The following is a 72,089-nucleotide window of genomic DNA, read 5'->3' on the forward strand; positions in this document are numbered from 1 at the left end:
GTTAACCCATAATCATGATATATCTATACTGAGAAAAAATGGAAATGGGATTTGAATGTGTGTGAAGGGTTGGTTGAAGACAAAATATATTTATGATAACTAAATTATTATCCATTGTGCAACATTGTTGAACACATAAAAATGAGAAATCAAAGGCCTCCAGTATCAGCATATTCTGTAGAAATATGGAACTAAAAACTGGAAGACACAGGCAAAGGAAATTAACAAGTTTATTGCAAAGAAGCAGAAAATGGAAAATGGGAGGAAAACAAGATACTTCTTTTTCAGTTATAGGTCTTCTAGTATTTAACTTTGTAAACCCAGTTAATGCTTTTCTTCAAATAAAAGAACCATGACATACTTACAAGACTAGGGTTGAGCATGCATAAAGCATGCCCAAAACAGAACTCAAATTCTGAGCAATGAGTTCAGAAAGAAATAGGCACTGTATCACTTTTAGGAAGCTGTATGCCCTTCTGCAATAGTTAGGCATGTCCTGGGTTTCTCAGGATCCCGTTTTTTTTTTTTTTTTCAACCTGTACTTGCTAACTCACGCTCTACCTTCAGTTAGCATTCATTTTATATATGTATATGTATATGTATATGTATATGTATATGTATATGTATATGTATATAAGCGCTAGACTCATACTTTTAAAAATGCCACTGAACAAATGCACTTGCACATCTCATAGGCATGTGCAACTCAAACTCTTGGTTCAAATCAGGGTTTGGTTTCTTCCCCTGCTAAGCATGATCAATCAGCTTTGAACACTTGCAGGCTCTAGAAAATGTCAGTATGTTTTTACTGCCCTTCACTCTCTATTACAAACTGCGTTTTGCATTGCATACTACTACTTTGAGGGCCAGTACATTTATGTGGAGTGGATATAGGGGAAAGGTGGCAGGCTTTGATTTTGATTAGCACAATATATGCTTTCATTTAAAAAAAATGATGCACTTGCTGGTAGAATCCCTCTTCTCTCTTTTTGACTCTATGAGCAAATGTATCAGGATTATAATGGGGAAACCTGCAGAGATGACCAAACCAAACTATTGGGAACTCATGAAAGTTGGAGCAATGGCTGTGGAGCCTGCATGGGACTAGACTAGGCCCTTTGCATGGTGCGACAGTTGTGTAGCTTGATCTGCTTGGGGGGCCCCCTGGCGGTAGGATCAAAATCCATCTCTGGTGCATGAGAGGGCTTTTTTGGAGCCCACTGCTTATGATGGGACATCTTGTGCAGCCTTGAGGCAGGGAGAAGGGCTTGGAATTGCCTCTACTGGATGTGCCTCCCCAATGGGAGGGCCTTGCCTTCTTGGTGTGGGGAGTGGGGAGTAGGTTGGAAGGGTGAGGCTGGTGGGGGGGGGCAAGAGTGGAGAGAGAGATCTTTGATTGGTGTGTAAAATGAATGAAAAAGATTCTTAATAAAAAAAAAAGAAAGAAAAAATGCCTCCCCCGAGGACTGAGATCAACCTGGTAGACTCAGTCCAGGAGGTGGGAATGGGGGTTGGGCTGGGGGAAAGCGAGGGGGGCAGGAAGGGGGAGAACAAGGGAATCTGTGGCTGATATGTAGAACTGAATTGTATTGTAAAATAAAATAAAATAAATAAATTTAAATAACAAAAAATTTTAAAAAAGAAAAAAATGAGTGTGACATACTATTTTGGAGACATTGTAAGGGCTTAGTTTACAAAACATATTGAACAAAATGTTATGTGTTGTAAGTGATCCTGAAACCCATCATGAAATTCATGAAAGCTTTTTGGTTGAGGGTAAGGATAGCAGAAGGGTTGTGACATGGCCATACTTACATTTTAGAAAGATTACTCTGATGTGTGTTGCAGGGTTAAGGCAAGATCAAGGCAATTTTACATAGTTAACAAACTCAAAGTAGTGGGGAAGAGATGTGAAGAGAAAAAGCAGTTGGTTGGGAAGGAGCAGAGGCAGAATGTAAAATATGAGCAAAGTCACAATGGCTAAAATGTTTTCTAAAGAAATGATTCCATATATTCACAAACAAGTCAGTCTGCTGTGTGTGTTTTGTATTTATACCGTTCTTCATTTCTAGCCTGTTAAATACAATTTCTAAGATACTAAATATAGTTCTCTGTATTATTCAAAATTTTTAAAATTTGTAAGGGAAAGATGGTGTCCAGTGTTGAGAGAAACTTAAAATTTGTGTGAATTCGCCTTTTCTCTAATTTGTGTTAAAATTGTGTGTGGATTCACAATTTAACTAATGTATTTTATAGATTCTTTGTATTTAGAATCTACATTAATTGAACTTTCCACAAGTTTCCCATTTAATTATATGAGAGAAAACTGCTTATGCAGTTGTGCCTTCCAACATAATCATAAATACATGAAATAGTTAAGTAAGCATGCTGAACCAAGTGATTCTTAGAGAAAACCACAAGGACATAACTTCTTGAGGAAAAAATTAATCATTTGTACACGCTCTTTCATTTTCTCACAGAATTTGTTTCTATTTTTGATTGATCACTATGAATAGTATTCTGTGTAAAACATGCATCCTTACATCACTAATGAAGATTCTGAGAATTTATCCAGTCATAGGACTAAGTGGTACAAGTAGTACAAGCGGTAAGGTTTGTATTCTTACGCGTGCTTCTCTGAGTGAAACCCTTTTTTCATCGCTCTGTAAGTCATTGCCATACAAAATTTTACTTTCAATGGCTACTGGTGAAGATGTGTTTGGATATCATTTTATTAATTGATCTTTGTTTTTCCTTTATCTTAGAACTCGGATGTGGAAATCATCTCCAGTTTCTACAGATACTGCACTCTACCACTTGCACTGTAGTGGGTTGTTTTTAATCTCTCTCTTAGAAAGTCACATCTGCACTCCCTCATACTCAGTTTCTAGTCAGTCTGTCTGACTCCAGTATAATGAAATCCTATTGAATACTGTTTGCTGATATTGGTTGATAATATACATCATATTGTATAGGCTTGTTGCTTTTTTGTTTTGTAAACTGTATATTTATTCTAACACACACACACACACACACACACACACACACACACACACACACACACACATCCAGTAGAGATGTAAGAATTTCAAGAACTAAAAGATTTGTCATTTAGTCCAGATAATTCAATACAGAGTCACTTCAGCATTAAATAGTAAAACCAATTCAGGTAAATTCTCAATAGCAAAACAATAAACTAAAAAAAAAAAAAAACCCAAAACAAACAAACAAAAAAACTATTGTTCTCCTCTTCAAAGCTTGATGGTCCATATTATATTACCTGAGACACAGGTTAATTACCTATAAACAAATGATATATTTCACAACCCACATATATATTACCGCAATATATTTTGATAGGACATCCATTTTGGATTGCTCAGGGTTCATATAATGAATATATGATTCACATTCCCAGAGAAGACTCGAAATTGAATGCTAAAATCCAGTAGTACTGGTAAATGACATATATTATTCATCAAATCTCATATATTAGTGGGTGATACTACTACTTCAGAGTTATTTGTGATTTCATAGCAAATAAAACATATTTGTTGTATAGAGGTAGGGATAAGGTAGGCTTCAAATTACCACTCAGCAAAGGAACTTATAATCATTGCTCTGCAGAAGTTTATTTATTCCCTTTGCAGATGTTTATTATGAAATATTGAGACTTACTAAAACATAATTTGATATTTTACTAAACACAATTTAAGAGCTTAGATCTGAAATTATATTTCCTGTGTTCTTAGATTCAATAAGATCACACGCTGAATCGGTTTAAAGAGTACTGAATACCTCTTAGGATCTTTAGCATGCTCTCCCAGGTGTAAGCAGTGTTGATAGTGACATACTTAGCTGTACATCACTTTAGCAATTCCCTGCCTGATTAGATGGGATAGTGGAGCCATCACCTGGGTAGTTGGCCATTTGAAGATAGTGGCCCACTGATAAACACCAAAGACTTATAATTACATGTGCTACTAACATTTTATAGTGCTGTTAGAGGTTTAATTTAATGGTGCTTGAAGAATCAAATGAGTGTTGTGTTGACGCCTTAAGTGCTTGGAAAGGAATTATCATCAGTTAACAGTTCCATATTAACCAGATCAAGAAATCCTTCTGTTAAGCAAGAAGAAAGTGAAAATGGGCATACTTTACAAATATTTTGTAGAATAAGATGAAAGACAAATGTCAAAATGTATTTATTGCTTAATTTTATTATAGTTATAAAAATCATAGTCATCTGTGATATTTTCCATCAATATTACTGTATATTTAAAATCAGTTGTTTTCTCCCTTTTGAAACTGTATCTCTCTTTTAAAAAATATATTTATTTAATTGCTGTCTTCTCTCTCTTTCTCTCTCTCTCTCTCTCTCTCTCTCTCTCTCTCTCTCTCTCCTCTTGGCATGTGGATAACTGTGGATGTGTGGGCATATGTTTGGGAGGCATATGTGTCATGGTATGCATATGGATATAATAAGACAATTTGTGAAAACCTGTTCATTCCTTAAGCCATGAGTATCTAGGGGTTGAACTTGGTGGCAAGTACCTTTATTCACTAAGCCAACTTGCGGTCTGACTCCCTAATATCTATTTTACAGCAGAGAACTGAAGAAAAAATAGATTTAATTTGGATATGGGATAATTCAGTACATTTTAATAGAATTAAAATCCTGTAGCCCAATATCCCAAACCCCTACAAATTACCCTTTTCAACCTTAACAATAATTTCATTTATATATACTTCTATTTATTTTTATTATCTGATAATTACATGCATACATATAATGTGTGTTTTTGATAAAACCTACCCTTCAATCCCTTCTTTTCCTTTTCCTTCTCTATTCTTCTATTATTTTCCTTCCAATTTCATAAGCTCTGTGTTTATACTCATTGAAGTTACTTAGTGATGCCAGTAAATAGTTGCAGGACCTTCTACTGGAGCATAGATACTCTATCAAGAAACACATCCCTAAATAAAACTGACTCCCACTCCTACAGCAGTCATCAGTTGCCAATATTTCCTCAGCTATTGTGCTGGTTTGTCTGCTTTTGTCAACTTGATACAAACCTAGACACATCGGGAAAGGAAACTATCAATTGAGGAATTGTCTCCATCATATTATCCTGTAGGAAAGCCTATGGCTTGATTAGTGGTTATTGTGGGAGGACACAGCTCACTGGGGCCATGTGAATCCTATGTAGTTGGTATTGGGTTGTGAGCAAGCTATAGGGAGTAACATAGTGAGCAGTGTTCTTCCATGGCCTATTCCTTGAGTTTCTGCCCTGACTTTCCCCAGTGAAAGACTGTGATGTGGATGTATGGACAAATTGACTCTTTATTCCACTGGGTGCTGTGATTATGGTGTTGGTCACAGCAATAGAGAGCACATGGGGACAGATAAGAATGGGACTTCAAGAGTTCCATTCTGGGAGTGATTTGTTCAACTTTATGTATGCAGTCATTGTAGCTATTAGTTCATGTGTGCAACAGCCTGTCATGTCCAGAAAACACTGTTTTGTTGAAGTCATGTACTGTCTCCAGCTCTTTCAACTACCTCTTTCTTTATATTCCTACTTCAGTAATGATCCCTGAGCTTTCCAGGGAGAATGTGTGATATAAATGTCCAATTTAGTATTGAACACTACCTGGTGTCTTATCCTCACATCGACCAATTCAGTGCCTCTACATTAATTATCATCTATGCCAAGCAAACTTATCTAATGAGGGGTAAAAGATGTATTAGTCTAATGTTATAAAGATAAGAATTTAGAAGGCAGATACCATGTTTCTTTAGGAAAATTATATTAGTAAGGCCAGTGACCTTCTGATCAACCAAAAAACCCAGTACCAGGTATAGATTGTAGCCATTTAAAATGTAAGTCAGTGGGGATCACATAGACCCACCTATACAATACAGAATATTATCATTACTTTTGGTTATGTCATTGTTTCTGGTTATTGCTTTTGGTTATGTCAAGACCCTGCATGTTTTACTATGTATCGTGCAAGAAAGGGGAGATTTGATTAGAGAACTTTCTATATGTATAAACACTATTAGAGGGAAAAAATGATCAACAAGTCTTACTTAGCTGCTAACCCTGGGAGCTACAATGTTCACTGACCTGAAAATATATGTCCACTGTTATAATACTGTCACAAATTTTATAGGAGTAACCAACCACTTTCTGATTGGATTTGAAGCCTGCTGCATAAGAAGGAACTTGGTGCTGTGACTGGATATGTCGTAAGTGCTAAGGGAGGGCCTACTACTATTATTCTGCTAAGTGAACATAGTATTAACTATCCCCAAGGACTTATCTTTATATATACTCATATATCAGTGCATACTTCTATTTAGAAAAATAATATGTGTCATTCCACTCCAGGAAATTTTTTAGGAATTTAATATGTGCATATTTAGTCATAGTGATTTATCATTTATGAAGCATCTATCACCATATACCATCTATTTGGGAAGTGCTTCTCTTGAATTATCACAATCAATGCATAATTTTGTGGGGCAGTTATTCCTCATGCTCTTCTTTTATATATGAGAGTACTGAGGTTCAAAACTTTTAAAAGCTTGCTTAGTACCATACAAACAGTGAGTGGTAAAGTCAGAATTCCACCCTATTTCCACCTGATCACTAAAATCCTTCTCTTACTATGTTGCTGCATAATTTGTATTATTCATTCTACTTAGAAACCTAAAAATCAACTTCTCATCTACTCAAACTTACCCACACTTTAGGATTCAAATTAAATATAAATTCTCTGGTAGTTTAAGCTCATAAGGAATGGCACCGATAGGAGGTGTGGCTTTGTTGGAGTCGTCGTGTTGGAGGAAGTGTGTCATTGTGGAGGCAGGTTTTGTGGTTTCATAAATGCTCATCATGCCTAGTGTCTTAGATCACTTCCTGTAGCCTACAGATCAGGATGTAGAATTCTCACCTCCTTCTTTAGAACCATGTCTGTCTGCCTGCCACCATGTTGCACCATGATGATAATGGACTAAACTTCTGAAAATGTAAACCACCTCTTAAATGTTTTTCATTTATAAGAGTTGTTGTGATCAAGAAGTCTCTTCACAGCAGTAGAAACCCTAATTAAGACAAATTCCCAGAAGCTTTCCATGACAAACTTGCAATAGTGATACTCATTCCCTCTTAGGAATTGACCTTAATATATTTAGGTCAGTTTTTATGCACTCTTTTGAATTATAATTAGTTGTTTGCCACGTCATATTTGTATGACTTAATTGTAAGTAGAGGCAATGACATTTGCATCTCTATATCATATGAAACATCTACCACTTATCATGTAGGTGTTAGTAAATTCTGAGTAAATTTGTGAATAATAAGTATCTTATTGATTGATAGAAAGAGTATATAGATTGTGGTGTTAGAATGCAACAGGTTCTCCCTGCTTTAGTGTTTATACAAAAGGGGAATACTAGTTAGCATCTTTACATTGGAGAAAATTGCCTGGAAAAATAAATTGGAAGCACAGAGTTTTTCTTATTCAATATGCAAATTACTTTTTATAGAAGTGAGTAATGTTTATTGCTTCTAAACATATTGGAAGAAGTAATTTATATAGTACCTATGAAGTATTAACCATGCACACTAGTTAAGGGGTACACACATGTAGCCAGAAGATTTCCTGAGTTCTGCCCAATCCTCAGCTGCTCAGACCCAAGTAAACACACAGAGGCTTATATTAATTAAAACTGGTTGGCCATTAGCTCAGGCTTACTACTGACTAGCTTTTACACTTAAACTCAGCCCATTTCTGTTGATCTATATGTTGCCACATGTTCTGTGGCTTTACCTGTGTTCCATTACATGTCGCTCCCTGGACGGCAGGCTGGTGTCTCCTGACTCAGCCTTTCTTTTCCCAGAATTCTCCTTGTCTGCTTATCCTGCCTATACTTCCTGACTGGCTACTGGCCAATCAGATTTTATTAAACCAGTGTACAAAAACATTATTCCATAGCACAGACACGCGTGCATGCGTGCGCGTGCGCACACACACACACAAACACACACACACGCACACACACACACTCCTAATCAATGAATTACTATTTTTTTCATTTTAACCTAATTAGAACATTGTAAATCTGGGAGATTAAATACAATTTTTCAAGGTCAAAAAGAGTTAAGGGCAGGAGTAATATTTAAATCCAAATAAACTCTTCAGTCCAAACAGCTTATACTTAAAAATGTTTTGAGGAATTATGGTGATATTTTATTTGTGCTGAAATGTAATTTTATTTGTATGTTAATAAATAAAGTTGCCTGGAGATCAGAAGTCAAAGTGACCCATAAGCAGAGTCAGGCGGTGGTAGTACATGCCCTTAATCTGATCACATGGCAGGCAGAGTCTCTGTGTAGTCAAGGACACAGCCAAGCATGGTGACATGAACCTCTAATCCCAGAACCAACCATAGAGACCTGGAGGTCTGTATAGACAGGCAGTGATGAGGAAATCATGTGGTTGGGGTTAGAGCCAATGAGAAGGCAGAACATAAAGGCAATAAAAAGACAAGTCAGACAGGAAGAAGTTCTCTCTTTGGGGAAGCTACTGCTGGTGGTAAGCTATAGCTAGTCATGGCTATTGCTCTGATCTCTTTTGCTATTTCCTCTGTATTTGGCTCTGTGTTTCTTATTTACTAAGACAGTTTAGAATTTCATGTACAAAGAATAATTGTGAGAAATGGCTGTGGAAATTTTACTGAGGGAAGAGGGAGTACTGTTTGACCATAGAAAATTCCACTCCACTTTAAACTACTTAAAAATCTCCTTTAAAATATTTTTACTGTTATTAATATCTACATGTTTGTTTATCTCTGTATATATGCACATGTCCACAGAGGTCAAAGGTATGTTGGACTCCCTGGAAAAGGAGTTACAGGAATCTGTGAGCTGCCTGATGTGGGTGCTAACAATCAAACAGGTCACCTCTAAAAACCAATACGTGCCCTATTTTAGAAGCTCTTTGTTATGGGCTTATGCTAAAGTCACATCACTTGTTACAAATAAACTTCACTTAAATATCACCTTCTCTATAAAAGCAAACACATTTATTTCTGTGAATCAATCAATCAATCACATTTTGTCCATATATTAGTCATAGAATTTATCACACTCTTTTTTAACCCTGCTATTGTGACCAGATGAACATAACCTCATGAAAAAGAATGGTGTCCTATTCCATTTTCCCTCCTTTACTTCCTTCTTCTCTTCTGTTTATTTGTATTCATTTTAATTATGGCATATTAATTGTAAAAATGGGTTTATTGTAATATTTGTATACATTTGCATAATGTCTTCTAATCATAACCACCCCCTACCAAGTACGTAATAAAGAAGCTTGGGCAGAGAAGTTATTCAATGCACACACAAATGGAGGATATTGTTACTGAACTGTTGTGGTTGGTTATTATACTAATATGAACAGTACTGCCTCAAAGAATATATACTATATTATAGAGTATTGAGAAACGCAAAAGCATTTACAATACTACATTCAAAGCAACAAATGTCTTTGGGAAATGAAAGTGATGATGTAAGGAGGGGGAGAATTTATTTCTGGTTGGATATGACTGGGAAATTAAGATACTAGAAGTAGGCTTAAAATATCAAAGGCTTTGAAGATATTCAACAGCTCCTAAAAACATGCCGTGTTCACTGGATTCAGTGAGGCACAAAGATAAGATATAGGTTTGTCTTGGCCAGAATATAAAACATAGTCCAGGAACAATGTCCATAAACTAGAAATTATAAACTGCCTGTAAACACAGAAAGGTGAGCAGAAGATTTATTAAAATTACCATACTCACAACCGACTTGTTGAGTTTTTTTTAAGTATATCCAATGGGGGTTATGATTGAACTGAATAGAACACTTAGATTTGGCCATGATTAATATTAATTAATATAATTTGGCCAAGATTAATATTTCCTGGGTGTATACATTGGAAATCACCTGGAAATGGAGGAATAGTTATAATTTAGTTTTATTAAATTAGGCAAAAACACATAAAACTATGTGCAATGATTTCCCTGTCCCTTCTCCTTTTCCTCACTGCCTCTAGTTCCTTCCATATATGAATACTTACAATTAAGTATAGCTAGAATAGTATAGCAATCTTAAAGATGAAACAAACAGATGCTAAATTTATGTTTCTTATACATTTAGAAAAAGTCTGTAGGTGAAGGCTATGACAATGCTTAGGTTGAAGTTATTTTTTAAGTAGAATGTAAGAGAGCTGGTACAGAAGCTACTAGTAATCACATGGGAAATTGCTCTAGATTGAAATATGTCTTATTTTTTACAGTCTGTATGTGTGTGTATGTGTGTGTGTGTGTGTGTGTGTGTGTGTGTGTGTGTGTGTGTGTGTGTGCAGTGACTGTTAAGACAAGAAGAAGGCATTGGATCCCCTAGAGCTTAAGTTAGACACAGTTGTGTGTGCTGGGAACTGAACTTGGGTCTAGTTCATGGTCAGTACAAGCCATTAACTGCAGTGCTGTCCCTCCCACCTCTAAATATATCCTATTAAAACTGTTTGGACAGTCTTGACTTAATTGAATCATCTTATATATGTGTGGCTGAATGACCCTCCTATGTGAAATTGAAAGACAATTCATTGACCCCAGAGTTCAACATTTGATGTAAATTAAACTTTTCTATAGGGCTATATTTTAACAGAGTGGTGTTACCTGTAGTTAGTGTTAAAAGGAAGTAATCTGTTTCACTGGGGAGCCACTGTAAAGGGAAGAGTTAATCCCCTGGTCAAGCCTTTCAACCAGTCAATTAGTGTTGAGGCAGATAAGTTAACCTCTTGTTCTCTAACTGCTAAATAGTAGACTGACAGTATTCATTAGTGCTGTTCTTTTGGCAGGCTGAAAAAAGCCTTCTTACCCTGGACATATGTAATAAAGTCTGAGGCCTCAAAATGCTCAGTGTTCATTGTAAGTTCTGCAAAAGCTTGGTCACTGGGTCATAGCAGCAGTTTTTGACAACTTAATTTGCAAGTCATTACCACCTGCAAATCAATCCCAAAGGATCATTTAAATTAAAATAATATGCAGTAGAAATCTTGGTCTTTTTATCTCACTTATTTATCATGAATGGCTTTGTTTTAAATTTTTGTTTGAAACTAAGCAGTATATTGATTAGTTTTCAACAACTTGTGACTCACAGTTCAACCCAAATTACCTTAAATTGAGGCAATCAGGAAATACAGCAGACCTATTTCAGTTTAGCTGCATATATTATAGAAAATGATGATACTAAAATTCTTGGCATCATCTACATGCTTCTGATTTTCCCCAAGACAAATAGCATGTGCCCTGTAATACACAAAGATGGAAATAGAGATGAAAGTTAAATGATAGACTGGTGGTCTGAGAGGAAGCTTTGGGAGAGGAACAGGGTAATGAGCCTGCAATTAGCCTAGAGTAAACAAGTATTTCTTTCGAAGAGTAGAGAACTGTAGATTTTTATAATTATAAAAAAGATAATATATACCTTATTTTCTACTGCTGTGATTACTGACAGAAAGCCAGGTCATTTTATATAACACAAGCTAGTCCAAGAGCATAATTAGAAAGTTAACAGTAGCTCCTTAAATGGCATTTATGATGAAATGATGCAAATGAATATTCAATTAGGTCCACATTTGAATAAAAATAAATGTAAATCCACAGAAAAGTGTGTGTGTGTGTGTGTGTGTGTGTGTGTGTGTGTGTGTGTGTGTGTGTGTTTCTCTCTTTTGAGTGAAATTCCTTTTTGTAATCTAATTCCTTTCACTTTATATCCAGAAGTCTCCAGAGTCTGTTTTGGGGGCCAAGAATAGGAGGAGGTGACGCTCCCTATTTCCTCTCTTTGCTATAAGAAGCCTGTTTTGTCTTTTTCTGGTATGTTCTGTGGACTTGGAGAAAATTTCTTAGTGGGTTTTATAGCAGATCTTTTCCAAATTACAACTGTTACTGAGAATGATAAGAGAGAGTCCCTTTTAGCTTGAGAGTACAATGAAATGAGATTTGTGGCTTTTCAACAAGTGTTTATTGTCTTTAAGTTCAGCCAAGCTCCTTTTTTCTCATTTAAGCATGTGAAAATCCCTACCTTAGCAATAAATTGTCACGCATAGCAAGAAGCTGTTTATGCATGCAGTATAAAGTGTCCTTGGTATCATATTTTTCTTTCTGGCTTTGGCACTATTAGTTGAATGAATTCTTATGGTTAACTTGTGTTAACTCTTTGTTAACTTTGTGTTGGCTCATTTTAGATTCTATAGCTTTTGTTGAAATTTAAAACTCCAACAAACCTTCTGTGACTGTACAGTATAAAGCTAGAGTTCAGACTGTTTTGGGATGATGTTATTGAGACATGACTTCCTTTATGTTTCTGAAGGTGCTTTCCTAGCTTCTGTTAGAACTGTAATGCTTGAGATATGATTAGCATTTCCTGAAACTTTGTTAGTAAAATAGATTTACTACATCTGAATCTGCACTGAGGGGCACATTCATATGTATACTAAACTTAAGTGAGTCTGGAGAGATATTTAAGCAATTAAGAGTACTTTTTATTTTTTTAGAGGACCCTGATAAGGGTTCCAGCAACCACATGACAGCTCACAACCATATATAACTCCAATTTCAGGGGATCTAATCCCTCTTCTGGCTCGACTTGGCATCATACTGTGCACAGACATACATGCAGGCAAAATGCTCATATACATAAAATAAAATTTTAACATTAAAATAAGACATTAAAAATTGAGAAGTATAGGCCAAGAACCAGTGTCAGGCATGTGACTGGTTGTATAATAAATACTTAATGCAATCAATGAACATAATAGAAAGGTACTAGAGATTACTTATCACTGTTTTAAAAGAGGAAAGTTGAAGGATTTGTAGAAATTAAGTTTTGAATTTCTGAATTTAGAACAACTGAAATGTAGTAGTAAATATCTGAAGTAAAGTAAACCATTTCAGAAGGCAAGAGCTTTTTTATAAAGGAAAATCAAATGAATTATGAAGTAGTCATGGATTTTAAAGATGAGTCTAACTGCAATATATAAATTCCATTATCAGAGTTGGATGTGGTGGTACAAGACTTTAGTCCCAGCACTCAGGAGGCATAAGTAGGCAGATCTCTGAATTTGAGGCCAACCTCGTGTATAAAGGGAGTTCCAGGACAGGCAGGGCTATAGGAAGACACTGTCTAAAAAAAATAAAAAAATAAATTCTATTACCAAATAACAGTGTTATTAATATTTTTAAATGATACATCTATGTAATCAGAGACAATAATAGACGTTTCTCTCTAAATAAAATTATGACCATTTTGGTATACAGCTCTCCCTACTCCCACTTGTACCCAAGGGATATCTCTGCCATTTGTGGGGGCCCTGCATCTACTTTCTGATTCTGGCTCTTTCCTTGCTCTACAGGGATCAAAATTTGCCGCATTCTATGGTGACACCGAAGAGGCAAAGAGGACAAGTGTTTTATAAATAAAGATTGATTTAGAAAATTAAGTAGGTGATAAAATGGCATCATAAATGGGCAAAAATTGATTGAGCCATCAGTAAAGTGATTTATTGCTACTTCAAAAAATACCTTGATAAATCTAGTCAACCTGAGTCTTTTATTGATTAAGTGGGCACATCTGCTCCACTGTAAACAAACAAGAAAGAAAAGTAGTATGTCAAAATCATATAAAATTCTACTGTATTAGCTAGAGTTATTTAAAATAGGCATAGTTTTCAAAGTTTGAGCTGTTATTTACCTTGATTAACACTCCTCAAGGCACATTTATGCAAAACAGTGTAAGCAAATAACAAACTATCAAAGAATACTAGCTGTTTCAATTTTGGGGTGAATGTACTGAGACTCAAACTACCATTGAGCTACATACCCCCACCCAAGCAGTACATTTTGTAATTACAAAAATACCAATGTTCTTTAATGACTAAAACATTCTTAAAAATATATTCTAATAATAAGAGTAGCTTCAATAAGTTTCATGATGCCTATGGTGAACTGAATTTGTTTCTTGTTCAAATTTGAGAATTTTCTAACATTAGATTCTCTAAGATTTCCATTAATTGTGCAGGAAAAAAGTCAGAGGCATAATTAAGCATGTTAAGTCGGCCTTTCTATGCTCTGATTTTTAAATGACTAAGCAATGAGGATTTTATGACTTCTTAGAGACTGTTTCACACAAAACACACATATAAGCTGTTTTGGAAATGTCCTTGTACAGTTTCACCTCATTACTCCTCTTGGAGTCTTTTCTCCTTGCTGTTTAACCTTTGCAAACAAATGTGGCCTCCTTGTCCTTATTTGGTCAACACTTAAATCAGTTATCATATATTTTTCCTAAATGTTTTAAGTTTAGAAAGCTCTTTTGTCAAGAATGAGCACAGCTGAATATTCATTTATTTTAAATGTCTAAAAGAAAAACAACCTATGAATTAAAGTAAAATAAAAAATAGTTTTATTGAGTTGTATAATTTGTTATCAAATCCTAAGATGTAGCTATTGGCTCTTTGGTCCTTGAGAATGCTGTATTCTGATAACTAGTGTGCTCAATTTTTTGGTTGAATGATTTCTGGGACCATCTGAATGTCAGTGAACCTCATGTAGCACAGAACATTTAGCTGAAGCTGGGAGATTGGGCACAGCTTGCACTAATCCCAAGACTCTGGAGCTTTGAAAAAATTATGCATATATGTATATTACAGGTTAGTTAAAATTTTTTAAGCATTCCAATTTTGGCTCATCGTTATTTTATTTGGCATGCTAAAATAAAGGAGTATGTGTGTTTGTTTGTGGGGGATACCTAGCATACAATTTTTCCTGTATGCATGAAGTGGGACCAACATTTGTTCATTGATCCATAAACATGTAAAGGAGTTTTTATCTATGAAACTGTATGCTATGTGACATAAAATGAAAGCCAACCTTGCCAGTGTACTAGAAACTGTTTATACTTTGAGGTGAATATAAAGGTTAACATAAGGATTAAGCGAGTAATGAATTCTGGTTTGTAAATATAGATTTATAATGAAGACAATCAGGAGATTTATCTAAGCTGGATAGGAGCAAAAGCAGCAATTCTTGCTTTGAGGGCATAGCTTTTAATTCTTTTAAGTTTTTACATTTATAAAGGTCTTTTTATTTTTTTCCCTTTTTTTAACAAATTAGAGAAATGATAACCCCACTCATTTTTATCCATATATGACTGTTTAGTTTTATGCTATACTATCCTCATAGATTGTGTTCAAGTTAATAAGTTTCCAAAATATTTAAATTATATTATTTTTGTTTTTATATTTCCACATTTAGAATTTGTGTAGCCCCATATTGATTTCATTGCTCTCTTAAAATTGCTTGTGACTTTTCCTTTAACTTCATTAGTAAATTCTCTCATTTGCTCCTGGCTTTGCTATTTTGGAGAAATATGTTTTAGGCCACTTTATAATAGAGTTTATTTTTTGCACCTGATCTCAACCATCCATTTTCAATTACAGATCTTCACCACATTATTTTAATGTCAATAATTTCAACTTTTCTGTATTCTTTGTTTATCACATTTTCTTCACAAAACTACAAGTATTGTGTCATGAAGCCTAATATGGAGATATTTTATTTGTACTAAAATGTTATTTGTATGTTAATAAATAAAGTTGCCCAGGGGTCAGAGCTATTAGATCCATAGGAAAGCTGTGTGGTGGTGGTGCATGCCTTTAATCCCAGCACTTGGTAGGCAGAGCAGTGTGTTCAAGGATACAGCCAGTATTGGATACACACGCCTTTAATTTCTTTTTTTTTTTTCTTTTTAATTTCTCCGCCCTTTTATTAAAAATGGATTCTTTCTTTTTTTTTATTATTATTATTATTTTACAACACCATTCAGTTCAACATAATAGCCACAGAATCCCCTGTTCTCCCCCTCTCGCCCACCCCTCCCCCTAGCCCACCCCCCATTCCCACCTCCTCCAGATCAAGGTCTCCCCCGAGGACCGGGGTTGACCTGGTAGACTCAGTCCAGGCAGGTCCATTCCCCCCTCCCAGACCGAGCCAAGTGTCCCTGCATAAGTCCCAGGATTCAAACAGCCAACTTTTGCAACGAGCCCAGGACCTGGCACCAATGCATAGCTGCCTCCCAAACAGATCAAGCCAAATGACTGTCTCACCCGTTCAGGGGGCCTGATCCAGTTGGGGGCCCCTCAGCCTTTGGTTCATAGATCCTGTGCTTCCATTCATTTGGTTATTTGTCCTGGTGCTTTATCCAACCTTGGTTTCAACAATTCTCGCTCATATAAACCCTCTTCTTACTCACTAATTAGACTTCCAGTGCTCCACCAGGGGCCCAGCCGTGGATGTCTGCCTTCAGATTCCTCAGTCCTTGGATGGGGTTTATGGCACCACTATCTGGGTGTCTGGCCATCCCATCACCAGAGTAGATCAGTTCCTGCCGTCTCGTGACCATTGCCAGCAGTCTTTTGAGGGGGTATCTTTGTGGATCTCCGTGGGCCTCCCTAGCTCTCTGCTTCCTCCCCTTCTCACCTTCTCATGTGGTCTTCATTTACCATGGTCTCCTATTCCTTGTTCTCCCTCTCTTTTCTTGATCCAGTTAGGATCTCCCACTCTTTCCCTCGACTGTCGCCCTTCATTGTTCCCACTCATGACCAGGCTATTCATGTAGATCTCGTCCATTTCTCCGTGTCTTTTTTTGGGGTCCCGTTTTCCAGGTAGCCTCACTGGTGATGTGAGTAGCAGTCTAGTCATCCTTGTTCCACATCTAGCATCTTCCTATGCGTGAGTACATACCATATTTGTCTTTCTGAGTCAATAACAACATAGAAGACCTGGAGGTCTGTACAGACAGGCAGTGACGAAGCTGTCATGTGGTTCTGTTTACAACCAATGAGAAGGCAGAACAGAAAGTTTATATAAAGACTTTAACACAGGAAGTAGCTCTCTTTCAGAGAGGTAGGACCACCGCAGGAAGAAGGGTAAGGTTTTAGCTCTTAGCTCTGATCTCTTGGCTTTCTTCTTTGCATTGGTTCTGTGTTTCTTATTTAATAAGACGGTTGGTTACATCTACATTTGGTGCCCAATGTGACAAGAATCCATTAAAAACCACTTGGCTTGGCTTGGCGGCAGGTCCGCTTTCCGGCCTGGGCGGCCCGGCTCCCTAGCTTGGGCCCAGGTCGGCTTGGTCTCAGGCTGGACTGACCATAGCCCCAAGCGGTTACCCACAGCTGGAGCTACTTGCTTAAAGCCAGTGCTACAAACAGCTCAGGCCTGCCCTGCGGAACAGGGCCCCTGCCTGTAAAACCAATGCACGTGGTTGGGGCTTAAGGAAGCCAGAGTCCAGGCTTGACTCGGCACAAGAGGGAAAACATGGTTGCATTTAAGCTTTTAGCCAGAACTTGTGGCTACACTTTCTCTCTCTCTCTCTCTCTCTCTCTCTCTGGATTCATACCTCGGAAACCAGCTGGCTGTTTAGAAATTCCTTCGGATTTCTACTGTTCTACTCAGACTTGGTAAGTCAATTAAGATATCTATTTAAAAGAGATTTTTTTCTACATTAAAAAAATGGGATTTATGTGTACATTGGAAGAAAATTGGGCTTTGTTTGAAATTTTAGGCACTCTGACATTGGAACAACCATATGAGAAGATTAATATTGATCGAATTATGCAGTTTATTACTTTTCTTATCCTCATTTTACTATTTAAAAAGATAGTCAATTTAAGTGCCAGGATAACAGTCTTAGAAAAACCTGTTAAACCTGTAAAAATGAATTATAGAGAAATTCAAATTCAGACAGAAGAAATTAACAGTGAAGTTGTTTCAAAATTGGATCATAAGGTTACAGAAAGAAAGCCTGTTTTCACACAATCACCCTTAATTTATCTGGTAGCCGTACAGCAGCGACCTGGTAAAGAGAATGGACAAAATACTTGGATTCCAATTGAAATGTTAGACTTATGAGGATTTAAGGAGGCAATAGCATCTCATGGCATGCATTCTCCATATGTAAAGCAAATGTTAAACTCCTGGTCAACTTATAATAGGATTCTACCACAAGACTGGCAGGAGCTGCCACAGGCTGTTCTTGAACCTGGACAAAACCTCCATTGGAAAATGTGGTTTAAGGAGGAGTCTAAAAATATAGAAAAACAATGGAGGGATAAAGTTTGCCAGGATCAGCTTATTGGAGAAGGCCAATATGCTTCAGTACAAACACAATGTTTATATGATGTCCAAACCCTAATTCTATGTCGAACAGCAGCCTTGAATGCATGGGACAGAGTTGAGGAACCAGGAAAAAAAAACTGAGTCATTTACAAAGGTTATACAGGGCCCAAAAGAATCTTTTACAGATTTCTTACAAAGATTGACTTCAGCAGTACAGAGAATGGTCCAGAATTCAGAGGCTAGTCAGATAATAATTGAATCTTTGGCCTTTGAGAATGTGAATGCAGCATGCAAAAGAATAATCAGGCCATTAAAGGCAAGATCTTCACCCTTGGAAGATTGGATTAGAGAAATGGTTAATGTTGAGGTTCATGCCCATGATGATATGTGGGTAGGAGAAGCAATTTCAAAAGGTATGAGAAATGTTAGAGGTTTTGTATGTGAAAAGCAAGGACATTTGAAAAGGGACTATAACCAGGTCATTCCTAGAAACAATGTTTCTTCAAGGAACACTGGCAACAGAATGCCCCTTCCTTCTGGAGTATGCAGAGGTGTTGTAAGGGAAAACACTGGACCAACGATTGTAGATCAACAAGTGACAGACAAGGTAATCCTTTGCATTGGGCTTTCAGAAAATCCCAGAGGGGCCTCAGGCAGGCCCCCACAGTAAATCCAGTTTGAACTTTTCCTGAAGTTATAGAGGAAACCCCTACTCAGAACAACTAAATAACCAAATGTCTATTGGAATAAATCATGCTGGTCAGGATGATGAAACAGAGAGAATAGGAAATTCAGGAAAAAAAAATAAAAATTTTTTTGGCAAACTTCTTTTAATGAACAAAGACCAAAATTAACAATAAAAATAAATTGTGTTTTGTTGTCTGGTCTGGAAGACACAGGTGTGGATATTACCAGGATTGCACCAGAATTTTGGCTTCCAACTTGGCCTCTTCAGGAGGAAAACATTCAACGGTTAGGAATTGGGACATTATCTCGAGTGAAACAGAGTGCAAGATGGCTCGAATGTATAGGTCCAGAAGGACAGAGAGGAAAATTAAAACCATATGTGGCTAACATAGTTATGAACCTGTGGGGTAGAGACTTGTTGCAACAATGGAGTACTCAGATTAACAACCCTCCAATCTCAAAAACAAATCATAAACTAGTACATGTTTCTGAGAGAAATATTAGAAAATATTATTCTAATGAGTGGTCACCAGCCATCCATATTATACAAGAACAGGGCACAACAACTGATGATATTCCCAAAACACCAACAGCTCTACCTTTAAAATGGTTAACAGACAAGCCTTTATGTGTCCAGCAATGGCCTTTAACAACAGAGAAACTCCAGGCTTTAGAAGAGCTGGTAGAAGAACAGTTATATGCTCAGCATATTGAAGAATAAACCAGTCCTTGGAATTCTCCTGTATTTGTTATTAAAAAGAAATCTGGCAAATGGAGAATGGTAACAGACCTTAGAGCAATTAACAAAGTAATTCAGCCAATGGGCTCTCTACAATCTGGAATTTCTTTGCCTACTTGTTACCAAAAGAATGGCCTCTCATAGTTATTGATTTAAAAGACTGTTTTTTTCAATACCCTTACAAGAAAAAGACAGAGAAAGACTTGCTTTCACAGTGCCTACTTATAATAATTCTCAACTGATTAAAAGATTTCAATGGAAGGTCCTCCCACAGGGAATGTTGAATAGCCCAACTCTGTGCCAATATTTTGTACAACAACCATTGGAAGTGGTATGTAAAAAATTTCCTAAATCTATAATTTATTATATGGATGATATTTTACTAGCTGACTCAAATGCAGATACTTTAGAAAGAATTTTGAAGAAGTAAAGAAAATTTTGCCTTGCTGGGAATTACAATTTGCTCCTGAAAAGATACAAAGATTCTATTAATTATTTAGGATATAAAATAGAGCTACAGAAAATTAGACCCCAAAAGGTGCAAATTAGGAGAGATCAACTACAGACTCTTAATGACTTCATAAGATTATTTGGAGACATTTCTTACCTAAGAACTATTGTTGGGGTAAGAAATGATAAACTGAATAATTTGTTCAAAACCTTAGAAGGTGACAAGGACTTAAATAGTCCAAGAGAGAGCCCGGACCCCACCCCTGAGCTTAACTGATGTCATGACCCAAATGGACCTGATAGATATCTACAGAACATTTCATTACTAACAAAAAATAATATACCTTCTTCTCAGCACCCTATGAAACTTTCTCTAAAATCGACCACATACTTGGCCACAAAGCAAATCTCAACAGATACAAAACAATTGGAATAACCTCCTGCATTCTATCAGACCACCATGGTTTAAAGATAGATTTCAGCAACAACAAAAACTCCAGAAAACCTACAATCTCATCGAAACTGAATAATGTTCAACTGAATCACCAATGGGTTAAGGAAGAAATAAAGAAAGAAATTAAAGACTTCCTAGAGATCAACGAAAATGAAGACACCGCATAACCTATGAAAGCAGTGCTAAGAGGGAAATTCATAGCAATAAATGCCCACATAAAGAAGTTTTAGAAATCTCACACTAGTGACTTAACAGCACACCTGAAAGCTCTAGAACAAGAAGAAGCAAAGTCTCCCAGGAAGAATAGACACCAGGAAGTTATCAAAGTGAGAGGTGAAATCAATAAAATAGAAACTAAGAACAATACAAAAAATTAATGAAACAAAGAGTTGGTTCCTTGAGAAAATCAACAAGATACACAAGCGTTTATCCAAACTAACCAAAAGACACAGAGAGAGAGAATCCAAATGAACAAAATCAGAAATGAAAAGGGGGGCATAACAACAGACATTGAGGAAATCCAGAGAATTATCAGGTCATATTTCAAAAAAACTCTACTCCACAAAAATAGAAAACCTAAAAGAAATGGACAATTTTCGGGATAGGTACCACATACTTAAGTTAAACCAAGACCAGATAAACTATTTAAATAGTCCAATAACCCCTAAGGAAATATAAATAGTCATTAAAAGTCTCCCAACCAAAAAAAGCCCAGGACCAGATGGTTTCAGCACAGAATTCTACCAGATCTTCAAAGAAGAGTTAATACCAATACTCTCGAAATTGTTCCACACAATAGAAACAGAAGGAACATAGCTAAACTCCTTCTATGAGGCTACAATTACCCTGATTCCTAAACCTAACAAAGATACAACAAGGAAAGAGAACTACAGACCGGTCTCCCTCATGAACATTGATGCAAAAATACTCAATAAAAATACTGGCAAACAGACTCCATGAACACATCAAAACAATTATCCACCATGATCAAGTAGGCTTCATCCCAGGGATGCAAGGGTGGTTCAACATAGGAAAGTCTGTCAATGTAATACACCATATAAACAAACTCAAAGGAAAAAAAAACACATGATTATCTCACTAGATGCAGAAAAGGCATTTGACAAAATCCAACACCCCTTCATGATAAAGGTATTGGAACGATCAGGAATACAGGGAACCTACCTAAACATAATAAAGGCAATTTACAGCAAGCCAACAGCCAACATCAAATTAAATGGAGAGAAACTCAAAGCAATTCCACTAAAATCAGGAACAAGGCAAGGCTGTCCACTCTCCCCATACTTATTCAACATAGTACTTGAAGTTCTAGCCAGAGCAATAAGACAACATAAGGAGATTAAGGGGATACAAATTGGAAAGGAAGAAGTCAAGCTTTCCCTATTTGCAGATGTCATGATAGTATACTTGAATGACCCCAAAGATTCCACCCAGGAACTGATAAAGCTTATAAATATCTTCAGGAACATAGCAGGATACAAGATAACTCAAAAAATCAGTAGCCCTCCTATATACAATTGACAGTCTGAGAAGGAAATCAGAGATACATCACCCTTTACAATAGCCACAAATGACATAAAATACCTTGGGGTAACACTAAGATCCAGCTATATCACTCTTGGGCATATACCCAAAAAATGCTCAATCATACCACAAGGGCACTTGTTCAGCTATGTTCATATCAGCATTGTTTGTAATTGCCAAAACATGGAAAGAACCTAGATGCCTTTCAACTGAAGAATGGATAAAATTTACAAGATTAATATATATATATATATATATATATATATATATATATATATATACATTTTAAACTTTGTTAGGATATGAATGGTCATAAAGAGTACTAACTAATTCTAGAAAGAAAAAAGGCTTCAATTAACTGCATATATATATATATATATATATATATATATATATATATATATATATGTCTTTCTTTGTGTTCGAGTCTCTTATCAGTTTTCTGCAGGAAATCATGGCCAGGCCTAGCATCAACTGAAGTCTCCAGGAAGAAGATGGGGCCCCACAACAACAACAATTCCATGTGGACAATAATAACATCACTAAGCTGACAAGCATCATCTACAGATCAGCTTTGAACTACAAAGTGCTCAGAGCAATTTTGAGAGGGCTAGCTGAAATGATACAGTCTCAAAGACTACTTGAATAAGGACTTGAGATAAACCCTGAACTTTGGCATTATACACAGACTGGATAATGAAGGATATAGTTACCTTTCCTAGAATTTGACAATTAACCTAAACTTTTTCTTTTCAGGATAAAGATACCTTTGCCCATACCCAGCAGGAAGCAATTTTATGAATACGATGCCAACATTTCCAAAGAGGTGGTGTGGGGAGGGTGTTTTTTTTTTGTTTTTGTTTTTGTTTTGGTCTTTTAATGGGTTTTGGGTCTGGGATAATTTTCATTGTTTGTGGAGGCTGGTTACAAGTTGTTGTCAAGGGTTAGGAAAAAGGCTAAGCAAAGGATATTAGATTTAAGGTTCTTGTTTTAAAAAAAAAGAGAAAAGAAAAGAAAAAGACAATTACTAGTTTTAAATACTTTACATTGGATTGGATTGTTTATATTGTATACAAATTATATATATTAAAATTGATATTGTTAGAAAATGCTATACGTATATTTCTAACTGTATTTATACTGTTCATTTAACAATGTAATACAATTTTCTGATCCTTGAATGTTATTATTACCAACTATTAGGATATAAAGAAATGAAAGTTAGTAGTTAGACATTATAATAGAACTTGTAGTCATATTAGGTATGTTTTCAAGACTGAGCAGATATATTTTAGATAGGTCATCTTCAAACCCTTTAGAGATCTACAGAATATGGCATTTAAAATGTTTTAATAACTTAGAAAATTTTTCTTTTTTGTTATGACAATGAGACTTGTTGGCTCCTGGCAGTACCAATCTACTTCAGAGAAAATATGGGCATTGAAAAAACTGTAATTGGAGTTAACTTTCATTGTGGCAAAAGTTAGCCACTGGACAACAAAGTATCCTCAAATCAACTACTGACAAACAGGACAGACAGGACATGAAACAAAGGACTACTGATGCTTGCCAAAACAAGTGTGGTTATGGCTTTATCAAAAGGCATCTTCTGAGGCCAGGACAATATGGCACCATCCCTGAAGTGGCCTTCACAATCCCGAAAAGGTACAGTACCCTTTTCTTTGAAGGCAGCTAAACAGGCAGTGGGCCAATGGCTTCTGATGTGCAATGGAACAGCAGCTGAAACAGTTATTCTTGAAGAGTAACTAAGCTCATGCCTCTCAAGAGTAGAGTGGCATTTAATAGAGGGATGTGGAGAAGAACGGTATGCTGAGATGAAGCTACATACACACATAGCCAAGAAGAATGGACAGCTGAATTTAAAAAAATCATCAACAATTTCCAGAATTTAAAATCCTGAATTATGACATGACACTAGTGGAATTCAGGTGTTTCTGGTATATAGACTGCTCTCACCCAATGTGAGGTTGAACTGTTGACCTTGTGTATATCCTACTTCACAAATGAGTCTGTCAGATACGCTAAGCCTATAGGCTAAAGATGATGCCCCAACACTGCAGAGAAACCTCAAATGACTGTCCAAGCAGCTGTCTGTTTTTGTCAACTCACAATTTTTTGGAAGTTGCTTGCATGTACTTCCTGTTTTTATTTTTGTTAGCTAATATTATTTCCTTCTTAGGTTTCTGAGGGAGTTGAAGATTAGTTAGTTAAAGTTGAAGATTAATTAGGATAGAAAATGAATTAGATACATTTTGGACTTACCAAAATAGGATAGATAATGGAATTATTTTCTCTGAATTTGTCAAATACAAATGGACTAGAAATTATTTAGGTATTTATTACTTGTATATATTGTATACAGTTATTGTACTTTGTATATAGTTTTTCTTATGTTAGTTATAAGCTTTATCCTTTTTTCTTTTTATTAAAATAGAAAAGGGGGGGCGGGTGGTGGTGGCACATGCCTTTAATCCCAGCACTCGGAAGGCAGAGCCAGGTGGATCTTTGTGAGTTCGAGGCCAGCCTAGACTACCGAGTGAGTTCCAGGAAAGGTGCAAAACTACACAGAGAAACCCTGTCTCAGAAAAAAAAAATAGAAAAGTGAAAATATGGTGATATTTTATTTGTACTGAAATGTGATTTTAATTGTATGTTAATAAATAAAGTTGCCCGGGGGTCAGAGCTATTAGAGCCATAGGAAAGCTGGGCGGTGGTGGTGAACACCTTTAATCCCAGCACTTGGTAGGCTGAGCTAGGTAAGTCTCTGTGTGTTCAGGGATACAACCAGCATTGGATACACATGCCTTTAATCTCAATACCAACCATAGAAGACCTGGAGGTCTGTACAGACAGGCAGAGACGAGGCAGTTATGTGGTTTGGTTTACAACCAATGAGAAGGCAGAACAGAAAGTTTATATAAAGACTTTAACACATTAAGTAGCTCTCTTTTGGAGAGGTAGGACCACTGCAGGAAGAAGGGTAAGGTTTTAGCTCTTAGCTCTGATCTCTTGGCTTTCTTCTTTGCATTGGTTCTGTGTTTCTTATTGAATAAGACGGTTGGTTACATCTACACCCTAATAACATTTTTTTATTATTTTTAAAATGATTAATTTTTATAATTTATAAGAGAGATTATTTTTGCTTTCCTTATTGCTAAAGAGTTTAATTATTCTCAATCCTTCATTTTAGATTTCTTCTTTTTGCAAAACTTGTCTTTTTGGGCTTTATAAACTAGCTCCAGTTATGAACCAAATATTCAGGGATCAGTGAATCCAAGATTTCTTCTCTATAACAGTCTCAATTGCTTCTCATACACAATGATGAAATAAATCCAAGTTTTACTTCCTTTTGTCCTTAATACTCCATTTATCTGTACTTATTGCTACCTTAGCATTTTCTCATAAATTCCACATTGAGTCAGTAATTTCAAGCACCTTAGTATTTTATCTAGATTGTATTTTCTATTCTCATCTGCAGATCGTCAATGACACAGAGAATTCCCACACTTTACATCAGCCATAGAAAATTCTAGCATAACAGTTCTAAATCCAAATACATAATATTTAAGAGAAAAAAATAGTTCACAATGTCAATCACAAAAAGTGTAGTGACAAAAGTATGTCAATATCCTTTTCCCATCATTCCAATGATGTCCTTGAAGAATTATCATTTGGTAAAAGAATATGTGATTTATGCAAAAGGAGAATAAAAGTTAATGCTAGGTTGGAAAAGGGAATATGGAATCTAAGAGTCTCAACATGGGTGATATTTCTCAGAACCAAAAGCAAAAAAATAGACAATAAGAGAGAAAGGATCCTGACTGATATCTCTGGTGTATAAGCTTAAAAGCCTTAATTTGATCACTTGATTGCCGACTTCAGTTGTACCTCAGTTTTAATTAAATGTTTTAAATAATTCTGTAAGTATTTTCTTTGTGTGTGTGTTAAACAGTTTTTTTAATTTATTTTTCATTTTTCTTTATTAAGAAAATTTCTACTCACTCTACATACCACACAGATCCCATATCCTCCCTCCTTCCACCCCCAGCCCTCCCTCTCAAGCCACCCCACATCCCCACATCCTCTAAATCAAGGTCTTCCATCGGCATTCAGCAGAGCCTGGCACACTGAGCCTAGGCAGTTCCAAGCCCCTCCCCACTCCACCAAGGCTGCACAAAGCAACACACCACAGGCACTGGATTCCCAGAAGCCTGCCCATGCACCAGGGATGGATCCCAATCCCCCTGGCTGGGTGACCCCCAAACAGTTTGAGCCAAACAACCATCTTCTCTATAAAGAGGGCCTAGTCCCATCCCATGGGGGCTACAATTCATGGGCTTCCACCAGTGTGGCCTGTCATCTATGTATGTCTTCCATCATGATCTCGACATCTCCTGCCTGTAGAATCCCTCCTCTTTCTCATCAATTGGATTCCCAGAGCTCAGCCTGGTGCCTGGTCGTGGATCTCTGCAACTGCCTCCATTAGTCACTGGACAAAGGCTCTATGATGGTATGATGGCAGTTAGGGTATTCACTAGCCTGGTCACCAGAGTAGACCAGTCCAGGCACCCTGTAGAATACTGCCAGCACTCCCATGTGGGGTCCTCCTTGTGGATTCCTGAGAGCCTCCCTGGCACCCTGCCTCTTCGTATTCCCATGATGTCCTCATCTATTATGGTATCTCCCTCCCTGCCCTCTTACTCTGTCCCTGTTCCAGCTCAACCCTTCCATTTCCCTATGTTCTCACCCCCCACTCCTTGCCCTCTGCCCCCTCTCCCAGTCCACTCATGTAGATCTCATCCACTTCTCCTTCACTGGGCCATTCATGCTCCCTCTAGGGTCTTTCCCTGTTAGCTAGCCTCTCGGGAGCTCTGTGTTGCAATCTGGCCATCCCTTCCCTCACATTTAGTATCTACTTATGAGTGAGTACATACTATGTTTGTCCTTCTGAGTCTGGGTAACCTCACTCAGAATGATATTTTCTAGTGTCATCCATTTGCCTGCAAATTTCATAATGTCATTGTTTTTTACTGCTGAGTAGTACTCCATTGTGTATACGTGCCACATTTTCTTTATCCATTCTTCAGTTGAGGGGCATCTAGGTTGTTTCCAGACTTTGGCTATTACAAATAATGCTGCTATGAACATAGTTGAGCATGTGTCTTATGGTAAGATTGAGCATTCCTTGGGTATTTGCTCAAGGGTGGTGTAGCTCGGTCTTGAGGAAGACTTATTCTCAATTTTCTGAGAAACCGCCATACTGATTTCCAGAGTGGAACAGTTTTTTTATTTATGCTGTGGAATATTCTCTATGTTAAATATGTTGCTCTGATTGGTTAATAAATAAAACACTGATTGGTCAGTAGCCAGACAGGAAGTATAGGTGGGACAAAGAGAGAGTAGAATTCTGGGAAGTGGAAGCCTGAGGGGAAAGATGCTGCCAGCCTCCTCAACGAGAAGCAGATGTTAAGATATCAGTAAGCCACAAGTCACATGGCAACTTATAGATGAATAGAAATGGGTTAATTTAAGATATAAGAACAGTTAGCAAGTAGCTTGACACAGCCATACAGTTTGTAAATAATATAAGCATCTGTGTGTTTATTTTATAAGTGGGCTGTCAGACTGCTGGGATTGGCGGGACCCAGAGAGAAAACTCCAGCTACATATTTATTTTAACTTTTTTCATTTACATTCCAACCATAGATTCTTCTCTCATCCCTGCTTCCACTTCTTCCCAGCCTTTCTCACCCTGACCCCCCCCCATCCCCTCCTCCAAAAGGGTAAGGCCTCCCACTGGGAGTTAGCAAAGCCTCGTATATTCAGTTGAGGCAGGACCAATCCTCTCCCAGCTGCATCAAGGCATCCCACCATAGAGAATGGGTTCCAAAAAGCCAGCTCATATTTGATCAAGCTCATACTCCAAAAATCCTTTTGTCATAAAAGACCTGGATTTGTTGGGGGTTTAGGGATATACTTTTGCTATGAATTCGATACACACTCCTAAAAAAATCCATAAAGAATTGTGATTACCTCGAGATATCTCTGAGATAAATAAGTAAGTCATCTCTTTTAGGTAGCTACTTTAAGTTCAAATCTTAGGTGAGTAAAGAGCTATATACTCATATCAGATAAATGTTTGCCTTCTAGAAAATCAACCTTTCTAATTAACTTGGCCTAAGAGCCTCACTTCTTCCCACTGTTTCAATCAGACATTCTTAACTTCATAGTGCTGCTGGTTGTTACTTCACAGATGTTATCATTCAGACCAAGGATAGATACATTTTAGTGTTAAGTACCCTGATCTCTTTAAAATGATGAACTTAGGAAACTTATAGTTCTCTCAGATCTGTTGCTGTAATTGTGATTTATTAGCCAAATTTATTTTCTGTGCCCTGCTGGCTCATGATTTTTGCAAAAGAATATGGCTACCAATCATCAAAATTTTATTCAACTTTATTACTATATTTACTATTGTCCAAAGGAAAAAAGGTTACAAATTAAATGTGCATGGATGTACTCTATGATCTTTTCTGCAAAGGGCATTTGTCTTGTAGTATGCCAACAAACTGATCAGAATAAGTGGAAAGACTTTAATGGCAGTATCAGTTACATTAACACACAGTGAGAGTCCTCTTAGAATCATTTGCACAAACTTGTTAGTTTTTGACAGCATTATAGAAACAAATTTCTGAATTGAAAACTCCAATCAATTATGAAGTGATGCCATCAAATAGGTCATGAGAAGACTGAATAGTTTACTGTGAATTCCAAAAGCAAGTTGTGATTTTATTTTATTTACTAATTGAGTATGAAAAAGTTGACCTTACATGGTAGCTCTTTGCCTAGAAAAATAAGCTCAAGAAGCAAAGTTGCTTCTATTGTATTTACCACACACTACATTGATGACATGTTTGACCGTTTCTTGAGAAATGAGTGTAGTTGACTGTGATGAATGTGTGGCTTCCCTTGAAAGGCTTCCAAAGAGTCAGGCTAGTTATACATTGACTTGATGACAAGAATAGAATTAATGTATAGGTCCATAATACCATGTTAATAGGTATCACAGGGAAATATAGGAAAAATTCATATCACATAAGAATAACTGTAGCAATTTCAATAATGAATTCAGAGATGTAGCCAACTACTTACAAATTACACTCAAAGGAAATGAAAGCATTTCTCTTTACCTATATTCGACTGAAATTTTAAAATATTCTAACAATCACAATCATGATGTTAGAGAAGATTTTTAAAAGAATAAGTGAACAGTATCAGACAAATCCATTTAGGAGAAAGGTCATACCTCTAAAAAAATCCAAGCAAAATGTGATAAAAAAAAAGTGAGAGCTACTTTTAGAGATAATTATTTTCTGGGTACTGCTTTATTGGTATTTACCATGTTAGGGTACTTGAAGTGTCAGACAAATGGCAATTTTACTGAGAATTAAAGTGTTAAAATATCTGTGGGGAAAGTTTTCTGTACCTGATCCTGTTTCCCAGGAAAAGATTAGAGAATCTTGTGAAACAGAATGTTGATAAAATTTTCATCTACATTTTTGTTTGCTTGAGTAACAGACAATATTTCTGCTTGGTATCTAAATTTAGATGTTTATCTGAATAAATGGTCAAGCTGAAGCCTTTCAAAACATCTTAGAGTCAAGGGTAAAAAAAAATCTTAAATTTTAAATTATGATACAAACACGAAGCATACCCACTTAAGCAATTCATTTGCAGTATTTACTCTGCTTAAATTATCGCTGAATATCATGTGTTTATGTGTTTAATGTGTTTTCCATTGCTTTAGTGAAATAACTTAAGCTGGGTTGTAGCATGAATCTTAAAAGTTCTTATTAATAAAATCAAACCCGAGGCCAGTTATTGGGGTCAATGCTAGTAGATCAGAGAGACAGAACAAGCCACAGCTATCTCACCTCGCCGGATCCTCAGCTGGTCTTGTCTCCTCAGACTGGAGGCCTCTGAGTCCTCATCCAGAATGGGTCTCAGCTGAATTACTGCTCAAAAGCCTGAAGCCCAACCAGGCCAAATGCTTAACCAGCCAAAAACTTCTAGTTTCTGGTCCTCACGCCTTATATATCTTTCTGCTTTCTACCACCACTCCCTGGGATTAAAGGCTGGCTTTCTGGGATTAAAGGTGTGTCACCATGCTTGGCTATTTCCAATGTGGCCTTGAACTCACAGAGATCCAGAGGGATTTCTATCTCTGCAATGCTAGGATTAAAGGTGTGAGTGCCACCATTTTCTAGCCTTTGTATCTAGTGGCTGTCTGTTCTCTGACCCCAGATAAATTTATTAGAGTACACAATATTTTGGGGAACACAATACCACCACACTGGGTACTTACAAAGAATTTACTTTACACTTGCGTAGCATTTTGCCAGCTCCAAGAAGGGGACTCTTTGCCGTCCACACTTTGTGGTAGATGGTATCATGTTGGAAGTATGTGCAAGATGGAAAGGACACATGATGAGACAGAAACCAGAGAATGAGTTAAGAATCAGTTTTGCTCTTTTATAACACCTCACAAGAGAAGTAATTCAGGAATACCATAACTGTCCTAATTCTTCCTAAGACAGCACCCTTAATGATGCAGTTATTTCCCACTTGGTCTACTTCTCAAAGTTCTCATCACCTTTTAACATCATCACAATAGGAGCCCACACTTCCTACACACAAACCCTTGGTAGATAAATAACATCTAAATCAATTTTATAACATTAATTTTTTGCAGTGCTAGAATTGAACATAGGGCCTTATATATGTAACACATAATATTTATGGCTATTTTTTCTTTTCTTTTTTTGAGACATGGTTTCTCTGTGTAGTTTTGTTACCTGTCCTAGATCTCGCTCTATAGACTAGGCTAACCTCAAACTCACAGAGATGTTCCTGGCTCTGCCTCCTAAGTGCTGGGATTAAAAGCATGCACCATCAGTGCCTGTGCCTAATTTTTGTTATATATTCATTATCCTGGTGAAGTTCATTGTATTTCATAAACATGAAACTTATAGTTTTATCTTATGCTATATATTCCATCATTAGATGTGAGAAGAAACTATAAGATACTATATGAAGTATTGTAGTTGCAGATACATTATCAGTGTCACTCACAATGACTTTTCATCTCTATGCATCAAATCTTCCTCCGCCTTTTTCACATCATGTTTGAATCTACTTCCATCTTGATAATCCAGGGTAATCTCATCTCGATCTTTTTTCCAATTTTAAAAATTTTTCTTGTGGTAATATTTTATTTGTGCTGAAATGTGGTGATATTTTATTTGCGCTTTAATAAAGTGTGCTTTGAGATCAGGAGAAAGGGCCAGTCATTTTAAGTAAACAAGAAGTCAGGCAGCACACCCTTAATTTGATCACTTATCAGGTAGGGTCTCTGTGTGTTCAAGGCCATACTAGGGAACAGAGCCAAGCATGGTTACACATACCTTTAATCCCAGTACCAACCAGAGAGACCTGGAGGCCTGTACAGACAGACAGTGACAAGGAAGTTAGGTAGCTGGACTAAGATAGTCAATGAGGGCAGAAGAGCAAGGCGATAAAAGTGTAGGTATGACAGGAAGAAGCTTGCATTTGGAAGCTGCTGAGTTGGTGAGGTAAGGTTGGCTGACGGCTTTCCCTGATCTCTCTAAGATTTTTCACTCCTATATTTAGATCCATGTTTTTATTTAATAAGGCCATTTTGAAATTCATCTACATCTTCTCTCACACATTACATCCTGACTGCAGTTTTCCAAGTCTCCACTCCTCCCAGTCCCTCCTCCCACCTCCACTTTCCTCCAGATCTGCTCCTTCTCTGTTTCTCTTCAGAAAGGAGCAGGATTCCCAGTGATAACAACTGAACACAGCATAACAAGATGCAATAAGACTAGGCACAAACCCTCATATTAAGACTTGATGAGGCAACACTATAGGAGAAAAAGTGTCTGACAAGCAGGAAAAAGATTCAGAGACACCCCTATTCCCACTGTTAGAAGTTCAACTAAAACCCAAGCTAAACAACCAAACCATGTTTGCAGAGGGCCTAGTACAACCTATTTCCAAATTTTCACGTTTTTCTTTTTCCTTATAATATGACATTTCTAAGTTCCAGAGACTAGCTTTGTTTAACTTAGCGAGGTCATTATTATTACTATCACAAAGTCATCGAATTTGTGGAGCTCGTAGTATCCAGGATAGAAACGAGAAAAACCTGTTTTTAGAATACTTTCTTTCCTATTGTTTCAATGTCTGTGGGAAAGTTTTGACAGCTAAAGGCAATGAATATAAATCCATAACATGATAAATTGCTGACATTGAATTCTAATGTAAATTACTTACAAATATCAGGCATACAGGGTAGTTTTTTCCTGTTTGTATTTAAGTGTTCAAATATTATTGTCTACTTCACCAGGAAAAGCAAAAAAGGAGACGTTGAGTACATATATTCCAACTCTTATTACTCTTTTTGGCCTCAACTGATGGATGGAGTAAAGTTTCTATATTTTCCTGTACCTTCCAGGTAGACAGTTATCTGGCTACCTATCACTTGTAGGGATTTGAGTATATTTGTCTCCCTCCTTTCATCAAAATTAAAATTTTATCCTTGAGCATATTTTGTATATCTCGGTGAATCATAACCTTGCTTTTAATTTTGCAAAGTTTATAAAATAAAGTCCTCTAGACCAGTGGTTCTCAATTTTCCTAATGCTGCAAACCTTTAATACAATTCCTCATGTTGTGGTGACCCCCAACAATAAAATTATTTTTGCTGCTACACTGGAATCTCCAAGATGTTCCTGCTTCTCGCTATACTCTCCCAATTATCGATAACAAACCTTCACTTGCACTATACCTAGGAACAGTCATGCCCTTTCCCTTTTCTTTCTTTCATTTTTTATTCATCTGATATTGAAATTCCAGGTTTTGTCACTACATGAATGGAAAAAAAATTAAGGAAGGAAAATGAGTGGTCCTGGGTTTTGGCACCAGATGAATGAAAAGAAATAAATCAAAAAGGACAGGAACATGGCTGGTCCTAGGTATGGTGAAGGAGAAAGTTATAGATTCGTGGGAGAACACAGTCAGAAGCAGTGATATTTGGGAGAGTTCAGAGAGAAGCGAGGAAAAGGGAGAGGGAGAGAGGGGAACAAGAAGCACCCAGAAGGTCCAAAAGAGAATAGATGAATGGCCAACTAACCCAAAAGATTACACAGATAAGTACAGCTAAGGAAAGGGCAGCTCAGCCCCTGGAATATAAAAGTTTAGGGTAGGGAGTGTGGTATTCCAGCCAGGAAGGGGCTGTGACAGGTAGGGACTGAGGAATACAGAGAGAACCTGGTGGCCAGCATCTGCTTTGATATGTTAAGTAGGTACCTTAGCTGTTTGTCCCATGTTTGAAACCTAACAGCTAGCATTATATTTCTGCTTTCTATACATGCTGAAACATTTTGGGGAACATGACAAGTTGAAGAAAAGCATTTATCTCACATTCTATTTTCATTTTCTTTCTACTCTACAGTGATAATGCTGGACTTCAGGGACAATGTTTTTATTCATTACCAGTTTATTTTGAGTCAGTATACTATTTTACATTACTCTCCTTAAATGGAAATAAGTCTTTGTATCTCTTCTACAATGCTATTAACATCTTTTGTATTTATTATGTATACCTGCCAGGAAATATAAAAGAACACCACCACCCTCACCCTCAAAAAGTAAGAGCATAATGAGAAACAAACAAACAAACTGACTAACTAACTAACTAACTCTCTCTCTCTCTCTCTCTCTCTATATATATATATATATATATATATATATATATATATTCATAACTTTGTATATAAAGTAGATGGAAATCTCTGGATATGAATAAGCAAAAGTCAGAAATGAAGGCTGGGTGTGTTGGTACACACATGTACACTACTTGGGAAGATATGGAAAAAGCATCATTACTTTAAGACCAATTTGACCCTGTTTCATAAAAAAGCAACAACAACAAACCCCCTCATATGCAATGCAATGATAAGGCATGGATAAATCCAATTAGGAGATTTGTGAGAATTATTAGAAAATTGATGTTATAGTTTATCAGAAATTTTCACCTGTAATGATGATCAACTGGCTCTAGGCACAATTCTATATTTTGAAATCTTATACAAGTGGTCTTAATTCAAAATTAAGAATATTTCTTCCTTATGTATATCTAAAGTAAGGTTTAGAAATATTTCAAGCAGGTCTCTGAAATATTATGAATAAGACCACTTAAAGCTTCATTTTATTTTTATATTCAATTATCTTCCTTTAGCTTCCTAAAAAGTTTTGCCTGTTTTTTATTGATATATGTAAATCCCACTCTATTTTATGACTCTTTAGGTTAATTGCATTGACCATACTTTTAGTGTGCTTTTATCCCTATCTATGTGAGAAGTCACAGTTTAAACAAATTTATAATTTTTTGTCATATAGATTTCTCTCTTTATTTATTTAGAGAGTGTTTTATTTTATTTTATATTATTTTTTTTAAAACGGGGTATCTCTAAGCATATCTAGCTATCCTAGAACTCAATATGTAGATATGGCTGTCTTTGAGCTAACAGAGATTCTCCTGCTTCTACCTCCCAAGTTTTGGAATTAAAGGAGCACTATATCTGTCATATAGATTTAAAAGAAAGGATAGATTTTAGTAAATTATGTTAGAGCATCTATACTTTGTATTTTAAAGAGAAAAATGCCATTGCTTAAATTTATTTTGTTAACTCCAATAGCATCAATAATAATTTAGTAGAATAGTACCTTCAGCAGTAATTAAATGGAATATGAGAAATCAAAGATAGAAGTAAAATATTACACTAAAATTGATCAAAAAATTAACATACTATGATATAGATATGATATGATGAAAGGGTAGATTACTGAATCTACTTTTAAAGAGCAACTTATTTGAAATGTTTTACATTGCTATGGATTTTAGTTTATTGATACAAATTTAAAGTTAATTTTGTTATACTGTATGTGTATTTTTACTCTTATTTAAGGTATTATGTTTATACAACTCATTTAAACTGTAATAGAATTAGTCATCTATGATAATCATACTTGTAGTCATGTTAAGTTCTCTAAGTATACATAGATATAATTCAATTAGGTAGGTAATCTTCAAACACTTCAAAGACCTACAGAATATGGCATTTAAAATGTTTTAAAAATTTAGACTTTCTGGACAATGAGACATGTCTGCTCCTGGAAGCACCGATTTACTTCAGAGAGGAGGATGAGCATCGAAGACACTCCATATGGAATTTATCTTCACCTTGGCAAAAATAGCCATCTGGACAAGAAACTGTTCTTGCCTGGACTGCTTGATCAACTGGACATGCAAAGACCCATAGGAAGGTGACCACTTAACTTTGCTTGGTGAAATGGTCCTTCAGATTCCTGCTTTGAAAAGGAAACTGCCAGACATTCTACAGGACACAGAGAAAAATGACTGAGAAATTCTAAGCCTGTGGGCTGAAGACAGATGCCCCAACTTTATAAAGAAACATTAGATGACTGTCCTGCCTGCCAGCTGTCTCTGTCTATCCTACAAGACTCCCAAAAGTTGCTTAATCCTTCTCCTGTTTCTCAGGTAATAGTATATTCTTCTGGGTCTTTGATGTAGTTGAAGACTAGAGTTATAATTTTCTCAGTTATGATAAAAGATAAGTTAGATATAAAACCTTAGACTCACAAATATAAGATAGATAGGATATCTTCTTTAATATTGTAACTGTAATTCTTGCTTGATAATTGTTTTGTTATATGTAATTTTACTATGTGAAAGTTAAAACCTTCCTTTTTGAAAAAAAAAAGAAAGAAAAGGGGAAGTGCTGTGAATATCACTCTGTATAAATAAAACACTGATTGGCCAGTAGCCAGGAAGTATAGGTGGGACAAGGAGAGAGGAGAATTCTGGGAAGTGGAAGGCTGAGTTAGAGAGACGCTGCCAGCCACCACCATGAGAAGATGTTAAGATACCGGTAAGCCACAAGCCATGGGACAACTTATACATTAATAGAAATGGGTTAATTTAAGATATAAGAACAGCTAGCTAGAAGCCTGAACCATTAGGCCAAACAGTTTAAATAATACAAGCATCTGTGTGTTTATTTTATAAGTGGGCTGCAGGACTGCCTGGGCTTGCCAGGAGCTGGAGAGTTTAATAATAATAATAATAATAATAATATTAAGTGATTATATTTGTGTCCTTCCAGGGATTGTATAGTCTAAGTGCTGTGAGAGTATAGTATAAAGCCAATGATTTCATTGAAAATATTTCATCTTCATGACAATGTATGTGAAATATGAGATAAAATGACAAGATATCTGACAAAATTTCTTTATATATCAATAAAACCTGATGTACATTTAATACTATAAAACAGATAAGAAATCTTCAATTATGATAATCTGAACATTCTCTCTAGATACCCATATATATTTTATTGATCAATAAAAGGTCTGGTGGGCTCAGAGAATGCACATATTTCTACTTACTTTTCAAAATCACTGTTATGATGAGCTGACAATTTTAAAAACTTCTTATTGATTCTTTGTGGACTTCACATCATGCATCTTGATCCCACTCATTTTCCCATCCCCTCTCTTCTGCCCTCTGCCCTTGCAATCTCCTCACCTACAAACAAAACAAAATTTAAAAGTAAAACAGTAAAACAAAACAAAATAAAAACAACAACAAAAGCAAAACCAAATTAACAAACAGAAATCTGGTTGTGGAAGCTGTAGTGTGGTCCAGTGAGTCACACAGTTTATTCTTTAGTCCACCATACATCTCTCTTTGTAAGTGTTCATTGCAATGAGTCATTGGTCTGGTTCAAGGCTTCTGGCTTGTGCTAGCCTATCAATACTGAACCCTCACTGGGACTCCTTTTGGATATCCTGTTTTTGTGCTGTGCCATGGAGATCCTGTAGCTTTGGATCTGAAGGTACGGCCCTTTTACATACTCCAGCAGTTCATAGATGAGGTGGATGTTGGGGTGGGCTAACTCATAGGAAAGTCCTGTTTCTGGACCTGTATGGTAGCTGGATTGGTGAGCCCACCAGCTTTCTCTTATCATAGACACCCAGGGAAGCTATCCAGCACTGGCCCAGCTAGCTCACCCAGCACAGCAGACATCAAGGGGTGGGGCCATTCTCTTGCTCTCAGGCTCTTGAGTCCAGCTCAAATGTGCTCATAGCACCAGGGCTAGCTCTACTGTTTTGCCTAGGCAAGGTACAGGACCTTCTCTCCCGGTTGCTGCAGTTGGTGAGGAGTAGGACCAGCGCATCTGTTCTCATGTCCCCCTCCAGGCAGGGTTCCCTGCCTGCTGCAGGTCACAAGGGGTGAGGGACACATTTCCCTCACCCATGACACCACATGGCATAGGATGGAGGGGCAAAAGCTGATCTCCTGATCTCCTGTTCTCATACCCACAGGACTAGCTTACCTGAACATGCACCAACAGGGTCAGCTCTAGTGTGCTCCCCTAGTGAGGTGCAGGGCTCACTCTCCTGTGTACTGCAGTGAGGGACAGAGCTAGCAAGAAGCTGATGTTTTTCTTATAATTTTGGAACAGTGTTTTGTCTCATTGCAGTACTAATAATTCATTGAACACTTACATGAATTAGGTGTTAAGACTATTTTCTGTGGGATGGTCTGTATGTCAAATTGCTCTGATTGGTCAATAAATAAAACACTGATTGGCCAGTGGCCAGGCAGGAAGTAGGTGGGACAAGGAGAGAGGAGAATTCTGAGAGGCAGAAGGCTGAGGAGGGAGACATTGCTTGCCAGCTGCCGCCATGACCAGCAGCATGTGAAGACACTGGTAAGCCACCAGCCACTTGGCAAGGTATAGATTTATGGAAATGGATTAATTTAAGCTATAAGAACAGTTAACAAGAAGCCTGCCACGGCCATACAGTTTGTAAGCAATAGAAGTCTCTATGTTTACTTGGTTGGGTCTGAACGGCTGTGGGACTAGCAGGTGACAAAGATTTGTCCTGCCTGTGGGCAAGGCAGGAAAACTCTAGCTACAACTATTCTTAATTGTTTTTTATTGCTTATAAACAAATTTTTAATTTTTACATAATGTTTATTAAAGCCCTAAAAAGAAAGTCTTGTTCTTTTATTGCTCTACCAACTTTTGTATATTTAAAATACATTTTTCTTTTATTTTTTTGAGATTATATTTATATCATTTCACTCATTTCCTTTCGCCTCATCACTGCTTCCCATGTACAGCCAATTGTCTTTCAAATTCATATCCTCTTTGTCTTAGTTACTATTGCTGGGAATGAAACACGATCACTGAAAGCAAATTGGGGAGGAAAGGGTTTATTTGGCTTATAACTCCCCATTGCTATTCATCATTGAAGGAAGTTGGGACAGAAAACCAAACAGAGCCAAAACCGGGAGACAGGAGCTGAAGTAGATGCCGTGGAGGGGCAGTGCTTACTGGCTTGTTCTTCATGGCTTGCTCAACCTGCTTTCTTATAGAACCCAAGACCACCAGGCCAGGGATGGCTTCACCTACAATGGGCTGGAATCTCCCACATCAATCATTAAGATTTAAGAAAATTTAAGAAATCTCCTTACAGCAGGGTTTAATTTAAGAAAATTGCTTACAGCTGGATATTATAAAGATATTTTCTCAATTAAGATTCCCTCCTTTCAGTTAATTTTAGGTAGGTCATGTTGACTTAAATCAATTCTACACAGGAGCATTTGGAAAGAGAATAGGGAAGGGAGAAACCTCCCTATGCCTCTCACTTGCTCCATTCTCTTCTCCTAAATATTTCCACTTCTACTTTAACGCCCTATATGTGTAGGCTTGACATATGCCTCTGGCTTGTTTTAATTAACATGTGAATCTCCAGTTGTACCCATTCTACTGAAAACAATATAGATTCATTCTATAGCAGCCATCACTTTTTATTTAAAAGAAAGACTGTATAAAATAAGGTCTGAAATTTTAAAGGTTTTTCTATGCTGCTTAAATATTTTGAAATAAGTAAACTGTTGGATTTTGCAGGGAATGACAGTTTTCAAAACACATGTGATTTATTTAACTGAAAGATGGACCTATATATGAAGTATTCACTACTTTCTCTCACAAGGGGTATTATAAAGATTATGTTACACTGTAGATGTAACCAACCGTCTTATTAAATAAGAAACACAGAAACAATGTAAAAGAGAAAGCCGAGAGGTCAGAGCTCAGAGCTAAAATCTCACCCTTCCTCCTGCTGTCCCAGCTTCGCGAAAAGAGACCTACTTCCTCTCGGTTCGTATTTTTAAAGTATGTTGTTCTGCCTTCTCATTGGTTGTAAACCCAAACACATGACTGCCTCGTCACTGTCTGAATGTACAGCCCCCTAGGTCTTAAAGGCATATGTCTCCAATGCTGGCTGTATCCCTGAACACACAGAGATCTTATGGGATTAAAGGCGTGTGCCACCACCGCCACACTCTTGCTATGGCTCTAATAGCTCTGACCCTGAACACACAGATATCTATGGGATTAAAGGCGTGTGCCACCACCGCCACACTCTTGCTATGGCTCTAATAGCTCTGACCCCCAGACAACTTTATTTATTAACATACAATCAAATTAATATTTCAGTACAAATCAAAATAATATTTCAATACAATTAGATTACCACCACATTACACAGTTCTTAAAAAGATGGATTACATTTTTCTTCCAAAGTAAATTTCCCTACTCTAGTGCATTTGTTTAGTCAAATGAAGCAAGAATTAAATGTCACAATAGGATACTTTGTCATACAAAGCTTAAACAGAATTGTAATTGTGAATTTTATGCCATCACAGATGAATTTTATTAATAAAATCTGTTTCCAGAGAATTCCAAGTAAAAAATCTATGATTTTAGTAAATGCTAAGTATATGTTACATTAAAACAGAATCTATTTAAAATGAATAGATAGCAAATTGCCAGATTTTCAATGTTTGAAAGAAGTGATGCAAGAATAGAAGAGACTAATTACACCTTTATGATTTCCAAATAAGATTATAGTGTAGGAAAGTGGGGGATAATAGACAGCATAGAAGACTTTTATGGAATCAAACACTGCATATACAGAATTTGATTTTTAAAATTTTTATTAGGTTGGTGATATTCCCCAGATGTAAATATTACTTTTTTTTAAAAATGGAAGAATCTGTTGTATATTGTACTCTATTACTCTTTGGCTCTTACTCTTTAGTCTTAGCTTTTTGGTTCTTTGAGGGGCCCACCAACTAGCTCCCAAATAAATTATAGGGAGACACTTCTTTCTTATAAATGCCTGGACTTAGCTTGGCTTATTTCTAGCCAGCTTTGCTGAACATAAATTATCCCATCTACCTTATATCTCTGGGCTTTTTCATTTTTCTATTTCTGTATACCTTTATTTACTTCTTACCCTGTGGCTGGCTGTATAGCTGGGTGGCTGGGTGGTTGGGTGGTTGGGTGGTTGGCCTCTGGAGTCCTCTTTCTTTCTCTCTTGTTCCTTGATCCTCTCTTTCCAGATTTTTCCTCCTATTTATTTTCTCTGCTTGCCAGCCCCACCTATCCTTTCTCCTGCCTTGCTATTGGACATCAGGCTCTTTATTGGATCATTCAGGTGTTTTAGACAGGCAAAGTAACACATCTTCAAAGAGTTAAACAAATGCAGCATAAAAGACTGCAACACATATGCATCATTAAACAAATGTTCACAGCATAAACAAATGTAACACACCTTAAAATAATATTCCACAAGAATCAAATTACAAAGCTTATTGATTTTAATAATTTAAAACATGTAGCATTAAAGTTCTAAATGATGTTGGATAAAACTTCAGAATTCTAAAATCTACAGCATGAGAATAAGATGTTATATAACATAGCCATCACTGTAGGATTATCTTTGGGCGTTTTCTTAAAAAAATTGCCTTTCCACTGAAATATGAAAGCATTTTCTTAGTTGAGGTAAACACACTCATAGAAATACTCAACTTTTTTCTTTGTAATCAGAAGGCCAATGTATTCATGACATTGAGGCCTTTCAATTTACAAATGAATAAAAAAAATAAACTGGAAAAGTTTTCACATGGAAAGTCCCCTTTCAATTCTCAATTGAAGTAAAATTCATTTTAATCACCCTAACACAGATTAGAGTTTGGTATAACTGTAATTGGTCACATATAAACTATGAAATGTGCTTCATAATGCAAGGCTTATTAGTGATCTGTGTTGTTAATTTCAAGATGAGCACTAGGTGTGACTCACTGAACTACAAGAATGTTCTGAAAGACTTTGTCTGACTTGATGTCAAACAATAACCAGATGCATTCAACCAACAATCCACTGTAAAACAATCATAGGTAAATGAAAATCAATTAATTCCTTTTAGCATAACACTTTAAGTTTGTTTTTTCCAAAGACAATATTGAAAGGAATTTAAAGATTATGATGCTTGTAATGGAAATAATGACCAAGGCTTTAAACTGTTGCACTAATGTACCTTGAACATCTACTGGTCTCTGTTAGTTTAGCTTAGAATTGTCAGATCATTCTAATGTATAACCAGCTGAGAGCTTCTGAATATTAGGAAGATAAATCACTCATATTAGAACCATACTTTACAAGCACAGTTTTGAGTTTTCTTATTATATTAAAGAAGCATAGATGAAGTCAGTAATACACATTTATATTGCTTTTGACCTTATGAATATATGTAGAGATATGCCATTCATATACTGAAGAATATCTATTATTTTGTTATCATATACAGCTGTTATTGACAATGTATTAGTAAATATAGCAAATAGGGTCTTTCATAAAATTTGCAGAGTAGTTGGTGATATTAACATTTAGCAAGTAAACAAATAGAAAAATTTTAATTTGCATTGACAATCAATTATTAATAGTAGAAATAAATGTGATATGGATTCTATTGCAGAATAATGTGACAGGAAGCAGCTGGCAAACAGGAGAGGAAAGGGATTCCCTCTAAGAATCTCATTTATGTTGCTTTTGACCTTATGAATTCCTCTAAGTGATGAAATTCAGCTGAGATCTTCAGAGCAACATTGAATTGGCTATTAGACATTACTCAGATATACAAGAAGATGTAAACAGCTTTTTTAAGTGCCCAAAGAAAGCTTGTCCCATTTCAGAAGCCAGGGATATATTAGCTAGGGGTGTATTTTGTGAGGTAGAAGTTGATCAGATATGGCCAGTTATTGTCGAACATACATTTGTGGCAGATATTAGAGCTTGGAATGCTGAAAGAGAAATAAACTTAAAAATAAATTACTTTTTTATATTAAACACATTTCTATAATTAGTACATTGAGGTGAGTTAAGGTCTTACCCACCTTTATTTCACCAATATATTGGAATTAGGTAATTCAAAGTTGTATTTTCTCTCCTTGACTACTCTTTACTGCCCATATTCCTTCTTGCCTTGAAAGAAAATTCTTGAGATTCAAAGTAGATTATTTCATGAGAATAGATGACAATACAATATTTTCTTGATCAATGCTATCCTATAATTCCCCATATCATCTGCTTTCTGGAGAAAATCATATACAGTGTGCAATATACATAAGTACATGTATCTAGCAAGTTAAAGCATTATTATCTTACTATTATTTCAATAATGAATTTTGAGTTTTCAGGCTCTACTAGTCATAACTCTGAATAGATTGTGTAATTCTTTCAAATGTAACTACTTTAAGAGGAGACACTAGGTGTTTATCATTTATCTCACCTCTGTGGCAAATATAATACATTACACAGAATTAGCTCTCAGACACCAGGAAGTTTATGCAAATAAAAGAAAAATTTTAGTTATACTTTCAGATCACATTGTCACACTGATTTATTGCCTTAACAGTCTTCTAGTTTGGATGAGTAAGAAAATGGAAAGAAAAGTAGTAGCCAAGAGATTCTGTTGGCATTTTGATTGCTTTTTTTTATTCCATTTAAATATTGCTTTGTGTTTTCCCAGCCAAATTATAAACTCTAGTGAGGGCACACACTATAATTATCCTGTTTCCAGTTATGGCTTCCTGCCCCAGCACCCTTCCCCATGCTCATAAAATTATTTAACTAATTACCTGAGATTGTGTTTAATTTTAAACTAAACGTGTGGTCCTATCTTGAACCTAACAATTCTTTCTGAGTCTCTAGGAACTATCTGAACAAAGAGAGTTAATTGTAAATACTTGAGAAACAACATAATTAAATATGTGGAAGCTAAATAAAATTCACTTGAGAATAAAAACCTAAGAGTTTCAATCCCAATGGGGGTAAAATCAGAGCATAAACAGCTTTGAACCAAGCATGGATGTGGCAAAAGAAGGTCCAGAGTGAATGTTTTGACATAATACTTAGCAGAGGGTAGTAAGACTGAATAAAATCCTGAACTAGAATACTAATTTCTTTTCCCAACAATATTGAAATTGAATTTATAAATGTAGACTTTGTATTTTGAAGATTCATGCTTATCTACACCCCAACCCATGAAATACTTCCATCTGTGCAATGTTTGTGAATTTCTCACAGTAATTAGTTTTGTGGAACATTTCCAGGTGGCATAGACTATACTATGACTCCTGGGATTATATAAAACCGAAGACTAACACATTTGCCACAAAATTTTATTAGGAAATTAACAGCACTTTCTATCATAGCATAAAGATAGTTCAGCTATGAGACATTTACTTCAATAATAAAGTAAGGAGGAAATGTGGGCAAAGGCAAGTAGGATCTATTCTAATGTAAGGGTTAGTACTCCTCTCATTTTTCTTTCCTTATGAAGCTACTGGCTTCACTTTTTTAACTTACTGTGCTCATGTTTCTGAATCTAAATTTTTGGCTGGTGCCTTTCCACATTGTCTCTAGTCTTTATTTTTGTTTCCTCTCTTTGACTTCTGCTACCATCATCACAACCTGTCTGGCTTTGTTTGGTGGAATCATGGGATAGGTCTAGGGAGGAAGAGTCCTTTCTTCAGAAGCTAGTCTTTTTGAAAAGTTAGATGACAACAGATATCTAAGTACTCTTAGTAGATACACATGAATCCTAGACCAGATAAGTAGAAACACCAAAATCAATCAATTATTTTTATTAAGTTAACTCTTTGACAACCCAAGAGAGTGAAGATTTATTTTGGCTCATGTTGTCATGTGTTCAGCCCATCATGTCAAAGCAGAACAGTTCACATTATGGCCTGCCAAGAAACAGAATTGGCATTGCTAGCATTGGACTGACTTTCTAACTTTCTCACTTTCAATTGCTTCAGGGTCTCCAGGGTCTCTTCAGCCCACTTTTAGGTAGGTCTTTTATCCTCAGATAAAGCTATGGAAAAGCTTTCATGCACACTCATTGAAGTGTGCCTCATCAACACTTAAGTAGCTCTGAAACTAGTCAGGTTGATGATGATTAACCACTGCAATTAGAGACACTAACTCTATATGTTAAATGAGTTCAGAGTGAAGATGGATGTTTGCACATTTGTTTTCTGGAGAGGAGGTTGGAGGAGTGAGGCTGAACAGAAAGAGAAAACAGATGAATACATGTGTTGGATCATATTCTAAAATGAAAACTTCTCTATGAGCTGTTGCTGGGTATTTTTTCCCTGAACTTCCAGTGTTATATGTGTTGTTTATAGTTTTCTAAGTAGGCCCTAGCCCCAGGGTTCCCATTAGAAACTTTTAAATAGACTAGAATGAAATCACATAAGATTAAAATGGCAACATTCACATGTATAATGAATACTAAGCCAAAGCCTTCAAACTAGAATTATTGTGATAATTTAAAACCAATCCAACCAGCATTCTGAAATACAGACATCATACTGAGCACTTCCATTACTACATTTAGTGTTGAGAAATTCCTTACAACCTGAAACAGATGCAAACTGGAACCATTAAGGCTTTGACAGTGTAGGTTCAAAATTTAAATAAATGTGTGGATAATAACAATGACAACTTCTAAATACTGCCTTTTGGGCCAGCAGGATTTCTCAGAAATATCAAGGGATAATGAAAAGAAAGTGATAAGGCAAGCTATCTGCCATTCATTCACCAATTTCTATAGAGTGATAAACTGGCTTATTTCTAGCATATCATTTCCTCCATTGTACTACTATCTCTGTACTAAATGTAAACTTTTTCTTCTTCTTCATGAATCTTGTTAGGTGAATAAATTGCTCCCAGGGCCATATAATGAAATATTTACTCATGTCTTACACTTTATATGCAAGTCATAACTGTGAATTACTTTTGTTTGTTTGCTTGATTATTTTTTGAAAGTCCTTGAATTTGGGGATTCTCTCTAGGTGGGAGATTAGTACCTAACTTTACAACTGAATATGTAAACATTGTTGGAAAATCCCTAAACAAATAAAATCCAGATGATAATCTAAGCATTATATGCCTGATTGTATCATTTCTGTTGTTAAGTCATCTGTATAAGATTGCATTTCTGAAACCCCTTTTATAGGGTCATGATAATGGAACAGTAATAGATTTCCTGTGAGAATTTTTCTAGTCAGATATACCACAGTGAAATAGCATTAAATGTTTGTGAAATGGATATAATGATTATAACAGTAACACAGAAGTCAGTTTAGGATTTATATTAGTCAATTAATAAAGGTAGTATCACCTGCAAGTTTTCCATTGTTTATTTGTGAAGTTCAGCTGAATTGAATCATACCCCTAAAAAGTTTACTCAAGACCTGAGAAATTGTTTTCTTTTAGCATGAGTTTCAGACATGAAGAAAGACATAGCATGAAGAATATTTTAATGTAATTATATTGATTAATATGCCTCATTTTAAGAGTGAATTCTATCTCATCCACTTTTTGATTTCCAGAATATTGTGAAAATTTCCATTTGAGTACAGAATTTAGAAACAAAATATGGCACAGAATCAAGGGGATAGTGAAAGATATTATACATTATACCAAGAAATTCATGGCATCTGTTGAAAGGGCAAAAGAATATGTTAAGGGGAAAAACTCACTGTACAGAACGGAATTGAAACAGGTTCTGCGATATACACATATTCCCCATTTCTGATGATTTCTTGTAATCTGTTAATTCTGTGTTATCAGGAACAAATTTAGCATTTTCAATATGTAAAACAACACTCTCTGCATATTGAGAGTCAGTAAATATATTGAGAGGTTCTGTGAAGTCCATTAGTACCACAAAAATGGCATACAATTCTGCCTTTTTGTACAGAATTGTAGGGGCTTTTAATCACTTTACTTAAATCTCCTGATTTATATCATGCCTTTCCTGATTTATTTGCATCAATATAGAATGTGGGAACTTCAGAGATTGGTTTTTGCAATACAATGTGAGGAAGGACCTGTTCTTTTTATGAATTCTATTAATTTGTTTTTGGGTTAACAATTGTGAATCTCTCCCAAAAAAGTTACTGCTGCCTCTTTGCTAGTATTCATTATCTTTCCATAAAGAGGAAATTTCCTCATTAGTTAAAGGTACTACAATTTCTACTGGGTCCATTTCTGTCAATTAAAGATGTGGTGATATTTTAATTGTGCTGAAATGTGATTTTATTTGTATGTCAATAAATAATGTTTGCCTGGACATCAGAGGTCACATAGCTAGATCATATATCGAGCCATAAGCAGAGTCAGGTGGTAGTAGCATATGCCCTTAATCTGATCACATGGCAGGCAGAGTCTCTGTGTGGTCAAAGACACAGCCAACAAAGGTGGCCTGAACTTTTAATCCCAATACCAACCATAGAGACCTGGAGGTCTGTATAGACAGGCAGTGATGTGGAAGTCATGTGGCTAGGCTTAGAGCCAATGAGAAGGCAGAACAGAAGAGCAATAAAAACAGAAGACAGACAGGAAGAAACTCTCTCTTGGGAAGCAATGGCGATGAGGTGGTAGAATAAGGTAGTCATGGCTCTACACTAGTTCTCTGATCTCTTTGGCTATTACCTCTGTATTTGGCTCCGCGTTTCTTATTTAATAAGACTTTTTAGAAATTCGTCTACATGAAGAAGTCTTTTTTTTTTTTTTTTTTTTTTGGTTTTTTGAGACAGGGTTTCTCTGTGTAGCTTTGCGCCTTTCCTGGAGCTCACTTGGTAGCCCAGGCTGGCCTCGAACTCACAGAGATCCGCCTGGCTCTGCCTCCCGAGTGCTGGGATTAAAGGCGTGCGCCACCAACGCCCGGCTACATGAAGAAGTCTTAATTTTCCTTTTAGAATCAGAGATCTTTTCCACATTAGTCTTTAATTTCTTAGTTTATGTGGTAGAAATATCCATTCCAATATAATATCTTCCTTCTGCATCAAAATCCCTGTGGAAGATTATCTGGAGGGGAATATGACCAGAATGTAGTTAAGTTCTGAATTCATATGATCTACATGTGCCTCTCATATTTTCTTTTCTACTAGAGCTAATTTCTTCTTCACTTCAGTTGATAAGTTAAGTATCTGGGACAATTTAAATCATTGTCCCTATTTAGGGTATTGGCCAAATTTACTAGTCCATCTATTCCAATGATAGTCTGTAAGTTGGAAATGCTTTCTAACAATTTTTGAAAGTCATTAAGAGTCTTCAATTGAGCTCTCCTGAGTTGTACCTCTTGGGGTCTAATTTTTTGTAGATCTATCTTATATCCTCTTCCTATATAGCTCCGTCACTTTCTGTCTGTCTGTACAGACCTCCAGACCTCCATGATGGACTAGTGGTAGAATTAAGACATGTGCCTCCACACCTGGCTCTGTTTACAGTGTAGCCTTGAACACATAGAGATCCTGACTGCTAAGTGATATGATTAAGGGTGTGTGTTACCGCTGCCTGACTTCTTTGTTTACTTATAATGGCTGGCCTTTTCCCTCTGATCTCCAGGCAAGCTTTATTTATTAAACACCAAATAAAATATCACCACATTTCAGCACAAATAAAATATCACAGCACAAAGAATTGGTCTGTTTTCAATTTCTGAGACTGTAGGAATTTTAATCTGGGTATTCCATTGCTGTAAAAGATCTCCAACCCAAAGATTCACTCCTATATTAGCCACATATGGCTTCAGCCTTCCTCTCTGTCCTTCTGACCCCATGCATTCAACCCATCTTGAACTTTGTTTTACCTGAGATAGGGTTCCATTTCCTAGAAACTGTACATCTACCCTTGAAGAGGCCAATTTAGATGCCATGATTTTGGTGTAATTATAGTCACATCTTCACCTGTGTCCACTAGGCATTCCAGAACAATGCTATTAATTCATACACTGAGGTTTGGTCTTTGTTTGTTTATGGAAGTCTTCGTTTCATGGTGTTTTTTGACTGTTCTATCATCCAGTGAAGTATTATTATTCTTTACATTAGGCAGTGGGTTATTTCATTGCCCTGGGGAGGAATTTCATCCACATTGACTAGAAATGTTTAGACCACGTTCAATTTGGGGGCCTGCAAGAGGCCTCCCAAAGTGTTTCCTGCTGGTAAAGGTTTGCCTCATATGTCTCTTGTTGATCTGCATTCATTGGTTCAGTGTTGGCCTTTGCTACATCTTCTGCATAATTCAAAAGTTTGGTGTCTCCTGTTTGGGTTATTTCTAGAAGAAGCATTGCTTCTAAGACCACTCTGTATACAATTTCTTCTTATATGTTCTGGTGTACCACAGTTAAAACATTTGGTACATTGATGACTCCTTCCACCTTTGCAAATCGCCTCATTACCATAGTTAAGGAACTCAATACCATTTGTATATTGAATCCATTCTTCTAAAGGTGCTTATCTGCCTTCTAAAGGTGCTCATCTGAGCTTTAAAGGTGTAAATATCATTTTGCATTCTGTATTAGCTTTATCAAAAGCTAAATATTGAGTTAATACTTGTCTTAATTCTTGGTCTGATTGTGCCTTTTTCAGTCTTTGTAAAAAAAAATCAGTAAACTGTTCTTTTGACCCCTGGAAGACCTTCATATATACCTCAGTTGGTTTCCCTGTTTCTGGAATGTTTTCTCCAAGTATTTAAAGCTGCTATACAGCATAGGGATAAGGAATGCTCAACAAAAGTGGATTGTACATTTATATCAGTGAAACACCCCTCACCAAGAATTTGATTTTGGGAGATCTCAAAACCTCTAATCTTACTTTGCTCTTCAAGTGCTTTAAGCTCTTCTCTCAACCAGATTTTCCATTGTAACTGCTGGCTGTATTCTAATACAGCTGAGATTAATTGATTCCAGTCATCTGGTGTGATTCTATTTCTAGAAGACCACATACTTAACATCTGTTTCACACATGTTGAATGTATACCATAGGTAACTACAGCTTCCTTGATTTTTTTTAAATCTTTCATATGAATACATTGACATATATATTGCACATACTCTTCAGGATGTTTATCATCTGCTGGCTTTTCACAGTCAATGACAGGATAAGCCATTTTATAAGAGCCACCTGGCGATGTTAGGACTTCAATGGCTTTGACATTCTGCTCATTAGTTTTCTTATTTTCCTTTCTGACAGACTCCTCCAGAACTTGAAATCAATTAACTACCACCTTTCATAGTGTTTGAACCTCCTCTGTTTTAAAGGATTCTAGAGATTTCATGGAATCCTACATTTTTAATTGTTTTTTCTATTTTATTAAAAATTTAGTTTTACATATCAGCCATGGATTCCCCTGTCCTCCCTCCTCCCACCCACCTCTCAACCTTTTGGCTAAGATCAAGTGTAGAATACTACAATTTTTTAATGTTCATCAGAAATATATGATTCCAAATATTTTATTCTATCAATTAGTGATGATCTTTCTTTCTTAGAAATTATCTACATGGCATTAAGATTGCTATGAATATTTATTGTTTTATCCATTAGTTATTCAAATTTATTATAAATACATTTAAATGTGGGACAGGCGGTGGTGGCATACGCCTTTAATCCCAGCACTCGGGAGTCAGAGCCAGGAGGATCTCTGTGAGTTTGAGGCCATCCTGGGCTACAGAGTGAGTTCGGGGACAGGCTCCAAAACTACACAGAGAAACCCTATCTCGAAAAACCAAAAAAAAAAAAAAAAGAATTAAATGTGGTTGTCAAGTTATTATTAGTGAACTGAAGTTCTTGTGGTAAATTAGCAGATTCCAGAGAAAGAATCTATTTAAGTCCTCATTACCACTTTGCAAGTCTGTATCAGTCCCATTAATGTCTCATTTTTGGTGTTGTTTTTAAGCCAATTTTTCAATGCTTTGATGTGAATCACTGTGCTAATTGTAATTATGGTTAACATTGTATATGTCCCAGGAAGGTTGTACATGTCTTGTAAAATTTCATTCGTAGTACAAGCAAAGAAAAATTTAAATTCCTGAATGGTGATCTTATCTGCCACATTATGAAAATTATTAAAAATTTGTAAAGAAAAATCTTATTGATCTGTTTATTCATTAATCAGTTTAAAGTGTAAAATTATTGAGTGATTTTACATCAGACAAGATCCTCAAGAGATGGTCCTAATTGTCCTAGGTGTCCCAGATGTCTCCGTTCTTCCAATGGTTTTTGGGTGTAGTAGAAATATTTGGCCAGCAATGTCACAGGTATAGCGCTAAAGCTGGTCCTAAAGTGTGTTCCAAAGACATGTACCTTATGGGCTTAAACAGGTACATGAAACAGGTTTAACAAAGAAGGAGCTGCCTGTTGGTTGAGCCTCTGTGGGCCCGAACAGTCTCACCCAATACAGACTAGCTCTGACCACAAAAGTGGATGCTGTTAGTTGCTGGTCTCTTCGACCAAGGAACTGGCTGTTAGGGAGTGCAAGCCTGCTGGGGTTAATTTAATTGTTGGCAGCACAACTGCTTCCTGCTGCCTCTGCCTCCACTGCCAATGCTGGCATGGCCTTGGTTGTTGCCTTGGCTGGGTATGGTCATGTGACATGGCCTACGGGGAGCCTGAGGGCAGCTGATACAAGCACATAAGCAGAGGTTAGCATGGCTCCTATGGGGCACACTGACAGGTAGTTTAGGGGAGGATCTGCCTAATGTGCTCCTGGCTGGCAAGTGCGTGTGTGGAGACCATAACTTGGCAGCACGTGGGGGCTAAAAGTGCTTGGGAGGAAGAGGCCAGAGGGTACAAATCTGCTGGGGCATGCAGAACACAGATGCGGCTTGGGAGGGAGGGATCTGGGCTGGCGGATGTAAAAGGCTAGCTCGCGAGGAAGTTTCTCTGGTGCCATTGTGAATACATAAAATCTCACAAGGCCCTCTCCTTAGATAAGGAGTGATGCTCTGATTACAGGCTCACCCTGCTTTTTTCTGTGGAAACCCTCAGAAAGTGTCACAGAGGCTCTTCTTGGCTGCTGGTAGGTCAATATAAGACCCCTACTGGATTGATCCCAGACAGAGTTCATGCAGACTCATATGCTGTATGAGAGTATCATTTCTCTGTGTGAATAAGGGCCATGGAGAAGTCCAAGGAATCTGTTTAAAGGACAAAAGAATTTAGTAAGGGGAAAAACTCACTGTACAAAACGCAATTGACACAAGTTGTGAAACACTATTCCCGTCACCTGAATCAGTCCTACATCCAAGTCCCAGGAGGAAGTGAACAGAGAGATGCCTATGAACATTTCAGGTCTTAAGGTTCACTGAGAGGGCATGCCCTGGGGGCATGTACTTCAAAGTCATAGGCAGTTAGAGCAGTTGCCTGCTGTATCTTTAGGGGTGGTACTTCAATGTCATAGACAACAGATATCCACTACAATACATAAAAAAATATATATTGACCATACAAATTGGATATTTTAATAAGACTCAATAAAATCTATATTAATCAAAGGAGAACTACATTGACTTTATATAGAAACTCACAAATAATCTAAATGTGTTGAGTGTAGTTTAGAATTGTTAATACCCAAATCATTTTTAAACTTTTTAAATGTTGCTTAGCCATATTGATTTACTATAAATTTCATTGAATGCTTGCTATGAGTATTGAATTATTTAACCTTTTAAATTAAAATTAATTTTAAGAACACCAAATGTAACCAGTTACTCAAATATAAATGATACTTTTTTGTGGTGATATTTTGTTTCTCCTCTAACAAATAAAGCTTGCCTAGAGATCAGAGTACGGAGCTAGCCACTAGTTAACCATAGAGGCTAGGCAGTGGTGGCACACATCTTTGATCCCAGTACTTAGGAGGCACATGCCTTAAATCCCAGCACTTGGGTGGAGGAAATAGGAAGTAATAAGGTGGGTCAGACAGTAGCTCAGCCCCCTTTTCAGGTTAAGGAGGGGCGAGGTAAGAGGTGGCGGTGACTTGCTCCTTTGTCTCTCTGATCTTTCAGCATTTACCCTGATATCTGGCTCTGGGATTTTATTATTAAGATCAATTAGGATTCATGCTATACTTTTTCACTGTTAACATTGAATTTAAAAATTTAATTCAACTGAAAGATTTGAATTGTGCTTGACACCTGGGATATGATGGTTAATGTAGTGACCATTACTCAGAACATGGCAATTTAGTTGGAAATTGCATCTAACTAAATAGGTAATTTCAGTAAAATTCTGGGAGCCATTAATGAGAAATACATTAAGTTTAAGGTGAACAACTCACGTTAATTATATTAATTGTTCAAGTACACCAAAATTCACAGAGATCCAGAGTTAAACTTATTAGCTAGCATATAGGATTTCTAAGGAGTACTTAAATTGAATTCCCTCCTCCAATTGATCAAATTTGATGAAAAGTCTGGTTCTGTTTCCCATGTTATTGCAACTCTCAGCTTAACTATAACAAGTTGGGAGGGGGGAGGAATCAGCAGCCTGGTTGCTGATGTACAGTTAATCCCAGAAATATGGAAGAATATGGGGGTGACAAGGCACATTAGTACAAATAGCTGGTATTGTCTTATTTTATCTCTCTCTATTCTTCCTCATCTTTCTATTAACTTGAAGAGAAATATGTAGTGTTTACATAGAGATAAGAAGTTTTCATTAATACTGAGGAAAAGCAAGCTTCCTGAGAAATCTGTTGTGATCAGTTAGATTAGAAGTCTAAACTAAATGTTTGAATGTGAAAATCATAAGTTCCAGTAAAATTTTAATGATAAATAAAAATACCAGTACACTTAAGATCATTAATCATTGTGTTTAGGAAGTCTATGTAGTAGGTACTTAAAAAAATGTTTTAATATCTAGGTTTACCTTGATTCTTACAGAGTCTCTTATTACTCTTAAAGAAAGAATCATTTAACTAGCTTTGAATTCTACTGGACTGAGATTGAATAGCCTGACTGTAATTTTCAATTTGGCTGAACACCAAGCAAGATTCATTCTATCTTACATAGTACCCATGCATTCAACTTTTGTACTATTCAGAAAAGACGACAGATGTACTAACGTTGCTCCACAAAGGTCCAGTTATTTATTTTTTTTGTTTACCCTTAAGTGACAACTGTGCTTTCATTTAATAGAAATACTAGTAGCCATCCTTTGGGAAATACAATAAAGCTTTGTAAGCTTTGACAGAAATTCCCAGGAGAAAAAAAATAGCAGTTTTAGTTTAAGAAGATATACATTCTAGTCTGTCTTTTGAGTTTTTAAACAATGGGCATTTACTGTGGATGTGGATGTACACAGAAAAGGTGAATCTGAACTCCTTTGAAGATGCTTTCAAGAAAGTCAGATAAATAAACAGTTTTGTTTTTAACTGAACTGTACATCTGTTGGCAGAATTGTAGCATGTTTTGCCCTGGTGTATCTGGTGGCAACTTTCAAATCTGTGAGGGACTTATCACATACTCAAAAGAACCATTTAATTGAAGAAGCCACATATTGTTCAATCCCACACATTTATAATTATATATATATTTTATTATTATATATTTTATTTATTATTATAATTATATATATATTTTATCGCATCATATCCTAGTATCTTGAATAGCATTTTTGAACCAAAGAAGAATTGAAAAGTAAATAGTGAGTTCCCCCTGGGTTTTAAAAAGCATTACTGGTTTAAGTAAACCAGGTCCCAAAGTAAGTAAGCTTTACATTTTCATATTTAGCCTACTACTAGAATGACCTAGTGCCCTGCACAGGTCTATAGGAAATTAATGCAATAGTAAGGATTTTTTTTTTTTTTTTGGTTTTTTCGAGACAGGGTTTCTCTGTGTAGCTTTGCGCCTTTCCTGGAACTCACTTGGTAGACCAGGCTGGCCTCGAACTCACAGAGATCCGCCTGCCTCTGCCTTCCGAGTGCTGGGATTAAAGGCGTGCGCCACCACCGCCCGGCAATAGTAAGGATTTTTAAAGATAATTAAAATATGTTCAACACTTCAGATTTGTATGATATTCCTTGATCTTGCCTTGATGTTTGTCTTGAATACAATTCTTTTCAGTGTTCCAAAGCATATTCTATTGCCATACTTGGAGCCATAGTACTTATTTCTCTCACTGACGACAAAACAGAGAATCACTATGTTACAAATACTTGGATAGTATTCTGAATGTAAAGCAGAAGATGTATTATAATTCGGCATACATGCCAAGGTTTCCAGGTGTGGTAGACATAACATAGTTTGCATGTGATTTAATTTTGTGGGTTGTTTAATACAATTGATAGAGATTGGCTTAATGTTACAAGTAGCTAAAGTGAAAATTTCTGTTGTATATGTAATATAAGAGTATTTTTAAAATCCACAAGATCATCATAATGTCCATGAAAAACCACAAATATGAGAAGAACTAATTATTTGTGTTTCTGAGACTGGCTTAATTCTAATATGATAATCTTCAGTTGTAGATATTAGTCTCACTTCTAGACAGTCCTTTAAGACTTCCCAGTGTTATGTGTACTACTTAGAAAGTGTATGGGTTTCCCTGTAAACTCTGGCTCTTAAAATGTTTCTACCTCACTAAATAATGTACACAGTTCTGAGTCAGTTTCTTTCCCACACAGTCTGAGGTATCTTGCTGGCCAGGTTCAGCATATAGTTCTGGTGATACTAGTTTTGAGATTTCTGAGAGTATGGCTCATGGAGAGTCTCTAGCCAACAAGGAAGACTCAGCAGTGATCTTCCTAAACAGTCCAAATTCCATATTTTCTTCTGGATCCTTAAAATTTTTGTTTACTACCTCAATACAACTTGTGGGTAAGGATACCAATGGTCTGATTGCCTAAGAAGGAAGGAAAAATGACAAAGTTATTTTCCTTCCGATTTCAGGGTGCTTTTTAATCACCAAATGTTGATACTAATAATTTCTTTTGTTTGTAAAAGATATTGAGTTTTCGTATACACACTCATATGTGTGTAATGTGTACATTCAAGTATGTATATTTTCATATGTGGAAGTACATGTTTGTGTGTGCATGTGTGTGAAGAGGCCAGAAATTGATGCTATGTGTCTTCCTTGACTGCTATCCATTTTATTTATTGAGGTACAGTTTCTCAATGAATCTCAAGCTCAACAATTCTACCTGACCAGCTTGTCCTGGAGACCCCTCTTTCTGGTCCTTGTGTGCTGGATGCTGGCATTACAGGTGGATGGCATGTCTTTTACATTGTATATTACCTGGCTTTTACATTTTTTCTGGTTATCTGAACTATGCTTTTCATACTATCACAGCCAATGATTTATCTACTGATCCATCTCCCTGACCCTAATAACTTCTAAAATAACAATCTATAGATGTAAGCCATCTTCCTATTGTTGTTTATACACTTACATAATTGCATGTATAGGTATTTCACTTTTCTGGGAAATTAATATGTAACTTAGTGTATATTTTTGAATTACAAACCATATGCTTGTGTGAAAATGACTAGGAATGTTATGATAGAAGTATGAACTCTAGCTTCATAAAAGGATACTTTTGGAGTGTTGTGTTGAGAATTGATATATTTTAATCCATGAGGCACACACCTTAGGGACATTTTAGGTGAGGGTTCCTGTCTAAGAAAACAAAGGGTAAACCTTTTCTGACAACCTCTTGTTGGGCTAATCTAGTTTTTACCTTGAACATAGAGGAAGAGAAATCTACAAGGGAATCCAAACAACCTGCTCTTTCTGCTATGACTTGCCTCAAATTGTACATCATTGTAGTATGAGGTCGATTGCCAGTTTGTAATATGGAAGAATTATGGTGACAGTGAGCTGTGTTTTTTGACTTATTCTTTTCCATTAATAAAAAATAAAACTCAAACCAGGAATTTATTTAAAAATATCAATGTTATAATACATAAAACTTGATAACATGATTTGCATTAATGTTTATTTATTTATGAATATATGGCCAATTTCAAATCTTCAAGAAAGAAATACCTTTTGTTAGAATGTTACTAGAATTTCCCCATAGCCTCATAGGTTTGAATACTTGATCTTCAGGTCTGTAGTTGGTGGAACTCTTTTGTAAAAATTAAGGCATGTGACCTTGTTAGAGGGGCCTTTGACATTTCAAAAGCCCATGCCATGCTCAGTAACCTTTCTCTGCCTCATGCTTGTGAGTCAATATGTAAGCTCTCAGCTACTTCTCTAGCACCTTGCCTGCGTGACTTGCTACCAATGTGATCTTAGATTCTTGGCAGGAATTAAATTATGAAACACTATAACATGCCTAAAATCAAGAAAAACAGAAAGTGAAAATTTGACTTTGGCATTTGCCCCAAATGAGAACATGTGTTTTTCCTGATAAACTTTGTTGTACAAGGGAACTTGGATCAAGGACGGGATGGAATAAAAAAAAAATGGGCCTTAGACAAATACTAAACTCAAATAAATAAGCTTTATTTAAGATATCCCTGTAGCTATTTAAAGTCAGACAATTATTCCATATTCTATTAGTGGAGACAAGATTTAATTTCTTCCCATTAAGTTTTACTTGCTTGATAAGAATATTTTATGGCATAGAAGCTTGGGTAGGGGAAACAGTAAAAGGAAGGACAAATGTTGGAGAGAAAGGTATAAGAAGAACCAAGCTTGTCTCTCAGATTTTCCCAGAGTTAACCAAGCATGCTTATCAATTATCCATTGCATTTGGGATGTGAGGTGCTTTATGCCCTTCTTAGTTAATGAAGGCCTTTGGAAAAGCTAAAGTCTCTTGTTCTCATTACCCTGATGTGCAGTGATGGCAGTGATAAAAGGAAATGTCCTTCTGTCAAAAATTTTATTCAACTAGCTCCAATTCATGATAGTGTTAAGTTTTGCAGATCTTTATGACACCTGCTCTGCCTTTGCCAAATTTTAATTACATGCAGCTTTGCTCAGGAAAAGTCAAGCATTTTTCTGCATTTGGTGGAGAGAATGGTGCTAATTGCCCAAGGACCAAGCTGCATTCAGCAAATACAAATCTTCATACCTTAAAAAAAAACTAGTACAAAGTCATCAATAAAAAGGAACATACAAAAGAAAAAAAACTATCCCTTAAAGGGAATGTGGATTTTTTTTTTTTTTGCTGGAATTGAAGTACCCCACTTCTTAATCTGAACTCAGTTAAACTCCTTTGAATAGAAAGAGGTAATCTCTGCTGTTGTATGTTTACATGTATCTGCTCATATGTTTAATGGGACATATGCCTTTGGGGGAACAGAAAGAAGGGGAATGAAACAGTCTTAGATTACCACTGGCTGGGCAAAGCCTGGAACCAAGACAGGATGTGTGAGTCTCAAAAAGAAAATAGAAATAGGAATTATGGGTTAAATTTTTAATGAAAGAAGTGCTGAATCTGACTGAGTAGTAAAAGGTTCAGTCACATACTATTGTTTCTTCAGTTTTTGCCCAAAAGAAAACATGATTTTTATAGTCATTTTAACAGTTACCTTTATTATGTAAATTTTTGTCCTGCAGAAGGGTAATAAACTAGCAGATGGTAGGTTGCCTTTCTTATAAACAATGCTATTTAATATAGTGCTTGCTTTGGAAGCAGGCAAAAATATAACAACCCCCAGGGAACCCTGATCTTCCAAGGAAGTCACTAAATAACACCAACAGGTGAGCAAGGATGTGGCCTTGGAGGAAGAACTGATTATTTCAAGTCATTCCCCTTATTTAAACAGCAGGAAAAAAAATCACATCTGATGTTCTTTTTAAAATTATGTAAACTGAAACTGAATTTTACTCTAAATTCTAGATTGAAAATAGAATAATTAGCCTGCCCCCGACTTCCCTTCTGGACCAGAGGTGAGTCCCCGGGTCCAGCCCGGACCCCATCCCTGGGCACCAGCCACCCCGGGGAGGCCTGCACAGCTTGGCGCCGGGTTCTGGCCACCGGACAGCTCCCCTTCTAGGCCCACCGGGAGGGATCCCCTTTTCCAAGCCCCCCGACAGCCCCTGCAGTCTCCGCGCCCTGCCCTCATGCCCATCTGCCCGAGACTCCAGCCACTTCCTGAGACTTAGAGACCGGCCCCCAGCTCCCAGCCTGCCCCCGACTTCCCTTCTGGACCAGAGGTGAGTCCCCGGGTCCAGCCCGGACCCCATCCCTGGGCACCAGCCACCCCGGGGAGGCCTGCACAGCTTGGCGCCGGGTTCTGGCCACCAGGCAGCTCCCCTTCTAGCCCCACCGGGAGGGATCCCCTTTTCCAAGCCCCTGGCAGCCCCTGCAGTCTCTGCGCCCTGCCCCCACGCCCATCTGCCCGAAACTCCAGCCACTTCCTGAGACTTAGAGACCAGCCCCCAGCTCCCAGCCTGCCCCCGACTTCCGTTCTGGACCAGAGGTGAGTCCCCGGGTCCAGCCCGGACCCCATCCCTGGGCACCAGCCACTGCGGGGAGGCCTGCACAGCTTGGCGCTGGGTTCTGGCCACCGGACAGCTCCCCTTCTAGCCCCACCGGGAGGGATCCCCTTTTCCAAGCCCCCAGCAACCCCTGCAGTCTCCGCGCCCTGCCCCCACGCCCATCTGCCAGAGACCCCAGCCACTTCCTGAGACTTAGAGACCGGCCCCCAACTCCCAGCCTGCCCCCGACTTCCCTTCTGGACCAGAGGTGAGTACCCGGGTCCAGCCCGGACCCCATCCCTGGGCACCGGCCACTGCGGGGAGGCCCGCACAGCTTGGCGCCGGGTTCTGGCCACTGGGCAGCTCCCCTTCTAGCCCCACCGGGAGGGATCCCCTTTTCCAGCCCCCCCCCCCCGGAAGCCCCGGCAATCTCCGCGCCCTGCTCCCACGCCCATCTGCCCAAGATCCCAGCCACTTCCTGAGACTTAGAGACCGGCCCCCAGCTCCCAGCCTGTCCCCGACTACCATTCTGGACCAGAGCTTGCCCCTGACTTCCCTTCTGGACCAAAGAGTTGGACAAGAGAACTCCCTTTTGGACAAGAGAGTCTTCCTGAGTCTGTCAGCTCTTTGTGAAACAAGTACACTGATAAGACCAAGAAGGAACCACAAGGAGATGGGCAGACGTCAAGGCAGAAGTACATACAACAAAATGAAGAGCAGTACAGCATCACCAGAACCTAGCTCACCTCCAACATCTAGACCTGAACACCAAAAATTGGAAGAAGCAGAAGAAAGTAGCCTTATGAGTAACTTCATGAAGAAGGTAGAGGCTTGTGTAGAGGAAAAGACAAGAAAATTGGAAGAACGATGTAAACAACTAGAGGAAAGGGCAAACAAATTAGAAGAAAACAATAAAGCCCTCCAAGAAAACAATAAAGTCCTGGAAGAAAACATTAAAGTCCTGGAAGAAAACAATAAAGCACTGAAAGAAAATCATGAAAAAGCAATGAAACAAACAAAGGAAACAGTCCAAGAACTGAAAAGGGAAATTGAAAAAATAAAAAAGACACAAACAGAGGGAATGCTGGAAATAGAAAACCTGAGTAAAAGATCAGGAACTTCGGATGCAAGTATAACCAACAGAATGCAAGAGATGGAAGAGAGGATTTCTGGCATTGAAGATACAGTAGAAGAAATAGTTCCATCAGTCGAAGGAAACACTAAAGCCAACAAAGTCATGAACCAAAATGTCCAAGAAATCTGGAACACCATTAAAAGACCAAACTTATGAATTATAGGGATAGAAGAAGGTGAAGAATACCAACTCAAAGGCACAGAAAATATATTCAACAAAATTATAGAAGAAAACTTTCCCAACTTAAAGAAGGAAATGCCTATGAAGATACAAGAAGCCTATAGAACACCAAACAGACTAGACCCCCAAAAAAGTCACCTCGACACATAATAATTAAACAACTAAATGTACAGAATAAAGAAAGAATATTAAGAGCAGCCAAGGAAAAAGGCCAAGTGACCTATAAAGGTAAACCCATCAGAATAACACCCGATTTCTCAATGGAGACTTTGAAAGCCAGAAGGACCTGGACAGATGTAATGCAGACACTAAGAGACCATGGATGTCAGCCCAGACTAATATACCCAGCAAAACTTTCAATCATCATAGACGGAAGGAACAAGACATTCGAAGACAAAGCCAGATTTAAACAATACCTATCCACAAACCCAGCCCTACAGAAAGCACTAGAAGGAAAATTCCAACCGAGGGAAGTCAGATACACACTTGAAAACACAGGCAATAGAAAAAGCCACAACAGTAAACCCCAAAGAAGAGAAGTACACACACTCTACCACCAAAAATAACAGGGATGAAGAATCACTGGTCATTAATATCCCTTAATATCAACGGACTTAATTCACCTATAAAAAGACATAGACTTACAGAATGGATACGAAAGCAGGACCCATCTTTCTGCTGCATACAAGAAACACATCTCAAATTCAAAGATAGACACTACCTAAGAATAAAAGGCTGGGAAAAGACTTTTCAATCAAATGGTCTTAAGAAACAAGCAGGGGTAGCCATCCTGATATCCAACAAAATAGACTTCAAACTAAAATCAATCAAAAGAGATCCAGAGGGACATTACATCCTCGTCACAGGAAAGATCGACCAAGATGAAGTTTCAATTCTGAACATATATGCCCCAAACACAAGGGCACCCACATATGTAAAAGAAACATTACTAAAGCTTAAACCACATATAAAACCCCACACATTAATAGTGGGAGATCTCAACACCCCACTTTCACCACTGGACAGATCTCCCAAATCGAAACTTAACAGAGAAATAAAGGACTTAACTGATGTCATGACCCAATTGGACCTAATAGATATCTACAGAACATTCCATCCTAACAAGAAAGAATATACTTTCTTCTCAGCACCCCATGGAACTTTCTCTAAAATCGACCATATACTTGGCCACAAAGCAAATCTCAACAGATACAAAACAATCAGAATAACCTCCTGTGTTCTATCAGATCACCATGGTTTAAAGCTAGATTTCAACAACAACAAAAACTACAGAAAACCTACAACCTCATGGAAACTGAATAATGCTCAACTGAATCACCAATGGGTTAAGGAAGAAATAAAGAAAGAAATTAAAGACTTCCTAGAGATCAATGAAAATGAAGACACCACATACCCAAACTTATGGGACACTATGAAAGCAGTGTTAAGAGGGAAATTCATAGCACTAAATGCCCACGTAAAGAAGTTGGAGAAATCGCACACTAGTGAATTAACAGCACATCTGAAAGCTCTAGAACAAGAAGAAGCAAAGTCTCCCAGGAAGAATAGACGCCAGGAAATTATCAAAGTGAGAGGTGAAATTAATAAATTAGAAACTAAGAGAATAATACAAAAAATTAATGAAACAAAGAGTTGGTTCTTTGAGAAAATCAACAAGATAGACAAGCCCTTTTCCAAACTAACCAAAAGACAGAGAGAGAGAATCCAAATCAACAAAATCAGAAATGAAAAGGGGGACATAACAACAGACATTGAGGAAATCCAGAGAATTATAAGGTCATATTTCAAAAACCTCTACTCCACAAAACTGGAAAACCTAAAAGAAATGGACATTTTTCTGGATAGATACCACATACCTAAGTTCAATCAAGACCAGATAAACTATTTAAATAGTCCAATAACCCCTAAGGAAATAGAAACAGCCATTAAAGGTCTCCCAACCAAAAAAAGCCCAGGACCAGATGGTTTCAGCGCAGAATTCTACCAGATCTTCAAAGAAGAGTTAATACCAATACTCTCTAAATTGTTCCACATAATAGAAACAGAAGGAACATTACCAAACTCCTTCTATGAGGCTACAATTACCCTGATTCCTAAACCAAACAAGGATGCAACAAAGAAAGAGAACTACAGACCGATCTCCCTCATGAACATTGATGCAAAAATACTCAATAAAATACTGGCAAACAGACTCCAAGAACACATCAGAACAATTATCCACCATGATCAAGTAGGCTTCATCCCAGGGATGCAAGGGTGGTTCAACATACGAAAGTCCATCAATGTAATACACCATATAAACAAACTCAAAGAAAAAAACCACATGATCATCTCACTAGATGCAGAAAAGGCATTTGACAAAATCCAACACCCCTTCATGATAAAAGTCTTGGAGCGATCAGGAATACAGGGAACATACCTAAACATAATAAAGGCAATATATAGCAAACCAACAGCCAACATCAAATTAAATGGAGAGAAACTCAAAGCAATTCCACTAAAATCAGGAACGAGACAAGGCTGTCCACTCTCCCCATACTTATTCAATATAGTATTTGAAGTTCTAGCCAGAGCAATAAGACAACATAAGGAGATTAAGGGGATTCAAATTGGAAAGGAAGAAGTCAAGCTTTCCCTATTTGCAGACGACATGATAGTATACTTGAGTGACCCCAAAGATTCCACCCAGGAATTGATAAAGCTTATAAACACCTTCAGCAACATAGCAGGATACAAGATCAACTCAAAAAAATCAGTAGCCCTCCTATATACAATTGACAAAGAAGCTGAGAAGGCAATTAGAGATACATCACCCTTTACAATAGCCAAAAATGACATAAAATACCTTGGGGTAACACTAACCAAGCAAGTGAAGGACCTATATGACAAGAACTTTAAGTCCCTGAAAAAAGAAATTGAAGCAGATCTCAGAAAATGGAAAGATCTCCCATGCTCATGGATAGGCAGGGTTAACATAGTAAAAATGGCAATCTTACCAAAAGCAATTTACAGATTCAATGCAATCCCCATCAAGATACCAACACAATTCTTCACAGATCTGGAAAGAACAATACTCAACTTCATATGGAAAAACAAAAAACCCAGGATAGCTAAAAGAAACCTGTACAATAAAACAACTTCTGGAGGCATCACAAACCCCGACTTCAAGCTCTACTATAGAGCTACAGTAATAAAAACAGCCTGGTATTGGCATAAAAACCGACATGTGGACCAATGGAATCGAATTGAAGACCCTGACATTAACCCACACACCTATGGACATATAATTTTTGACAAAGAAGCCAAAAGTATACAATGGAAAAAAGAAAGCATCTTCAACAAATGGTGCTGGCATAACTGGATATCAGCGTGTAGAAGGCTGCAAATAGATCCATATCTGTCACCGTGCACAAAACTTAAGTCCAAGTGGATCAAAGACCTCAACATAAATCCAGCTACTCTGAACCTGCTAGAAGAAAAAGTAGGAAATAGTCTTGAACGCCTTGGCATAGGAGATCACTTCCTAAATATAACACCAGTAGTGCAGACACTGAGACAAACAATCAATCAATGGGACCTCTTGAAACTGAGAAGCTTTTGTAGAGCAAAGGATACGGTCAACAAGGCAAAGCGACAGCCTACAGAATGGGAAAAGATCTTCACCAACCCCACATCTGACAGAGGACTGATATCCAGAATATATAAGGAACTCAAGAAATTAGACATCAAAAGGACCAACAGTCCAATTGAGAAATGGGCTTTAGAACTAAACAGAGAATTCTCAACAGAGGAATCCCAAATGGCTGAAAGACATTTAAGGAATTGCTCAACTTCCCTAATCATCAGGGAAATGCAAATCAAGACAACTCTGAGATACCACCTTACGCCTGTCAGAGTGGCTAAGATCAAAAACACTGAAGACACTTTATGCTGGAGAGGATGTGGAACTAGGGGAACTCTCCTCCACTGCTGGTGGGAATGCAAGCTTGTACAACCACTTTGGAAATCAATATGGCGCTTTCTTAGAAAATTGGGAATCAATCTCCCCCAAGATCCAGCTATACCACTCCTGGGCATATACCCAAGAAATGCTCAATCATACCACAAGAGCACTTGCTCAGCTATGTTCATATCAGCATTGTTTGTAATAGCCAAAACCTGGAAACAACCTAGATGCCCTTCAACTGAAGAATGGATAAATAAATTGTGGCACATATACACAATGGAATACTACTCAGCAGAGAAAAACAACGACATCACACGGTTTGCAGGCAAATGGATGGATCTAGAAAAAATCATCCTGAGTGAGGTAACCCAGACTCAGAAAGACAAATATGGTATGTACTCACTCATAGGAAGATGCTAGATATGGAACAAGGATGACTAGCCTGCTACTCACATCACCAGTGAGGCTACCTGGAAAACGGGACCCCAAAAAACGACACGGAGAAATGGACGAGATCTACATGAATAGCCTGGTCATGAGTGGGAACAATGAAGGGCGACAGTCGAGGGAAAGAGAGTGGGAGATCCTAACTGGATCAAGAAAAGAGAGGGAGAACAAGGAATAGGAGACCATGGTAAATGAAGACCACATGAGAAGGTGAGAAGGGGAGGAAGCAGAGAGCTAGGGAGGCCCACGGAGATCCACAAAGATACCCCCTCAAAAGACTGCTGGCAATGGTCGCGAGAAGGCAGGAACTGACCTACTCTGGTGATGGGATGGCCAGACACCCAGATAGTGGTGCCATAAACCCCATCCAAGGACTGAGGAATCTGAAGGCAGACATCCACGGCTGGGCCCCTGGTGGAGCACTGGGAGTCTAATTAGTGAGTAAGAAGAGGGTTTATATGAGCGAGAATTGTTGAAGCCAAGGTTGGATAAAGCACCGGGACAAATAGCCAAATGAATGGAAGCACAGGATCTATGAACCAAAGGCTGAGGGGCCCCCAACTGGATCAGGCCACCTGAACGGGTGAGACAGTCATTTGGCTTGATCTGTTTGGGAGGCATCTGTGCATTGGTGCCAGGTCCTGGGCTCGTTGCATGAGTTGGCTGTTTGAATCCTGGGACTTATGCAGGGACACTTGGCTCGGTCTGGGAGGGGGGAATGGACCTGCCTGGACTGAGTCTACCAGGTCAACCCCGGTCCTCGGGGGAGACCTTGATCTGGAGGAGGTGAGAATGGGGGGGTGGGCTGGGGGGGGTGGGCGAGAGGGGGAGAACAGAGGAATCTGTGGCTATTATGTTGAACTGAATGGTGTTGTAAAATAATAATAATAATAATAATAATAATAATAATAATAATAATAATAATAAAAAAAAAAAAAGAACCAGCTCGAAGCTTCCATCAATAGTAGACAAGTGCAGGGGGAAGGCAATCACTCACTAGCTAGTGCTGATCTAGTTTTTACACAGAGTCAAAGAATGTGTAAGGAAAATGTTACATAACCTAGGGTAGTAAGTGGTGTTAAATAACCTTGGGGATACAAGTTGAAGCATTGTACAACACTGGATACCATGCTATGTAGTTAGCCAAGTCTGGGCTGGTGAGATGGCTCAGCCTGACAACCTGGATTATCCAGATCTCTGGGACTCACAAGGTGAGAGGAGAGAACCAACTCCTAGAAGTTATCCACTGACTTCTACATGTTCACCTTGACATGGGGCCCCCTCCCACATGTGTGAATACATACACACACACACACACACACACACACACACACACACACACACACACACACACGGAAAAGTAAATGTAAAATATAAATATTTTTAGTCAAGACTAAATCTTGCATATTTGATAGGCAGTGGGCTTCTAAGTTCTTTTGTCCCTTCTTTTTTTTTTTTTTTTTGGTTTTTCGAGACAGGGTTTCTCTGCGTAGCTTTGCGCCTTTCCTGGAACTCACTTGGTAGCCCAGGCTGGCCTCGAACTCACAGAGATCCTCCTGGCTCTGCCTCCCGAGTGCTGGGATTAAAGGCATGTGCCACCACCACCCGGCTTTCTTTTGTCCCTTCTTAAAGACATTTATGAAATGAATAGATGTCATAGGTAAAGGGGACACTTTTTATGCTATCTATTTTAGACTTCCTTTATCAATTGTGGAATAGAATCTAGAAAATTGACATACCTGCTTAAGCTCACATAGGTACAAAAACTATACTGTATATTTTACTATCTATGCTTCTTAACTGAGTATCAGTCTAACTTCCCTTTGCATAGCTGTTAAATTTTGTTTGGCTTTAGTTGATTTTTTAAAAAAAAATTGGAGTTAAATAAGGCAGTATAACTTCTAAAGAGCTTTGTAAATTTCTGTCAAGAAAATCAATAGGACTTGATATTCTGCACCCTCCAGGTGTGAAGAAAAATTCTTTCAGGAGAATTAAGCTGGCTTTTACTATTTTAGGTACTCTGTGCAAATGATTTAAAATGCTTGTTAAATTAACCATGGCGTGTTGGTTATGACAGTCTTGGCCATGCTGATTTGAAGGTAGTCATTCTTTTTATTTTAGTGCTGATTGTAATCATGGCTTGACTCCACACCCCTCAGTTATATCTAAACAAGTTTGACCTTGTTAAAAGAGAGAAGAGACAAATGCCTCTGTGGTGTGATTTGAAGTCCAGTCTTTAATGGTCTGCTACAGGCATTATAATGTCATATGTTCACTATTAATTATAGTTTATATCAATAAAAATGACCTTCCTATCTTTTTTATTACATTTTGTTATGATTTTTACTTTTATTATATTAATAAGGTTATCCTTGACATTTTGCTTCTGAATGTGATTGACTGTTGCAACATGTAAATTTTAAGTACATTTAGGTATTATGTTTCTGAAAGGTATCACACAGTAAACAGGTAATACATTCATGGAGTTCAGTTGATCTAATTCACCCACTGTGTTGTTATGCTAAATGATTTGTAACAAGTATGTAAGCCACAAAACTATGGCTCAGGGGGTGGGAAATGGCTCAACAGTTATGAGAAGTTGTTGCTCTTGTAGAAAGCATAGTTTGATCCCTAGTCCCACATGGTTGCTCACATCTGTCTGTACCTCCATTTCCAAGGGATCCAGTGCCTTATTTGGACATTGGTATGTACTAGGCATGCATTTGGTACAAACACATACATGAAGACCAAACAAACATATACATAAGTTAAAGTGAAAAATGAAAGACCTATCAGTTTGTGGGTTCTATATGTCTGAAATGTAAGAAGTAGCCACTGATTCTTTTCTGAGGGTTTACTTGATATAAATGACTCATGAGGTTCATTCTTTGGAGTTTTCAGAGAATAATCTGTTGTCACTATTATGCAAGTTGTCAGTCACACATTCTACAGTTGTAGGATTCAGGTTTCTTCTTCCTTAGTAGTTGTCACCTGTGATCCCTTCAGTTCTTTGAGCCTATTCACATTTCTTCTCATGAACTTTAATCTATTTTGAAATTAACAAGTATCTTAGTTAGTGATCTATTGCTGTGAAGAAACACCATGACCAAGGCAACTTTAAAAGGAATCAATAATTTGGGGGTTTGTTCACAGTTTCAGAGGGTTAGTCCATGACCATCATGGTTGAGATTGAGGCAATAGGTAGGGAGGCATGGTGCTAGAGCAGTATCTGAGAGTGTACATATTTATCTATAATTTTCAGACAGAGAGAGGATGGGCCTGGCTTGAGGTTTTGAAATCAATCTCAAAACCTACCTCTAGTGACACACCCCCTCCAACAAGGTCACATTTCTTAATCTTCTTAAACAGCCCAACAACTGGGAACCAAACATTTAAGTATATATGCCTAGAGGGCTATCTTCACACAAACCATCACAAGTAAGTTCTCGGGTTTGAATCTTTCTGTCTCATTTTGCTTTTTTTTTCTGAAGTTTTCAGCTTTCAGGGATTTATGTCATTAGAATTGGCCCACTCAGATAACTTGAGCTTTAAAAAAAGTAAGACTCAAAAAAAAATTTCAAAAATTAAAGCTCTATGTTTTCACATCCAGAGAATATAAAAATACCTTGGAATTAAAGAAGAGGATACATTTTGGTAGGTGTATTGTGTGTATGTGTGTGTGTGTGTGTGTGTGTGTGTGTGTGTGTGTGTGTGTGTGTGTGTGTGTGTGTTGGCAGCAGGGAACAGGTTCCACATAAAAATTATCAAGCTTTCTAATTATTTGAATTGGTCAGAGAATGGTATCTTCTAAGTACAGAAGTATGGAGTATCTAGTATAGAGAATCTCTTCTGAGACTTACAATTCTATTCATATGAAAAAATGCTACATTTTCTCTTCAGGAACCTTAATATTGACAATAAAAGATAGAGGGGAAGGTCATACATCAATCTTTTTATAACATGAGAAATACAATCTTTTGGTATTTTGTGCATGTTGGACTAACAGTTTACTATTAAGCTATATTCCAATCCCAGTATAAATTATTAGTGTTATTCTTTGCTTATGGCATGTCCACAGCTAGCTAAACATGTGTGATCTGTGGATGACAGCAAAGACCCAAAGGCAACTTTTATATAGTAAGTTTAAGAAGGGTAGTTGTATTAAGATTACTGCAAAAAAAAATGTTGACCATCACTTCAAACTCTGAAGGCCATCGGAGAAGCACTAGAAGACTTATTGGCATAATATAATAAGCAACAATGGAATGATCACTTTTAAAACAGAACTAGTGTCAGTGAAATAGTTAAGTTGTTAAAAAATAAAACTTGCTGCCAAACCTGAAGTGCAATCTGAGTTCAACCTTTGTGACTCATGGTGGAAGGAAAGAACTGACTCTTAAAAATTGTCCTGTGACTTCCTCCTGGGGTCATGGCATGGTGCCACTGCAGCCCCCACCACTAACACTCACAAATAAATATAAAACAAAAGAAATGAATGAAGCAGCCAAGATCTGAAACATTGAAATTAAAATTAGAAACTAGAAGTCAAATACAAAGCACATGTGTTTTTCAAAATGATCCCTTAATGTGGTCCTTTACATTAATAGTAATTATCTTTGAATTATGAGTTAATAGAAACACTGAAAGATAAAGTTTTGGTGAAGTGGAAATTTTTTATATAATCTAAGATGAAATGTGATGCTTTTCTATAACTTTGGTATCTTCATGTTTCTCATTGCCCCTGAGTTGATACAATCAATTCACGTAGCTTCCTTTACAAAGGATGATGAAGGGGCCATTCTACTTTGCAATGAATAAAGTCATTTAGTAGCAGCCTATAACCAAGGTTTAAATTACTGACTTTTATGTTTCTGGTTTGCGTCTTTACTTGCCTCTTTCCTCCAAGCAGCATCCTTTCATTGAATGCTGAGGTTTTTGTTTTCTCTAGTGTTCTTTTTACTCCTGTGCAGTTTCATTGCCTATGGATATGAAAAATTAGAGTGTGCAGTAACTATCAAGATGATGATATCTTTCTGTGAATAAAAACAGAAATATAAATTTAGATTCTGACCTTCAGATTTTTAAACTTTCCTCTGTTGCCATGCTAAAACATTTTTTGTTCTTTAAATGAGGCAAGGGGGTTGAAGTTAGTATAAAATGCTTTATTACATATGCCTATTGAAGAGGCATTTTATGACTTTCTTGAGTGGCAGTAAACCACATTTCACTGAGCTTGTTTTATAAGTCACAATGCATTTTTAAAGATGAGATACCAATTCATTCTGCTGAATGTAGTTGGTTCTATAGATGATAAATATAACACAGACGAGAGCATGTTCTTGAACTGTAAAACTATTCTTGCCTTGTTTTGAGAGAATTAAAGAATAAATAACTCATGAAAATGTAAAACCAAGAGTGTATATGTTAGTGTTCTGTAAGAAAGATCAAAAGCAGCCAGTATCAGTTGTTATATTGGAGAAGCAAGTAATTTACTTGTTACCTATTCCTTTCTTATGTAATTAAAATAAATTCCCTAAAATGTGCTCCCACTTTTATATGTTCCATTTCTTCCTACTTCCTCTTCAGCTATGATTTCTTTGCTTGAAGTTCACAGTGATTAAGTTGTTATATATGATTACTTTATGGATAAGGAATGACTATATGTTTTTTAAGAAATCCAAATATATTTACTCACTGTGAAGAAAAGCCCACCAATGTTGTCTAGGCAATCATTCTGTTTTCAGGGGAATCTTCCTCATACTTTTCTAGACACATAACTATTGCTAGGATTTTATAATTTCTCTCAGTGAATTATCATTCTCTAAATTCCACAGGAAAAAAAAAACACCTGGCTTGTAATAAATAGCATTCAGTATCATTTGACTGCATACACTGGATTTCATCTTTTATTCTGCACAAATTAAGCGAAAAGTACCCCAAACATCAAAGATAAATCAAACGTGTACAGCATATATCCTAAGATCAGCAAGTAGAGCTCACTATAAATGATTGTCTTGCCCTTTGCTACTAATTAGATGTATAATTTGATTTTATTGTTGATTGTGTTTAACCCTTAGTGACATGGTTCAGACCTGATATATGTAGGTCAATTGCATGCACTTTTATCGTATTATGTGGGTTTGATAGGAGTTAAGATCTTTATTCATCCTTCCCTTAGTCATTTAATTCCACTGAGATGTATTAAAAGACTTTTATGTAACAATTTGTATCCATATTATTGTGGCCTAGATAGAACTCTGTTCCACTAACTCAGTTTGAGATTCTATAATGAAATATTTAAATAGAGTAACTTGTAGACAACAGAAATTTATTTTCTAGGATTCTGAAAGTTAAGACAGATGTCTAGAGTCAAGGATAACTGATGATGGTCTTGTTACTAGTTTATAGATTTTAATGATTCATATTGACTCTCAACTTGACATTGTCTAGAATCATGAAATTGATAAATGTCTGGGCGTGCCTGTGAGGAATCATCTTGAATAATTGACATGTGAAGATACACTCTCATTCAAAAGCTCCATTCTCTGGGCTGTGGTACTGGACTGAATAAAAGGAGAAACCTAGCTGAGTAACAGCATTCATTGCTCTCTTCTTATTGTCTGTGTATGCAATATGTACAGTCGCCTCAATCCCCTGTTGCCAAGATTACTCTTCTATGATGAAATGAAACAGGATTGTGAACAAAGAAAAATGCTTCCCACCTTAAGGTGCTTATGTCCAGGTATTTTATCACAGCACCAGGATATGTAAAAGATATATAGATAGTAACTTCTTGTTGTGTCTTCATATGATATGAGAGACAACAGTATCTTTTGGGTGTCTTTTATGAAGTCATTACTCCCATTCCCTTGGGTTATGCCTTCAAGGATTAGACATTTCTCTAATGCCTCACTTTCTAATACATTTCCTTGTGGTCAGAATTTCAACATGTGAACTTTGGGCAAAGAAGATAAAATACCATATGAAGTTTTGTTTTTCTTTCTTTCTTTCTTTCTTTCTTTCTTTCTTTCTTTCTTTCTTTCTCTCTCTCTCTCTTTCTTTCTTTTTTCTCTCTTTCTGTTTTTCATTCTTTTTTGATGCAGTAGTTATGAGGCTTGTCCCTTTTAAAATTAGTTAGTATGCATAGGTACTGAGATGCAGAACCTATAATCACATGACTTTAGAGAGACCTGAAATCTATCTTACAAAAGTCAAGAAAAGTAAATAACTACTAATATCATTTTTTTCTATTTAGCACACTAATTCAAAGGTGCAATAAAATAAATAAAAAAGTTACATTGCCTAAGGGAATGAAATAAGGATTCTTTGGAAGTAAGGACTTTTTGTTTAACAATTATCACATTAAGTTTTCAGAGAAGATCTTCAGAATAACAGGAAAACATGAAAAAGTGAAGCATGTACCTTTAAGGTTTGTATATAAAAGGCATCAAAGCATTACATATAGACAAACCAGGACTACA

Source organism: Peromyscus maniculatus, chromosome X, assembly GCF_049852395.1.
Source record: "Peromyscus maniculatus bairdii isolate BWxNUB_F1_BW_parent chromosome X, HU_Pman_BW_mat_3.1, whole genome shotgun sequence".
Classification (NCBI taxonomy): domain Eukaryota; kingdom Metazoa; phylum Chordata; class Mammalia; order Rodentia; family Cricetidae; genus Peromyscus; species Peromyscus maniculatus.